Genomic DNA, 71842 nt, shown 5'->3' with positions numbered 1-71842 from the left:
TATTCAAAGAGTACCTGTCAAATGACAATCTTATGACTCATATCAAGGAGAAGGTCAAAACCAAGTTGAGGATGACCTGTTGCTGCTGCTTTCTCAAATGCTAACAAGCCACTTTTTGGAGTAGGGTGTCCTGAATCACCCTGTTTGCCAAAGACTGTATTACTGAACTGGACTACTGATGAATGTTGACACTATTACTTTGCAACAGCAAGAAGTTGGTAAGAATTTGTGGTAGGCTGGGCAAGGAGGTGAAGTTCATTTATTTACTCTGCAATAAGCTCTCTTAGATTTTGATCAGTGTTTTGACAGTGAGAACTGCAGAGTCCTAGGCATATTATCTCCTCCCAAACCTCTGTACCAAGAGATGCGACTGATGGCCATGGCTTCTAGCTTTTTTCACAAGATGACTCCTGGCAGCCTTCCTGAGGAAGCTCTTTATGATAAGGAGAATTTACGTTTCCTTCTAGTTAAAATTTGGTGACAGACAGGTAGCCCCTGAATCTGTTCTCATGACAGTTATTTTAGAAGACTTGCAATATTAAATCCATTTTTGTCATTTGTGATGTAAATCTACCACACAGAACAGTTTTTTCAAGCACCTGTTTCTTTGAAAAGCAAATATTCAGGAAGATAATTCTTACTCTTTCTCCCAGTCACTGTGGGAGAATAAGGGCCAATTTAGATGGTGGACACCTTTTTTCAACCTGCACCACTGCCTCCTGTCATAAAGATAGAAGAAATTCTTTTCTCCTCTGAATAAGTGTCAATTAACAAATCCTAGTCACCCCAGTGCCTTTTCCTTGGTGCCTTTCGAAAGTCTTCAGATTTTTATTTTGGAGAAGTTCAGTTCAGTTCCCTCTTCCATGCTGACATAGTATTACTGAAAAATGTCCTCACCATTTTAAAGTCTGACTTTATTCATCTGTAGTCAAATGTCCCCTGCATTCTGCCCACTTTGATCAGGTGTGTGAGTTGGGTTCCTAAGTTTCCAGCAATGGTGAGTGTATTCATTTGATTGATTTGAGCATTACAAAGAAAATTTGAATGGGGAACAAAATGAGAAAATTAAGATAATATATTGGTCCCAGAGTGCTCCTTAAGCAATTATTTGGCAGTATCAATGTACTGAACAAGGAAAGAAGGTAGTGTAGAATAGCTGAAAAGATCATGAATTTTGCAGCAGAAGGATCTGATCCAATTCTTTGCTCAAATTTTTAAAATTTGCTTCTTAAACCTCAGCAAAGGACTAAATTTTCAATGTCTCATTTTCTTTGTTTGAAAATAGAAATTATATTATCACATAGAGTTTTCGGAATGCTTAGATTGAATAAGAAAGCATATGTGATGTTTAGCACATAGTTCATAGTCAGTGGTCAATGATGATTACTGCTTTGTCTTTTTCATCTCTGATGAATTCCAATGAGAACTATTTCCTCTCTTTGTTGTTTCAATAATGAACCTCCTTGCAGCATCATTCTTATCTTTACCTATTGTTTCTTCCACTAGACAATGGACTTCTTCACTGATATCATTTTTCCTTGCATCTCTAGCTCCTGCCAACTAGTACTTTGAGCATTTAATAAATCTTTTCTGGGTGAAAAAATACATGAATATGTGCATGTATGTACATTTATAACAAAATGATAGTAAACCCAAGGTATCAAAATTGTTTAATAGTTTACACAGGCCAAGTCAATTAATGGTGTCAAATTCAGTTTTAGGAATCATGAAGATAGCATAAGACTTCATGCGTTTGTCTTATACTTTGTCTGGAATAAGGACTTAGCTACTTACTATGTGATCCTTTAATTTTATTAGTGTCTATAGACCCAGAAATAGAATATAAAGGTACAAATGGGAAATTACTACAGCATAGTTTTCATTTCCTGCTTTTGGGTATCTGTAAGGACTAAATCTCATCTTGTTAAACCTCAGTAATGCCTACACCACGTGATTTGACTTATAGATCCTCTTTTGCCCAAGGATAGTCATTTTGGGAGGCAAAAGGAAATAAATAACTCTCTCACGCTGTGTCTTTTTAGGGACCACATAAGACAATGGAATATCACTCTGATTTAGAAAATGTGGATGAAGATGGGTATACTCGATTAGACTTCACCTCTCAAGGCATCACCAGAAGACCAGTGGTCTCAACGAAAGGTATTTTTTTCCTACTGATTTTAGTATCCTCATTCTTAGCAACTAAAATACTAAAAGTAGGGAAAATCTTCATTGATACATTTTTAAAGATTTTTAGAAGTCACTGCAGATAACTTGAATATTCATTAAGACTCTTGTCATGGAAGGTATTCAGGGACTAACTATTTGTTATCTAAATTTTGTTTCATGGCAGAAAATGAAGTTTGTTCTATAGAATAGACATTTCATCACTGGGGTGTTGACAGTAAGTGTGAAGCTACACAAAGCTAAAGGATTTTGATAGAGTTACTTGTTCCTGGTTTGATAGAAAAGAATCAATTGTAGGAGTGAGGTCCAGGAACCGTGTAGATATGCATATGAGCAACATCAGAAAATAGGAGATTAGAAAGAGAAGATTGGAAAGACAGAAGACACATGACAAAACCAAAAATCTAACAATTTTTTGGTGAAGACCAAAGGGAAGTTAGAAGTCATAAGGTTTAGAATTTCAAAACTGATGTTTTTTTTATGGTAAGAGATTGAAGGAAGTTCTTGGAGTGTCAGTGAAGGAAAACATATATTAGATGAAAAGCTCCCATTAGCTGGTCGTGAATCTAAACAAAATGTAAATGGAAGGAAATATTGAAAAGAGCATTAAAGAATCTATCCCTTCACAGAATGAGTAGTTTAATGTCCCCTATGAATCTCTTGTTTGACAATTCTGTGAATTGCTCTCAGTACTTACCAGTAAGAAGCAGAGAGATGTTTCTGATGTGGTGATGTTGATACAAAATCAGTTATCTGTTATCTACAAGAAGGAGACAATTCACGAGCTTTGACATCAGATTTTGCTTTCTTCTGCTTTCTGGCATTCACATTGTGCAGCTATTTCCCTCTCATCACCACTTATGCAATTCTTTTTATGCAACTTGTTGACAAAGAGCAGAAAACTTGGATGAGGGAAGAGGTAGTGAGGCAAGTATGTTTATGCATATGTGTGGACACATAACAAGAGACCTATATGTGCTTGCTAATTTCTAAAGGAGGTGCTTCTATATGTGTCATCTCATTTATTTTCCACATGAATCCTCTGAGGTATTATTATCACAAAGAGAAATGAAAAACAAAAGAGAAAATAATATGTATAAGTCATGCAGCAAATAAATGAGAAGGAAAGATTATCCTTGGTAATCAGTGTTAGGTCCCCTATATTAAACTGTTTCCTCTAAGAATGGGTGCGATTTCATGGACCTGCATAGTGTCAGGACCTATGGACAATTACAGTTCCAGCAACTGAAGAAGTATCCTAAAGGTGGGAAAAAATGGAGACTCACCCTAAATGTCTAGATTATGTAGGCATCAGTGATGAATGATTCTCTTGAGAATTGGCCAGGAGTTTAACAAACTGTGGGATTAAAGTGTTCTGCTTTTCCTCATCCTCTGCATTCAATTCCTGCTCCCACTGGCTCCTCAGGTGCTCAGGCTGCATCTCCTCCTTGGCGGCTGATTGCTGTGACTTTGGGAATCTTATGCTTGGTAACACTGGTGATCGCTGTGGTCCTGGGTGTCCTGGGTGAGTACTTGGGGGTGGTATTAATAATAGTCACAGGACTGGGGATATAACTCAGTTGATAGAGTGCTTGCCTCATAAGCACAAGGCCCTGGGTTCAATCCCCAGCACCGCAAAAAAAAAAAAAAAAAAAAAAAAAATTAACAGTCACAGACAGTAACTATTTAATATGTGCTAGGCATTCTTTTAATGACTTGGTGCATATGATCTAATTTAATCTGTACATCATAGACCATATTGAGTTGTTGCTATTAATTCCTATTTCACTTATAAAGGAAGTAAGAGATTGTGAAGTTATTTTACTTTTACAGGGTCATAAGTAATTAGTAGTGGGGTGTTGATTAGAAATTTAGATGATCTGTCTAAAAAATTCATAGCCTTAACTATATATAGTCCTTTACTATCTCCCTGGAATAGCTGGTTTGAAAACTGTGGAATCTGAAGGATAACTTTAATGGAAGGAAACCTGTGGAACTGGAGAAGGAATACAATATGATGTTATCTTTCTAATGAAAAAGAAATTCACTGAAGGGATTATGTGCTATTTTAATGAGTCTTATGAGTGATGGGACTTATTTTATACCTGATTATTAATATAAGCTCCTTTGAATATACCAGGAATTGCCTGAGGCCCTTACTGCATTCTAAGTAGATATTCAGTGATGGATGAATAGATTTTCTTAGATTTTATATCTCATGAATTCTTTTGCCAATAAAGTATTATAATTCCTTCAGAGAGTCTTCTTGAGATTCCTTAGTTAGTCAATGTTTACTGAGTACATTTTATGTCGTAGGTGCTGGACAGGTTCTCCAGGAGCTCTCATTTATTACTACAGAAAAAAATACAAGACTTTTCACTGTTTCCAATCTCTCATGGTTCCAGTTGACTCCATGTCGTTTGCCTCTAGCTGCATCTGTCATTCTCTTTCCTCTGCATCTGCTTCATTTTTCTTTTTCATTACTTCTTTATAGAAGTTATTTGTTTCTATTCTATCAATCAAATATATCACTTTACCATTCCACCAACAATATAGCATCTATTTGTCATCAATGATGTGTCCCTTTATATTCCAATAAAATTTGAGTTTCAGAATTTTAATTTTCAAACATAGCAGAATAACTTGGTTTTTTTTTTTCTGTCACTATTATTGTTCTTGGTATATAAAGCATTTAGGAGATCCAATTCAGGCAGCAACCCATTGGAAAAAGGCAACTTTACATCGAGAAATAAAGAGAATCACAGTCAACCCACAAAATCATCTTTAGAAGAGAATGTGGCTCCTACCAAGACTCTCAAAACCACAGGCAAGGGCAAGGTTAAAGCCTTAATGAAATCCTTGATTCAAGATGGTTAATTTCTTGATTCTAATCACTGGGGTAGGTGGAAGATGAGTGTACTTAGGTCCAATGATCATGTATTCAAAGCAAACACTGATCAGTGCTATCTCAGTATATAATGCATCACTGTCAGATCTATAATACAGCAATAGTTATTTCAGTAATACATGTGTGTATGACTGAACACTTTTAAGTTGGATTTTTTTTTATCAGTAACTGACTTATCATTGTTTTTATGTTTAGACCTTCAGAAGATTGTATAATTTGATGTGGAAGAGAAAAATGATATTTTTAAAGTGAGACCATTAAAGAGGAAATAGGATATTAGGACAGAAGAATGGCAGGGAAAAGTAAAAGAGGGAAAATATTGGCAAGAATTAAGGCACTAAGGTAAAAAATACAAAAACACTAGCCCTAATAATATATTCCTGAAAACTGGTTAAATGTGTTTGCCTTTAGTCATATAACTTCATTACAATTTTATCCTTTAGTTCTAATTGCATCATAATTGACTATGACAATATCCTCACTTCAATTTCCCATTTCTGTGTTCACACTTCCTGACTCTTTTCATCAAACAATGAATAATACATAACATAGATGCTCTGGAATGTAAATAATTGCTCTTATACTTTTCTACTTTGGAAAGCCATAATTTAAAATGGGTTTCACATCATAAAATAACTTAAATCACTTGAAATTACTATGGATCCTAATGATTGACTTTGAGTGCATTTATTATAGGGATTTGAAATAGAGAAAGGGAGTTCTGGACTGAATTTGGATTAACGGAAGACAAGAAGGAAAGGATGGTTAACTCTCTCAAATATTGTATATAGTTTTTCAGATAATTTCTAAATTTTAAGTGAATGAGAAAATTTGAATATATTCTATAAAATCATATCCTTACAGTTTGAATTGAAAATGAAAGATATTAATGATGTCTCATTGATTATTTATTAAGTATTTATGAGATGAATTGGGTTTGCATTAAAAAAAGGAGTTGGTGTACTATGAGTTTCATGCTGCTCATCATCTTTTATCTCCAGGAATCTTTTCCAGCCTTTGTCCCCCTAAGTGGATCATACACGAGAAGAGCTGTTATCTATTTAGCATGTCACTGGAGTCCTGGCAAAGAAGTAAGATCCGATGCTCTCAGCTGGGCTCTAATCTCCTGAAAATAGACAGCTCAAAAGAATTGGTAAGTGTAGACTTCAGCTATAATTATCAGCAGTCTATATGGAGTAGGAAAATAGAGGGAAAATCCAGGTAATAATACTTTTCCTTAAGTGAAACTTAACTTTCAGAGTTCTTCATTGTTGTTATATTAATGTTCATAAAGCATGTAAATTACATAACATATGCTTTTAAAAAATTAATATAAAACAATCATGTTTCATTTTAAAATAAATCTTTTCAAATACATTCCATGTTTACATGACCACAATAATCAGTCCTCTATTAATTTTTTGTGAGTTTGTATTTCAATTTCTAAATTTAGTGGAGGAAAACAGAAAAATGTTCCCCTTGTCATCATAATTTTCAGGAAAAATAGCAACAATGATAATATACATTTATAAAACATTTGCTCTTTGCAAGATCCTGGAAAAGGCAAAGAGGTTTAACAAGTAAACTTGTATTGCCGAACTTATCTAATTCATTATGAAAAAAACCCAACAGTTGTTGAGAAATAAGTATCTGGTATCAGTAATAAATAATATAGGAGTTTAGAGATATCTCTGTAGACATAAGGGAATTTACAGAAAAAGTGAGACAATCTATCATGAATGAAAGGTAGAACTCGGATAAGTTATGAGAAGGAATTAATAGGAAACATTCTACATTATAAATCTAAAGTTATCTATAACTTTTATGCCTATTTTCACAACTTTCCTTTTTTTTTTTCTGTAACGCCAATCCCAATAACTACAGCTTGTATAAAAGTTAATGAAAGTACATACGGAGTAAAGAAAGCATTGTACTAGAAATCTGTGTGGCGTTTAGATCAATCTGTAATTGACAATAAATCATCTTGTATTTGTTAGCAATTCAGATACCTTCACTGAACCCCAGATTATTTATTCATAAAATATGAAAGGGCACTAAATTAATTTTAAGGCATCATCAAATTCTGAGAAGCATTTCTTTTTTCCCTTTTAAGTTAATGTTTATGATTCTAATTGTTAACACATATTAATTATCCAAATTAATGGTATTCACTGATATTTCCATATATGCATATGTTGTGCATTGATCATTTTCATCCATCATCCTCTTACCCTTGCCACCCCCAACACCCTTCTCAGTAATCCCTCTTATATTCACAGGTCTTCTCTTTTATTGGTGTTTCCATGTATGAGAGGCAATGCACAATATTTGTCTTTCTGTGTGATTTATTCTGCTTAGTATGATGTCTTTCATTTCCTTCCATCAGTTGCAAATGACAGGATTTCATTCTTCTTTACAGTTGAGTGATACTCCAATGTGTATCTATTCCATATTTTTTTTATCCATTCATCTGTTGATGGTCACCTAGGCTGATTCTATACCTTATCTCTTGTGAATGATGCAGCAATAACATGGGCATGTAGTTTTTCTTTTGTATGCTGATTTCATTTCCTTCAGATGTATATCTGGGATACATGATAGCTGGATCACATAGTAGCTTCATTTTTAGCTTTTTGAGGACTCTCCATACTGCTTTTCATAGAGGTTGTAGTAGTTTGCATTCCTACTAACAGTGTATAAGGGTTCCTTTTTTCCTACCACTGCACCGGCACTTATTACTTTTATTTTCATTTTCTGATAAAAGCCATTCTAACTGGGGAGAGATGGTATCCCACTTTAGCCTTTGATTTGCATTTCTCTGATGGCTAATAATATTGAGCACTTTTTCATATAGTTTGAAGTCACTTGTATTTCTTTTGAGAAATTTTTATTTAGATCATTGTCCATTTTTAAATTGGATCACTTGATTTTTGTTACTTTTTTTGTGTTCTTTTTATAATCTGGATAACCCTCTGTCACATGAATTGATGACAATTATTTTCTCCCCTTGTGTAGGCTGTTTCTTCACTCAGGGTAATATATATATATATATATATATATATTTTTTTTTTTTTTTGTTAATTTGCTGTGCAGAAGCCTTTTATTGGGATGTCATTTTATTAGTCATTTTTTGCTATTGTTTCCTGAGCTTTTGGAATCCTATCCAGAATATTTCTACCACTACTGCTATCTTGAAGTAGTTCCCTGATCTTCTGGTAGTTTCAATTCTTACATTAAGGTCTTTGATCCATTTTGAGTACAAGGTAAGAGATAGGGGTCTAGGTTCAATCTTCTACATGTGGATATCCAGTTTTTCTAGTACTGTATATTAAAGAGATTGTCCTTTCTCCTGTATGTTTCTGGCACTTTTGTTGAGAATCAGTTGGCTATAGGTATATGGATTTATTTCTGGCCCCATACCATGCTGCTGTTGTTACAATGGCTTTGTGGTCTGTCTTGCAATAAAATATTATGATGCCTGCAGCTTCTCTCCTTGTACTGAAGAATTGCTTTGGATATTTGGGGGCTTTTTTGCTTCAGTATAAATTTTGGGATTGTTTTCTCTAGTTCTGTGAAGAATGTCATTGGTAGTTTGATTGATAGTACATTGGATCTGTAGATTTCAGTGTATGGTCATCTGGACAATAAGAATTCCCCCAGTCCACACACATGAGGTGTCTTTCCATGTTTTAGTGTCTTCTCAATTTCTTTCTTCAGTGCTTTCTAATTTTCATTGTAGTCATCTTTCACTTTCTTTTTTTGCTTGAAGATTTGGAGTTTTTATGAGAGTTCCAGAAAAACAGAAGATCTGGGGTAATATATTAATCACAGAATAACTTTTTTTCCTTTCAGTCCATATCCATTGCTAGTAGGCAGTAAAATAAAGATAATCATATGTTGTCACTAAGTTCCTTTAGGGAAAGAAATATGACTTACTCATTTTTATACCCTTGCACCCAATATGTCTTCTCAAGGTTAACTTTTGTATCTGCTTCTAATATTTTAGCATTAGAGACTACAGAAACCATGTTAAAAACTTGGAATACAATCAGGCCTAATGGTACAAGCCTGTAATTCCACCTATTCAGGAGGCTGAGGCAGGAGAATCACAAGTTCAAAGCCAGCCTGGGCAACTTGGCAAGAACCTGTCCCAAAATAAAATAAAAAAGGCTGGAAATGTAGCTCAATGAGTGAGTGTTCCTGAGCTCAATCTGCAGTAAAATTAAAAAAAAAAAAAACAAAAAAAAACTTTGAACACTCCACCAAGCTCATCAGCATCCAGCATTTCTTCCTTCCACCTGCTTCAATTATACCATGCATGAATTTTGTTTCTGACTCAATTGGCTCACATCTTGAACCCATTCTTATCTTGTCCTGTTGAATGAAGGAACCTAGCTTCATAAAATTTCTGACTTGAAAACTAGGCAATTTTTTCATGAGTTCCAGACTTGTAGCTGCAAACTTAAGAATCTCAGTACAGGCCCCAAGACTACATGCTGCAAAGGGAGTTGTTCATAACTTAGCCTATGAAATGATGAATCCCCAAATTGCAAATTTCACAGCCTACAAGACTGTGTGTGTGGGCTAGGGTTGTGGCTCCGTGGTAGAGCACTTGCCTCACACATGTGAGGCACTGGGTTTGATCCTCAGCACTACATAAAAATAAATAAAGGTACTATATCCATCTAAAACTAAAAAAAAATTTTATTAAAACAGAGTACTGTCTGTGTCCACCTGAGCTACAACTCAAGCCTTCGCTAAGGCTTAATGCACACCATGACAGCTGATGTAGTAAGAAATGAAAAAGAAACTTTAAAAGCACAGGGATGAGAAAGGCAGAAATAAAATTATTCCTTTTGTAGATGACATGATTGTCTATGTAGAAAATTCCAAGGAATCTATAATAATCTATAATATAATCCCTGTAACTTATAAATGAATCCATCAAGGTCCAAAGATACAAGTTAAACATCCAAAATCAAGTGCATTCTCATATAAGATTGAAATCACAAATATCAGAAGAGACAGGGAATATCAATAGAGACCATGCAGATATCAAAAGGATAATAAAGGAATACTGTGAACAGCTCTATGCAGATAAATCTTTCAACTTAGATGAAATAGATTCCTTTCTTGGAAAACAGAAACTATCACATCTTATCCAATACAAAATACAACATTTCAGTAGCTATATAACTATTAAGGAAGTGGAATATGTAATTAGAAACACCTCCAAAAGAAATCTCCAGCCTTACACAGCAAGGATGGAAAATTTTAAAGAAAAACAAACCCAATTCTATATAGTTTTTTTCTAGGAAATAGAAGAGGAAGGAATACTATGCAGTGTATTTTATATATAATACATATATGAAATATGAAATATTTATATATATGAAAAAATATATATGCATGAAAATCTTGCTATTAGTTTTATAGGGATTGTGTTCAATCTGCATAGCAACAGAGAGAATTGGTATCTTTAGTATGCTTTATCTTTCAATCTGCAGCCAGTGCCACATGACATTTTGATCAACAGCAGATCAGATATATGATTAGTGATCCTGTAAGATTATGTCAGCTAGTAACACAGTAGACTGTCTCAGTTTGTGTACATAAACTTGATATTTGTGTTCACACAATGCCAAAATCACTTTCTTAGGTAAATTTATTTCTAGGTATTTAGTTTTTGTTTGTATGATTACTGTGAATGGAATTGATTTCCTGACAATTTTCTTAGCAAAGTTATTACTGACAAATAGAAAAGCTACTGATTTTTGTATGTTGACTTTGTATACTGCTACTTTACTGAATTCATTTATCAATTCTAAGACTTTTGGGGGAGTCTAGGTTTTTATGTGTACAGAAATCATATCATCTGAAAACAAGGATAATTTGACTTTCTCCTTTCCTGTTTGTATGCATTTTCTTTCTTCCTTCCTCCCTTTCTTTCTTCCTCCCTTTCTTCCTTCCTTCCTTCCTTCCTTCCTTCCTTCCTTCCTTCCTTCCTTCCTTCCTTCCTTCCTTCCTTCCTTCCTTCCTTCCCTCCTTTCCTTCCTTCCTTCCTTTATTTCTTACACATTGCTCTGGCTAAAATTTCTAGTACTAGATTGAATAAGAGTGGTCAAGGTGGACAACCCTCTCCTGTTTCTGATCTTAGAGGAAATGCTTCCAGGTTCTCTGCATTCAATATGGTGTTGGCTACGTGTCTGTCATATATAGACTTTATGATGGTGAGGAATGATTTTTTAATATCTCATATGTTCAGGACTTTTATCCTTAAGGAATGATGAATTTTATCAAATGCTTTTTCTGAATCCACAGTAGTAATCATGGTTTTTATTTTTAATTATTTTCATGTGATATATTACATTTATTTATTTGTGTGTTGTGAACCATGTTTGCATCCCTGGAATTAAACTAATTTGATCATGGTGAATGATCTTTTTCATATACAGTTGAACTCAATTTGGTAGTATTTTATTGAGGATTTTTGCATGTGTGTTCATCAGAGATATGGGTCCAGTTTTCTTTTTCGGTATTACCTTGTCAGATTTTGGCTTCTTTAGAATGAGTTTGGAAGGGTTTTCTTCCTTTTAATTCTATGGATTAGTTTTAGAAACATTAGTGCTAGTTCTTTAAAAGTTTGGTAACACTGGGCAAGACAGAACATGCCTATAATTCCAGTGGCTCAGAATGCTGAGGCAGGAGGATTGCAAGTTTGAGGTTAACCTGGGTGACTTAGAAACATCCTGCCTCAAAATAGAAATAATAAAAATGACTAGTGATGTAGCTTAGTAGTAGAGTGCCCTGGGTCGAATTCTTAATACTGATAAATAAAGAAATAAAGTAAGTTTGGTCAAATATAGCAGTAAGACATGCAGTCCTGGACTTTGCTTTGTAGGGGGACTTATTATTATGCTTCAATATCATTAGTTGTTATTGGTCTATTCAGGTTTTCTATATGTTTTTGGTTCAATTTTGATAAGTCATCAGTGTCCATAAATTTATTCTAGATTTTCCAATTTGTTACCATGTAGCTTTTCAAAATAATCTCTAATAATTCTTTGAATTTCTGTAATATCAGATGTAAAGCCTTTTTTGAAATCTCTAGTTTTATTTATTTTGGCCTTCTGAGAAGCATTTCTTGACAAAGTATCAACTTATGGAAAAAATAGGGATATATATCTTATGAAAATTGCCTAGTAAGCCTATCATTCTTGGATTTTGTCTGGTATATGGAATGGAGGTAGCACATTAACATTTTAAATCTATTCTTTATTGAAATTATGAACGATGAATGCATTCTTTATGGGAAAATTAAATGAAAGTGATTCTAAAGGAAAAGAACTGCACCTCTTGAGATATTCAATGAAATAAAATATTGAAATCTCTCTCTAGGTCATTGTCATCTTATGCATGCATTCTTCACCAAAGAGATTTAATCTGTTCTCTTTTTTTCAGTATCTGTATTCTTTCTCTCTGATGTGTATTTGCATTTCTGTTTCATTCCAGGATTTTATAAAAAGCCAAGTGTCTTCCCACCCTGATCATTCATTTTGGATAGGGCTTTCTCGCCGTCAGAGTGAAGAACTGTGGCACTGGGAGGACGGATCCACCTTCTCTTCTAATTTGTAAGTATCTAAAGAGAAAAAGTATCATCCTCTTTTTCAGAGAGATGAAAGCAAGTCATGCAGTTTGGAACATAATTTCTGGGCCGTGTTTGCTAAAGAATCACAATGTTGAGGGGAGTGAAAAAGTGAGTTAGGAAAGACAGGAAGAAAAGAGGACTACAGAATCAAAAAATAGTTGTCCAGAGTTTTCTTAAAGGAGGGCATCTGATAGATGTTTGAGGTTGTCAAGGAGCAGATACTGTTACTTAATATAGTACTGAGACTAAAAGTGTCAGTTCTGAAGTCATGCCGATGCTCCATATAGAGGGTATTCCTTATGTTTGTTTTCATTATGTCATTGTATATTTTACCAGGTTTCAAATCAGAAGCACAGCTATCCAGGAAAACTTACCTCACAATTGTGGATGGATTCATGTGTCCAGTATTTATGACCAAGACTGTTATGTGCCCTCGTATAGTATCTGTGAGAAGCTGTCAAAGTAAGGGGGAGAAGTAATCAGAGGAACTAAGTATATAAGACTGTTTGGATGGCAAAAAGAGAACAGAAAAGAGTAATATTCCAGGTAGAAATAGATGCTGAAAATGTTAAGAGAGCATGGCAAACTTAAATCTCAGCTGAGAATTAGGATGAAGAGGCTGTGATTTCTGTACTTGTCAGTTTCGTAGGGAGGCTAATATGCTTGTGAACAGAGTCCTAGTCATGGAGTCAGGGCAGCTAAGATTAATTTTTGTTCTCACATTGACTTAGTATTTACTGAAGTTAAACCACGAGTCCTTGGTGATTTCAAAGTCATTTTTGACTCTACCAGAATGTTATTTTTTCTCCCTCAAAAAGTGCCAATGGATTGTCATTGTATGTTTCCTTGATTTGTTCCTCAACTTCTGGCAGTACATCAGACATGGGTATAAGGTAAAGTATACTTCTGAATTACTAAATGAAGAAATGGGAAAAAAATCTTCACTATAATCAGAGCTATCTTGTTATTTTCCTCAATATGATCATGGTTATGATTATCATTACTAAAACTCAGCAACTCCAACTGAATAACTTAGAGAATATGCCATCCATAGCTCTAATAGCATCCTCTATAATGTGAAATTGCAGGGAATTTGATCTTTAGGAAACCTTCTTTTCAAATATAAACTGAAAAATAAATAAGATCTGATAACAAATACAAAAGTAAACAATGTCATTGGCAAAAATATTAATATTTTGGAGAACAAAGCACATTATATTATTTTTATGATGTACCATTTTGCAATTTGTACCAATTATTTATCACTATAAAATATTATTAGAATATAACTCTATTTCCTCATGTGATGATTTGTCTATTTTCAATTTTCTCATTGGTCCTAATTATATTTTCAATGGGGATTTCTGTGTTATTGGGGAGGCATTTGTAGTTTTCTCACATTGATAAATATGTGAAAAGAAACTGTACCGGATTTACTGAATTATTTGCTTTACTGTGGTTAATTTTATGCAATGTAGATTCCATCTCAATTTAAAATATGGTTTGGCCTCTAAATTGTGTGCCTCTTTGTAACAATCTCTCTCATGATTTGCCTTCTCAAAAGTGATGATAAATTTGATACTAGGCAAAGGGTATGTACAATAGGTACTTCTGTGTTAAAGCCTAAGTTTGAATTCTTAAAGAATTAAAAAATCTAAGAGAAGACAGTTTATTCTGAAGTCAATGATTGTCTTCTAATATGAAAATTTGCATTATCATTCTTTGGATAAAAAGTAGAGAGAGCAGAGATAATTTAGGCTGAGAGTATAAGAAACCTCATTAACTGGTTTAAGCAGTTAATTAAAGCACAAAATAGATTTTGAAGAGAGGTTGCATAATTTAATTTTGGTTTTGGTTTGAATGATTTTCCCTGGGTCCTCAGGATGGGATCGATGAGTTCAAGAAATAATTATAAGCAAGGAAAATAATTCCGAATGCTGAAAATCAAGCTATACTTACCAAAAACAGATAGGCTAGGCAATTACTCATGACTTTAAATGTGACGAAAGTGATGGTGTGAGGTAAGTTTGCTGTAGGTTGTCCAAGGTGCACTATTCCTGACCTGTTAACACACATTTTATAGTGCAATTTACATAGAAGTGCACATCAAAGTAAACAGGAAGTATCTACACTTTTCCATGAGACAGAGGAGGGGAAATAACTGCTACCTGGACCTCAGTCTAAAGTTTAAATTTAGGCTGAGCAGTGACTGATTATTCTAGAGGCAACGCCTTTTGAAAGGTCATCATCTGAGATTCAACGTGGCGCTGTAGATGAAGGCTGCATTTCCAGTTGCTCCGTGACTTGGGATACATGGAGCGAGAGTACTACTTCCCAACGAGGTGGGTGAAAGAGGGATTTTACTAAAATTGAATACTGGACAGCCAGAGTATCTTAGAGACTCAGAAATTCAGGCACATTGAACAAAGAACAAGAAAGAGAACATTGGCGCTAAGCCAGTTGTGACAGTCGCAGTGGCAGCGGTGCAGCATTGGTTCACCAGAGGGGAGGGACACAGAGAGAAATACCAGAAAAACCTGTAGATTAGAACACTAGCCCGAGCTCCGGTGATCCAGAGGCTGCATAGCAAACTGGTGTTTGAAAAATGCCCTGTATTTCTCAACTGACAAATGGAGGACTGAGGTAGGAGCTGTCTTGAAGAGGCTGTGCTGAAGCTTGCTGCTGTGTGAGCTTGAGATCATAGCAAACAATGTCATACTGTCCTGGCAAGCACCTAGCATAGCCTAGAGTATACCTAGTGGAACAAGAGTGAAAATAAGGTTGTATTCAGGAGGATTCAAATTAGAAAAAATGGAGGGGAGTGCAACTTGCTTTCCATTTGAGTCGGATTGCTCTTGTGAACAGCAAAGATGGGTTGGAAATCCGAACAAGCGGGTGTGAATACACTCAGGTACTAAGCCTGGGGAGGTTGTGTTCATGGGCAGCAGAGTGTGTGGAGGATTGTCTCCTCTGTCCCATGAGTAGAATTCTTGCAAGGCTCCTGGGATTCAGACTTTCAGATGAGATAGGTATCTCTCTGGGCCATACGGGTGTTTTGATTTAATCTCTCCAGAGCAGACGTCACTCAACAAAACCCCCGAGACCTGATTAGATTAAGTCCTACTGATGGAACTCACAGAAATGTGCCACAGCCCACCCTGGGAGTGCCTTGATCTGGTTGGTCTGGAGAAAACTCCAATCCACAGTACTTCCCATTACATCATACCTTCTTAAACCTGTGAGGGAAGCTGAGAGCTCTTTTAATCAGCTTCAGCTGGACCACTCCAACTGGCATCTCAGTGAGCAGCACAAAAGGAAGAAAAGATTAACAACCCTCAGATCTCTCTCTCTCTCTCTCTTTCTTTCTCTCTCTCTTTCAGTACATAGCCCAAGAAAAAATGGAAAGAATGAGAGTTGGGCATAGGCAATGACTATTTTTGTCGCTTGTTTTGACCATCTCTCTGGAGGAGATTTTTTTCATTTTTCATTAAGACTCTTTTTTCCTTTTTTTTTTTTTTTGTGTGTGTGTGTGGGTGTTCTTGCTGTGTTGATTGGTCTGTGGATATATATACATATACATATTTGTTTCTTTTTTCCCCTCATTTTTAGCATTTTAAAAATATAGTTGTTTTTTCTTGCCTTGTCTTTTCAGGGTTAGGAGTTTTGATTTTTTATTTGCTTTTGTTTTTGTTTGTTTCTCTTCTTTCTTCTCTCACTAAGACACAAATTCTCTTATTCTCTCTCTCTTCCTTTATGTTGTTTTCCCTGTTTTTCTCCTTGTTTATAGCCATCGCTTGCTGCATCTCTTCAGCATTGCCTGTTCTCATTTTTATCTTCCTGTTGTGTTTTCTTTTTTTTTTAATTAAAATCTTTTTTATTTTCACAGACTGCATTTTGATTCATTGTACACAAATGGGGTACAACTTTTCATTTCTATGGTTGTACACAATGTAGATTCACACCATTCATGTAATCATGCATATACATAGGGTAATACTATCTGTTTAATTCTACTATCTTTCTATCACCCACTGTTTTATTTTTTCATAATGGTATTTTTGCCATCTTTTAGAGCAACTTGGTTTATATAACTTCTTCCCTCACCATTCATGTTATTTCAATTATCACTGCTGCAGATGACATAGTTGACACCTGCTGTTCATTTTAATGCCAGATCTAGTTCACAGCTACTCATTATTTTTGCTGTTGACAACTTCTGACCTCACCATTTCAGTTTTTGTGGTAATTAGTGTTGTAGATGTCATAGTGGGCATTTTTTTTTTTTAATGCTATATGTTATTTGCATTAGTTGTTGCTATGTTTGCTTCCTCCTTTTCTGCAAGGTGGTTGGGAATCTACAGGGACACTGCAAGTTCACAAGGTAGACAATGCTACTAAAGTAAACACACCTTACTCCACAGACAAATTAATGACACTCAAAATTTGACTATACTCTAATATAAAGAACAGAAGAGACAAAAACCCAAACTAATGACCAAGCCCCAAGTAGGAGTGGCAGGAGTGGGCCCTTGGATTCCACTCATGGGCCTTCACTCCTACAGCAGAAAGAGAAAATCAATGCAAAGGCTATGGATCCCACGCCTAATGAATAGGTGGTCTCAATCTGGATGACTCTAGGACACTTTGACAAGAGAAGGTTGTGCCCTAAAATGGCCCACACATAACTGTGGAAGAGAAATTCATCCCAACAGATGCATTAAAACCAAACAAAGTTATATAAGAAATATGAAAAACAAGGTAACATGACCCCCCCTGAAGATCATAATTCACCAGTAACTAGAAGGTATTGAAGGTATTGAAGTATATGTGTGAAATATCACACATATAATTCAGAAAAATGATTATAAAAAGGATCAATAAAATTCCATGAGAATACAGAAAAACAATTGAATGAATTAAGAAAGTCAGTTAAGGGAATGAATGAGAATTCAATTAGGAGATAGAGATACTGTAAAAGACCCAAATAGGAATCTTGGAAATGAAAGACACAATGAATCAAACAGAATGTTCAGCTGAAAGTCAAAGTGGCCAACCTTGAACATGTAGGGAGTATCAAAGAAAAGACAATAAATAAGCATGATCAGAATATAAAAGAACTCTGGAATAATGGGGGCAAGAATGGAGGACGGAGGGACTGTACAGAGGGAAAAGAGGGGTGGGGGGAAAGAAAAAAATGACAGAATGAATCAAACACCATTACCTATGTAAATTTATGATTACACAAATGGTATGCCTCTACTTCATGTACAAACAGAGAAACAAAGTGTATCCCATTTGTTTAAAATAAAAATAAAAAAATAGAACTCTGGGACAACATTGAGAAACTAAGTTTAGGAATCATTGGAATTGAAGAGGATTGTGAGAGGCAGGCTAATGGAATAGATAACCTCTTCAGAGAAACAACAACAACAACAACAGAAAAACTTCTAAACCTCAAGAATGAGATGAACATCCAGATATACAACACATCAGAACCCAAATATATAAGATCAGAAAAGAATCTCTTCATAACACATTATAACTAAAATGCCTAACATACAGAACAAGGAGAGAATTGTAAAGGCCCCATGAGAAAAACAACAGGTCACAATTAGAGGCAAGTCAGTCAGAATTACTTCTGATTTCTCAGCACAAACTCTAAAAGTGAGGAGGGCTTGGAAGGATGTGTTCCAAGTACTGAAAAAAAAAAAAAAAAAGACTCTTAACCAAGATTGCTATATCCAGAAAATAACTATTTTTCAAAATCAAAGAAGAAATAAAAACCTTCCAAGATAAGTGAAAACAAAAAGAATTCATGACTATAAAGTTGGTACTACAGAACTTACTTAAATACTCCACACAGAAGAAATAACAAATAAATCCCAGAGCACACGAATGAACAAATTCCATTTGAAGAGTAGCTAAGCAAATGAGAAAACAGTAACAAATTAAACATTATAAATAAATCAAAATGACAGAAATTAATACAATATCTCTCTATAGTAATATTGAATTTAAATGGTCTCAACTCTCCAATTAAAAAATATAGGCTATCAGAATGGATTAAAAAACAAGATCCAACTAATATTCATGCCTCAAATATTGGTACACAGAATTACAAAAATGGGACAATACTCAAATTAAAGTCTCAAATAAACCCTAGCACAATAATAGTGGGTGATTTCAACACCTCTTTCTTACCAATAGAAAGGTCATCCATTCATAAATTCAGTAAAGACTCTTTAGACCTCAAAAGTATTATAAATCAATTGGGTTTAACACACATCTACAGAATGTATCATACAACAACAGCTGAATACATTGTCTTCTCAGAGGCTCATGAAACGTTCTCCAAAATAGACTACATTATAGTCCTCAAAGCAACTCTTAACAAATACAAATAAATTGATACAATTCTGTGCATCTTATTAGATCATAATGGAATGAAATTTTAAAAATCAACACCAAAAACCATGCAAAACTATAAGAACATGTGCAGATTGAACAATACACTTTTAAATAATGAATGGATGATAGAAGAAATCAGGGGAAAAATTAAAACATTCATAGAATCAAACAAATATAGTGATAAACATACCACAGCCTCTAGGATACTATGAAGGCATTTCTAAGAGGAAAGTTTATAACTGTGAGTGTCTACATAAGACAATTAGAATGATCCCAAATAAACAACCAAATGATACATTTCAAGGCTTTTTAAAAAGAGGAACAAACCAATTTCAAAACCTGTAGAAGGAAGGAAATAATAAAGATCAGAGTTGAAATCGATGAAACTGAGAATTAAAAAAAAATACAAAGGGTCAATGAAATGAAGAGTTGGTTCTTTGAAAAGATAAACAGAATTGATAATCCCTTAGCCAAACTAACCAAAGGAAGAAGAGAGAAGATTCAAATGAATAAAATTAGACATAGGAAAAGGAGAAATCACCACAGACATCACAGAAATCCAGAGGATCAGTAAGGACCCTTTTGAAAACTTACATTCCAATAAACTGGAAAACCTAGAAGAAATGGATACACTTCTAGACAACTCTGATGTAACAAAATTGAATCAAAAAGACATAGAAGACCTAAATAGACCAATAACTAGCAATGAGATTGTATATTGTGACCAAGTTGATTTTATTCCAACAGTGTAAAGATCATTTAACACATGCAAATAATTAAATGTAATCCATCACATAAATAGAATTAAGAACAAAAATCACTTAATCATCTCAACAGATGTAGAGAAAGAATTTGATAGAATTCAGTACGCATTCATGATAAAAACACTGAAGAAACTAGGGCTATAAGAAACCAAATTCAACATCATAAAGGATATAATAGAAAAAACCCAAAGCCTGCCCAACAAATGGAAGAATCTGAAAACATTTCCTTTAAAATATGGAACAAGAAAATGATGTCTAATCTCATCACTCCCATTTAATATAGTACTAGAAATTCTAGTCAAAGCAATTAGGCAAGAGAAGGGAACAAAAGGGATTAAAAAGGAAAGGAAGAATTCAAATTATCACTGCTTGCAGATGATATGTTATACTTAGAAGATAAAAAAAAAATCTATAAGGTGGGCTGGGATATAGCTCAGTTGGTAGAATGCTTGCCTCGCAAGCACTAGGCCCTGGGTTCAATCCCCAGTACCACAAAAAAAAAAAAAAAAAAAAAATGCTACAAGAGTACAGCTAGAGTTAATAAACAAAATACAGCAAAGTAGCACGTTATGAAATCAACATACAAAAATCAATAATTTTCCTGTATGTCTATAATGAATTTGTGAGGAAAGAAGTCAGAAAAACAATCCTATTTACAATAGTCTTAATAAAAGTACTTAGGAATAAATCTAACCAAGGAGGTGAAATTTTACAATGAAAAATGGAGAACATTGAAGAAATAAAGAACACACAGGAAGATGGAAAGACCTCCCATGTTAATGGATAGACAGAATTAATATTAAAATGGCCATACTACCAAAAGCAAAATACAGATTCAATTTGAACCCCATCAAAAGAACAATAGCATTCTTTCCAGAACTAGAAAAAACAGTTCTAAAGTTCATTTAGAAGAATAAAAGACCCAGAATAATCAAATGTTGGAGGCATCACAATACCTGAGTTCAAATTATACTACTGAGCCACAGTAACAAAATCTGCATGGTGCTAGCATAAAAACAGTCACATAGACCAATAAACAGAGTAGAAGACACAGTCAAACCCACACAGATATAGTGATCCTTAACAAAGATGCCAAAAACATACATTGGAGAAAACACAACCTTTTAAACAAATGATGTTGGGAAAACTTGTCCATATATAGAAGAATGACTATAGATCCTTATCTATCATGATGCACAAAGTCAACTCAAAATGGATCCAAGACCTAGGAATTAGACCAGAAACTATACAACTTCTAGAAGAAAATGTAGGATCAACATTCCAGGATATAGGCATGGGCAAGGAAATTCTCAATATAATCTCTAAAGCTCAGGAAATAATGCCAAGAGTTAATAAATGCAATGGAATTGAATTCACAAGTTTCTGTACAGCAAAGGAAACAATTAGAAATATGAAGAGAGAACCCACGTAATGGGAGAAAATCTTTGCTAGTCACTTTTCAAGCAGAGAATTAATATCCAGCATATAAAAAGAACTAACAAAATTAACATCCAAAAAGCAAATAACCCAGTTAATAAAAGGGGAAAAGAATTAAACAGACACTTTTCAAAAGAAGAAATATAAATGGCCAATAATTATATGAAAAGATGCTCAACATCTTTACCAATTAGAGATATGAAAATCAAAATTACACTGAAATTTCACCTCACTCCCATCAGAAAGACAGTCATCAGGAATACAAATAATAATGATGGAGAGGATGTGGAGAAAAAGGAACACTTTTATACTTTTGGCCAGTTTGTAAGTTAATACAACTGCTATGGAAATCAGTATGGAGATTCCTCAAAAGACTAGGAATGGAACCACAAAATCACACTTTTATACCACTCCTTGATATTTATCCTAAAGATTTAAAGTCATCATACTATACTGATACATATACCTTGTTTGTAGCAGCACAATTCACAATAGGCAAACTATGGAACCAGCCTTGGTGTTCATCAACAGGAAAATGGATAAAGAAAACGTGGTAAATATACACAATGGAATTTTATTCAGCCATAAAGAAAAATAAAATTATATCATTTGCAGGAAAATGGATGGAACTTGAGAACATTATGTTAAGCAAAATAAGCCAAACTTATAAGGTCAAGGGTCATATGTTTTATCTCATACGTGGAAGGTAGAGAAGAGACAGGAAAAAAAGGTGTGGGGGATCTCATGAATTAAAGGGAGATCAGCAGAGTGGAGGAAAATGACCAGGGGGAAGAGGAGGAGAGGGAAAGTGGAAATACTCATTAATAATATTGGCCAACATATGTTATTCTCTTGTGAGCATGTGTGAATATATAACAATAAGTCTTACTATTGTGTATGACTATAATGCACCAGTAAAATATACAGAAAAAAAATCAATAGCCATCATCTTTGCTAACCTGGGTTATAACAATAATTTTAAAAAACTTTTTTTTTTTTTTTCTTTTATGTGGTGCTGAGGATTAAACTCAGGGCCCCACACATGCTTGGCATGCACTGACCTATATCCCAGTCCCATAAAGCAATAATAGTCTCCTATTTTTTCCCCCAAGGGGAACTACTCAACCACTGAGTCACATCCCCCGTCCTTTTTTATTTTTTGTTTTGAGACTCTTGCTACTTCTCTGAGGGCCTTACTGAGTTGCTGAGATTGGCTTTGAACTTGCAATCTCCTGTCTCAGTCTCCAGAGTCATTTGGACTATAGCCATAAGGCCACCATGCCCCAAAGTCTCCTACTCTTTATCCTTGTCCTTCTATAGTCCATTTTCAGTCATAGCAATGACTCTATTAAATTTAAGTCAAATTATGTATTTTCTACTTAAAACTGTCATGGACTTCTCATATGTCTCAGAGTAAAGCAAAGTCAAACAAAGGAACGAAATGGCTTCTAATGGCTTCTAAATGGCCCGTAGCAGCATGTACACTCTAGCCCCCTTCATTTCTTTGTGCTCTCTCCTACTTCTCTAGTCTTCATCGATTCCACACAGGACTCTGGCTTCTCCATGGTTTCATAACTACGTCAGACTGCTTCCACCTCGAGGCCTTTGTGATTCATTCTTCTTTCCTGAATGATTCTTATTGAGATGGCAGCAGGATCTACTTTATCTCTCTTGAAAATCTCTGTTCAAGAATCACCTTCTTTGTTTTTTTTTTGGGGGGGGTGCTGGGGATCGAACCCAGGGCCTTGTGCTTACAAGGCAAGCACTCTACCGACTGAGCTATCTCCCTGGCCCCCATGAATCACCTTCTTAAGGAATCTTAATCTGCTTCTCTATTTAAAATCACCAACCCTCATTCCTCTACATTCTTAATCTCCTTTACCCTCTCTCTGTATTTGCCATAATGTTTATCATAGTGTCATATACTCTTACTTATTTTTGTTTATCATCTATGTTTCTTCATGGGATGTAGGTTCTAGAAGAACAGAGAACTTTGCTTTACACTATATATTCAAGAACTTGAGAATAGAACCTGTCATATAGTAGCTGTTCAAAAAGTATTGTCATTGTTGAAAAAATAAATAAATTTTAGAGAAGGTAGTATGAATACTGATGTGAGTTGTTTCTCAAAAATTATCAAGAATCTACTTGAATAACTGAAGCTCAGGAAATTGTTCTAATGACTACTCCTAAGAGCCATAATTAGTCATCTCCTACATGCATTTTTTCTGGCCTGAACTTGTGCGATTTTTAATATTCTAATTTTTAAAATATTTCATTCTCATATATCCTTCATTTTCTTTTTGCCTTCTTTACTAATACCACTCTCAGATATTCAGCTTAAGGCAAACAGACAAATAATCTTTGATTTTCTACTTTTTTACAAGTTACTATTTAATAAAATGTCTCCTAAGTTTTTTAAAAAAAAAAAAAAATTAATCTGATGAACAAAATGCAGCTTGAAACATACATTGATTTACAATATATACTTCCTGATAGATCTCTTCAAGACATTCACTGTGTCATCTCAAGCAAGTCCTACACTTGTTTGTAGTTAGCATGCTTGATTTGGCCCATTTATCACCTCACATCAAGAAAAACCTTAGTAGAGTAATATTATAGAATGGAATATGTTGTTTGTATGATATACGCATGTATATGACACACATATTACATGTAAGTTTGGCTGGCTTGACCTCCCACTTCTGCCATGTAGTAACACAGCACTGCTCCCCTCCAGCAAATGCCGCCCTCACCTGACAACCAAGCCCGCCAGTGCCTTGGCCTTGGAACTCCCAGTCTCCAGAACTCTGAGAAATAAGTTTTATTGCTTATAAATTACTCAGTCTCAGATATTCTGTTGTTGCAGCACAAACAGATTAATAAGTAATATGATTTTACTGGGCCAATTCCAGAAGAATTTTTGGATATCATTGAAAATTTTTTCATTTTCTTGTTCTGTTTAAGAAAGTTAGACACAAACTGTTAATTGACTTCATATAATCATATGGTGGTTAGTAATAGTTCTAAAAGTCCTGACTCCCCATCAAATGGGTAATTCCTCATGATCATAATGTGGCAAATGTGCTACAAAATGTTGAATCAAGTCTATATACCACACAAATAAAGATCATTGAGTTAACAATAGGAGAGTACTTTTGAAGGTAATTCTGTCACTAATCAGCTATATGACTTTGAACAAATCAATTCACTTAGATAGACTTCAATTTCCTTTTTTGTAAAATGAAAGAATAGAATAGATTAGATGCTCTCAAGAGGACTCTTCTGTGCTGACACTCCATGTATATGATGTCTTGTGCTGTGCCCCTGGAGACAGGAAAAGGCTAGGTCCAGAGTCTTGTCTCTTCCCACAAAGGCACAGAGAGTTAAACATTTAAGTGACTTGGTGAATGTATGAGGGAGAGAAAAACTGGGAAATATGTGTCCCCCTGACTTTAGGGTCTGAAGGAACCACAGTGCTATTGTTGTAAAGTCTCACCATCTTTACCCTGCAGTTTCATAAGAAGTGCAAACAGATAAACAAAGGAGGTCTGAGAAGGGCAACCGTTTCAATAACTGTTCAGAGACTGTCCAAACAGAAAACACATGCTATTTCCCCTCAGCCTGACCAACTTGGCATTCAGAGTACAAGCTCAGAGGGGAGGGGCTGGGCCTCTCCAGGCAGGAACTGGAGTCAGAGGCTTCCCCTGCTGCTTGCTGGGAGAGGACATTAGGAATGCCTTTCAGTGCCTGGCTTCCTGAGCTATCTCACGGTAGCCAGGCGGCTTGGGGCAATCTGACTGCATCTCACCTTCAGCCCTGCAGGAATCTGGATGCAGGCCAAATACAGCAGCACGAGAGACATGCTGGATGAGGATGGGGACACCACCATGAGCCTGTATTCTCGAGCCTCAACTATCACCCGGCAGCTAGAGCCCAGGCATGCAGGTACTCTCGTCTCCTGGAGTTCAAGTAGAGAGCTTTGGAAAAACGCATTTGATGAGGTACTTCTCATAGGAGTATACAAAGTGGAGGGAAGAGGAAATATTTTCACCATTTGCAGTGCTGTGTAACTCTGCACTTTTCTCAACTTAACGTGCCACAAAGGAACATCTTAAAAAACTTAGTCTCTACACAGGTGTTTTGTTTTCTGAAATCCTATTGCTAGCATAGTGGTTTGCAGTTGAGGAGTTGTCAAATTTCTTGAGAAGGAATAGCATACAAAGGTCAAACTGTATGCACATTAAAGCGACATCCCCTCCTTTTTTCTTCCAATGAAGTCCAAATCAGATATTGCTTTTTCTTTTTTATTTTTACCATCTGTGATCTGATTTGGAAATTTAGATAAATGAAAGCTAGTTTTGAACTCATGGCTTTAAATGGGAGATTTCCAAATGGATCAATTAAATCTGGTATTTTGTAATAATAATTTTGCATCTTGAAGTTACGAGGTCTCGGGAGTCATGTCAACCTCAGGTGTTTGGTTTTACCCTGTGTGAAATGAGGGATGATTAAAACAAATGCCCTCTAAGGCATTCATTTAGCTCCAAATTCCATGATTTGATCATCTAAATAGTGACCTTAGATTTCAATTACATCCAATCCCTATTTCCATCTTGCTCTATTGGTCTTGGAATATTATCAAGAAGATTGAATCAAATTAAGAAAATATTTAATTTTAGTTGCATTCAACTTCTATCTTATTTTATTTATAACCATTCATCCTAAGATACAGTAATACATATTTTTCAGTTCCATTGATTTTCATAATTTACACATGTGCAGAAGAATCTTATTCCCTTGACTGCTGAGTCAATCTAAAGCAGAAGTGACTTAATTCTAGAGAAGAGCTCATGTGGTACTGTAGATGGGACTAAGGTTCTAGGTTCTACTATGAGTTTTGTGCTGACGATTTTTGTGGTCATGAACAGAGTACTTAAGTATTCTGACCTTCAGTTTCATTTAAAAACATCAATGATACTAGATGGGTATATAGTGCTTATGATGTACCTGGTATTGTTTTAAGTATTTTATGCATATTAGTTCATATTCAATTAAGCTAATATTAAAGAGAAGTATACTTCTATAAAGTGGTTGTGAATACTTAGGAGGTAAAGGATGTAAAGCACGTGATAAATCACAGACATTTAAAGAATGCGAGTTTCCTTTCAATATTTTATACTTTGGGAATTCCTAAAGTGTTCTGTTTAACATTTCTGTGTTAGTTTGCAACAGAGAGATCCTCATTTGATGCCTGTTTCTTAACATGTCATTTCCCTTCTGACCAAATCCAGGTTTTCCTCATGTCTTAAAGTCAGGACAGATCCTTTTTCACTTTCTCTTTTAGGAGTAACTTTTAGGTTTTTTTCCTCCGCTCCCTACATTAAATCTTTACATTCACTTTCTGTGCATAAATAGCCCTCCACCTGAGTCCCACTGATATGGCTTTTTATTTTTCAACCAAACTATTCAGTAAGCTAACAGAGGACATTGGGGGATTTCCAACCTCCTTGACCTAAAGCTAAGTGGCAACAGGAGAGATGTGGTTTTTGTAGCCACAGGATGTGTGTAATAGGATACAAAATGCTTTTCTTCTACAAATGTTGTGAAGAATCAGTTCTTAGGACCTTGGTTTTGAGTGTCTTGTGTATAACTACATTTTTCACCTCTGACTGGAGCCCGGAACTCTCACAAGGATTACTGATCAGCGTAAGCAGGAACAGTGTGTACAAATAAGTTCTGTTAAGGTTGGAGGATGGGGAGAGGGGTGTAGCAAGATAAAATACAAATGCAGCATCTGGATGGAAATCAGAGCAGTTAGGAGCAGAGATTACAGAGAAGTGTCTTGGAGGCAAACATCTGGAAGCAGTTACCTTAGCCTACATGGATGATATCTTGTTTTTATGTTCTTTTGATAATGCAAATATTTAGAAGAATGTCACTATACAAGTCTTTTTCTTAAGAAAATATATCTGATATACCCTTGCTGTTAAAAACAATGGCAATGATCACTCTGAGAATTTTTTCAGCAATGCAGAATATTCAAAGTCTATATAATGCTGTGGCAAAATTGTGAATGGGAATATACATTTATTTTACAGATTTTGATTTTTTTCATTCAGAATAATAATTCTCAAACAATCATGCTTGTGCTAAAAATACCAACAAAATAGAAAGTAAATATGAAGCATCCTTACACATTTTCATAAACTTGTTTTGGGTACTTTATATTAGGCAGTTGCAAAGTACTGAAGATACAATGTCAAATATGATATAATCCCTGCTTAATCTAATTCCATTCTCAGCTAAGCTGTAACTATAATGGCGTTCTGTGGTGGAAGCATGTGTTGGGTACAAATGACAGTCTGACTCCTCTCTGATGGGGTAGAGGAGATCAGGAATGGCTGAGAGAGGGAGTGAGCATTGCACTGAGTTGATATTAGGATGTTCCATGTGATGTGGGATCAGGAGCGGGGGTTTGGGGTTGGGGATCCTACAGGGAGAGAAACATATAAAGTTGAGGGAAAGGGAAAGTCTGGTAAGTTAAGGATGGTCTTTTAGGTCATACCGAGGTGTTTAAATTCCATCAGTCATTAAAATGAGATCAATGAAGGATTTAAACAGAGAGAAACATAGTGTGTTCTTAGAAGACCATCTAGGCTACAATGAGAATGGACTGAAGGAGTATGGAACTGAAAGGCCGACACCCACTTTTTTCACTCGTGTGGGTAGATTACAATCCTGAACTGAGGCAGTAGGGTAAGAAGAGGAAGAGGAATCAGACATGAGAGACATTGAGGAGGAAGAGCTTAAAGATTGGTGTTCAGTAGCATGTGAGAAGACAACCTACGATTGTATCAATGATAGGTTGACTAAAGTCTATCACATGTTCTGTGGATAGGTCTATCATTGACAGAGGCAGAAACTTTAGAAGGAATAGAAAAGGTGATAAATTCAGTTTGATTTTAAGGGACTAGTTGGAGGTGACCGATGCATTTACAGTTGTTTCCAAAGACATTGGTATGTGAAGGATGTGGGTTTGTGGTAAGAATTCTGAGCTACCCACATATGCGGAAAATTACCGGCATAGTAATTAAAATAGTACTTAAATTTATGGGAGTGAATGAGATCACAGTGGGAGGGAATGTAAAATGAAAAGGCAAGAGAGCAGAAGAATTGAATGACAAGGAGAGGAGCCTGGGGATGGCCACAACTGAGGGACAGAAGAACCAGAGGATCCAATAAGAGCTACTAGGACTGAGAAGTAGAGAGGGGTGGGGTGTGGATCTGGGGCGAGAGAGCATGGAGGAAGGCAGGAAACAGTAAACTCAAGAGTAATGGGAAAGCTAAGGACATGGAGTAGCAGTGAACTTTAAAAATAACAAGCACTGCAGAGTATTTAAGTAAGAGGAGACCAAGCACTCTTTAGTGTGGTAGAAATAAGGAGGAAAGGAAATTATTGGTTATTTTTGATGGCAGTGATTTGAAAAGGAACTGGTGGTTAAGGAGTAAAACAATTTAAGTCTTTTTCTTTCTCTTCTTTTTTTGAAGATATAAAGTGCTACTGCTGAATTATTATAGGAAAGAGTGAGGTCTTTTTAAAATTATTTTTTAAAGTGCGAGGGATTCTAATTCAATTGTATATTGAAAAGAAGCGTAGGGAAATAACTTCACATCAACATGGTAAAGAGAGTGAAGTGACAGAGGGGCAGAGATTCCAGCTGAAGACTAAATATTATCCTAGCAAAAACAGTGAAAAAAATTAAAATAACATTGAATAATAATTCAAGTCCTTCTCATATTAATTTCATATTAAATAATTCTCATATTTTTCCTTCTCATATTAATTACAATATGATTACATTTTCTCCAGCTTTTCACTTTTGTTTCCTCAACTACAGCATAAACCCCTCCTGCAGGAGTATGGCACGAATCACACCTCATTGATTCAACAAATCTTTGAAGTACACCCACTGAATACTAAACATTATGGTAGGCTCTGGAGAAGCCTTGGTTTTGAGCTGCTTAGAAAAGTGGGAGGAATAACTGAAACCAACAGGTCTACTACAATGCCATTTAGGGCTACTGAATGTATATCAGAGGCCACAGAAGCCATACAGGAGTGAATGAGTTACTGATTGTGTCAAGTTTTGCATCTTCCTAGGTAAGGTGACAGGTGCTCTGGATCTAGAAGGCTCAGTCTGGCTTTTCCAAACAAAGCAAAATGTGGCCCTGGGTCACTTTTCCATCGCAAGGACCACACACAGTGCAAAGAACAACGGCAGAAAGACAGGCGCCAGCCTGGTGTACATGCCAGAGATACAACATATTAAAAAGTAAACTTAAGAGGTAGGAGTTCAGAGGAAAAGATGAGGTGTCAATTTTGATCTAAATTTGATCTAAATTTTAGGCCAGAGTAATTTGGGGGATCACACAATCCTGTAATGTGACTTTGTGTAAATTATTGAAATTCTGTTTTTTTCCCAGCTGTTAAGACCCTCTTAACAGATTTCAGAGATATGCTCATAAAATTTATTGGGTAATGTCTTCTAATTTCTTGCAGACCCTGTCAATTGATGAAGGGCAACTGGTCAAGTATGACATCTCTTTTTATCCACAAAATTTCATAAAATGACAAAGGAATTTGTATTCAAAACTTGAATCTGGCACTGTAACCTTTTATAGTATGGTTATAGTAAGAGGATACAGGAAAGGAGTGTTTTTTTCTATATATATCTTATTATTCCTAGGGATGTTTATATCATTCCTTGGCCTGTCCACACCTCTTTCTAAACATGCCTCAGGAGACAGTGTAGGGATTCTCTTCCAAAAAATAAAACCACAATAAAGCCAAGCCAAACTCAAGCACCTCCTGGCTTATTTTTGTGAAAATCTCTCTCTTTATTTTAGGGTGGGGGTGGTCCCCAGAGTGAGGCTTCAGCATGATTAGGAACACTTGAGATAAAACTCAGGAACATTGGACTAACCCGTTAGAAGAAAAACACTAGAGGGGAAAATAGCATCGAAGGAAAAATGAAATGTTGAAGTTCATGGTCTTTCCATCATGGAAGCTTCATTTCCTAGGACATGATCATGACTGAGGTAGAAACGTCCCAAGGTAAGGTTTCTCTGGGTCTTTAGATAAAACAGGGAGGTAATATGAATATTGAGGAGGAAAGAAAGATTTCAAATGCAAAACTTGATTAGGGAAAGATGATTCCTTGGAAGGAATTTTTAAAAAACTCTGATTCTTAAGCAGAAGACATAGTCTACTTTGTTTTTCTGTCCTAGAGGCAATTTCAGGAAGGGTCATGTATTCTTTTCATGAATATAATTATTAAGTAATGTTCACTGTAAAGATTTAAGTTTACTCTTTTTGGTTCACTAGGCAGAAAATCAACACTTCCCCTGTCCATAATATTATCCAAGGGAAAGCATAAATAATTTGGTTGATTTTTATAGTTCTTCTCTTTACTTTTTTTTTATTTCTAGTTTTGTCCAGGGAAATATTAGTCATAAAAGGGCACAGTATTTTTATCTTTTATGACTTTGAGATGTATATTCTTATAAATAGGGTCTAGTAGGGGTAGCCAGGCATATAACAGAGATACAGAATAGACATATTCATTAATTCACTGAACATTGTTTGAGCTGTTTCAATTGCTGGTCTAGCTGCTGAACTGCAATAGTGGCTATTTAAATTTTAATCTTTTCCAAGAAAGAGTTTACTTTCTAGTGGGTAAGACAGATACAAGCCAAAAGAAATAAGTGAGACATATAATATCTTTAAAGGTAATAAGAAAAATGAAGAAAAAAACATAAAGCACTCGGTACATCTGGAAGCTAGGGACATACACAAAATAAATTTTCTTGGACTATATTTAACTTTAAAACTGTTTTGGGTTTTAAAGATGTTTGTCCTAAGCTGTGTTCTGCTTCCAATCTTTTTTTCTTTCTTTCTTTCTTTTTTTCATTCTTTGATCTGCAATTCTCTTAAAATCAATGCTGGGAAGAAAGCACACTTTTCCAGGAAAATTTAGAATAAACCACATAGGCCAGTTGGTTGAAGGGCACCGGGAGGAAGTACATTTTTCATATTTGTTCAGGATAAGGAATCTCCCGTATAGAAGCTTCTAGGATTGGGACTTGTATTTTGCTGACTCTGCCCTCTGCTGACTGAAATGTTGCTAAGAAAAATAACTTTTTGAATATCAACCTGCCAAACTTTAGATAATACTCTCTGCCTCTATAAACTTACAGAGTTTAGGGACTATTAATTTTTTCATGATTTCATTCTTTTTTATCTAAACATCACATATTTATTCCCTTAATGTGATAGATTCTGTTTTCAGCACTGGAAATACATTAGTGAACAAGACAGATGAGGTGGTTATTTTAATGCAATGCATGGTAAGGAGAAAGACAAAAACCAACATGTCATGAAAATGTCACCTAATACTTTTATTAAACATACACATGCACACACGACAAGGTGAGTACTGTGCTAGAGATGGAGTCAGCCCTTATTCTAAGGCTGTGCCATTTACATTGAAATCAGAGGAACAGGAAGTAGGCTGCCAGGAATCAGTCTGAGGAACAACTAATGCAATGGCAGAGGTCAGTGTAGCACAAGGTACAAAGACAAGAGAAGGCTACTGTGAGTAAAGAAATTGAGAAAGGGAGAGTGGTTCAAAAAAGAATAAAAGAACTGGATAGGGTCTGGAGGAAAAGACTGGATTTCAGGATTTTTGTTCCAATGCAACAAAGCTATTGGAAGTTTTAAAGTTAGGAAGTATTGTAATAAAATTGCCATTTTTTAAAAAGGGCAAACTGTGAAAGTGATTTGTATTTTCTTCTAAATATAATTCAAGTGATTTATGAAGAATACAATTACAAAGAAAGAATAAGATTCATGTTTTAAAATACATTTTAAAATACAGCATGTCTGTTCTGTGATTTTAAACATTTACTTTCCTAGATTTTAAGAAATTAGTAATTGGATTTCCTATTTCTAACAGTCTTTACCACTTACCTTTCTCCCTTTGGAAATAATGTTTAGTGCAAATCTCTGTACCTGGAAAGTTTTATATAGAGGATCTTGTTAGAAGGAAATGAATTTGTGTTTCTTTAGTTTTTCTGTTTTAGAACCTGAGTTGAATTCTCAATGAAGTAGAACTCACAGATCACAAAAAGTTCAGAGTTTGAGGGTTTCTTTCTCCTTTTGTTTAATCTGAATCAGAATTTCAGATGCTGCCTCTCTCTGAGTTGAAGTCTTCTCTGTTAGATCTGTAGTCATTCAGACCCACACAGATGACCTCACTAGTTGATAGGTCTACTCATGACTTACATTGGCACTTCTGTAATGACAAGTGAAACTTACAGGAATGGAAGCAAGAAAGGACGTCAGTTATAGTTTCTCTCCTCCTCCTCCTCTTCCTCTTCCTCCTCCTCCTTCTTCTATTATTTAACTGCTGCCAAACTTGAGATAGTTTAAATCTATCTTCGAGAAATTTAATAATCATGTTTCTGTATACTCTATTTCTGGGGAAATATAAATGAAATGAATGAATAAACAAAATCCTTGCAAAAGAAGGATGAAGAAACCCCAAAGAAAAAGAGTAAAATGATCATTTCTCATTACTGATATGCAATTTGCTTTCCAGAAGAAAAAAATAAATGTGAAATGGGGGCGAGAATCACATTTTGAAGAAGTAAAAATAAATTAGTTTCATACATTTCTTGATGATGTTAAAAGTTGTTCCTTAGTATCTTCAGGTGTCTCAGTCTCTGGTTTAGGCAGTTTTTAGGATAATCTTTCATCATTAGAATTTTGACAAGCAGGAGGTTATGAAAACAACCTCCTAAAGATAACAGTAGTGTATAGTGTGATTTGGTGCACAGCAGTACTGGGGGGAGCATAGGAAAGGGTGGGACTTGTGAACAACTCTAGCTGTGATAAGTGAGGATTAACTGAGCTTTGTGATCATGTTCCTGAGGACAAAGGGTAAGTTATCTAGACTTGATAAACATTGTCCTGCATAGTTTTTCCCGTCCAGGACCACCTCCTCCTACTTGCTGGGTACTGACTTAGATCCAAGAAAAGGAAAAGCCAAACCTCCCTTTCTCTTTTGTTCCCTGCAGAGCGCAGGACTCCCTCTTCAGCTTGGCGCCCAGTGGCCCTGACACTACTGACTTTGTGCTTGGTGCTACTCATAGGCCTGGCAGCCCTGGGCTTTGTGTGTAAGTCTGGGCTCTGCCTTGGGGAAGGATCCTGGTTCCATGGTTTGTCTAGGAGAAACACTTGTTATGGACTTTTTAACTTTTAATTCTGGAACTTAGGGGGCAATTCAGTGCTCCTTTTCTAAGAACAACTATTTAAAGATCAGTGGTGGAAGAAGTATTGACACAGAACTATCACTTGCTAACTAGAATTAAACGTGTTTCAGTTCAGGATTTTGTCTGTTTAAACGTCAATCTTTAAAACCATTGCTTCATCTCTCCCAAATTCCACAAGTGTAGGTTGGCAGTGGCTTTTGCTTTCAGTATGTATGTTTCAGTGGGCTAAAGCAAAGGAAAAGGATTTTATTTATATTCGTACCCTCAATACAAGGAGAATAGATAAGGCCCATAATCGCTATATTTTCCATAAAGAAGACAATTTGCAAAAACTTTTGAAAAATCAAATAAGGAAGAATGCATGTGTAAAAATCTTTGAATTTTAAGCTAACTAGGACAAGTTCCTTAAAAAAGGAAGTGGATAAATTTGCCTCATCAAGTTAAGATCCTACAGTCATGTTCCCTGAAGAACTAAAGAAGGTGATTCAAAGCAAAAGGTCATGAAAACAAGCAGATTTTTGTGTCAAAAAACTGATTTTTATAGTAAAAGTTTAAAATTTTGTTTATAATCTTAAATTTAAAAGTAAAGAAACTTCTTATTTCTCCGTAACTCCAAAAATTTTATTTGACATACTATTATTTTGGAAATACCATTCTTCTTAGGAATATAAAGCAACTTTTGTGATTCATGAGGGATTTCTCTATTTAGATTTAGAAAACCAAAGTTCAAACCTGCATTGAAATTCTCTAGTTAAATTACATTAGGGAAGGTTCTTGATCTCACTAATCATAATCATAAATTGATACAAGTATGGAAAAGATAATTGACTATTTTAATAATCAGACAAGCAACAACATATGGAATATTGCCGATATTTAATGTAATGATCAATAGGTAAATGAATTTCTGGTTTTAGGTTAAGTAATCATTTGTGTGGACATAAAAGTATCTATTCAGCAGTAAAATAGTTTGGGAATTTACTTCTGAAGCTAGGAACTGCTATTATGACTCCACATTTTCAGAAAGACTTAGAGAAATTAATTTGTTCAATATGATATGATTTATTATGTATGTACTAGAGTCTGTACTTTGATATATGTAATACAAGATCTTAGAATCTAAGATCTTAAATGATATACATTTTGCCTTCCTCTTAAGTGGAAATTAAATATAAAAGTAAAGAAATGAATTGTCTAATCTGACCTGGCCACTTGGGTTAGTTTTTCAGTTCTACCAGCTATCCAGTACTCAACAAGACAACATCTCTGAAAAGGAAGAAAGGTTGGGGAATCTTTCTCAACATCTGCAGTCTCTCCAAGCCCAGAATAGGAAACTTGCAGAAACCCTGCAGCATGTGGCTGAAAAACTCTGTCGTGAGCTCTATAACAAAAGTGGAGGTAAGCAGATCTTCGTCCCTTTGCCCCCAGGATATTACCTACCAATATAAACTTGAATTTCTTATTAACATAACTGGGAACCAGTATTATTTAACTAGTTTTCTGGCAAACTCAATAAAGAGTTTGGGAATGCAAGATCATGATCAGTTTTGGGGATCATGCAATCCACACGTTTATGTTACTCTACATGAAAGAATTCTTCAAATGCAACATTTAAAACAGTGGAAAACAATTAGTTTGGATAACATTACAAGTAAATAAAACAGGGATATGTTTCAATTTATCTTGTCCCATAATTGAAAAATTCATCCCTACTATGTCAATAAATTCATAACTTAAGAATCATACAAATTACAGATAAAGAATGCAGATAACCTGAATAAAATCTGTTATTTTAATTCCTGTCTTGACTGGTACCAAAAATGTGCATTTTAGGAAGGACTGTAGGTAATTGCAATGTCAATGATGGGTGAATCACAGTTGGATATATAGAAATAGTGTTGGAGAAAACCAGTCTGTGAGTGTGTGTGTATGTGAGTGTGTGTGTGTGTGTGTGTGTGTGTGTGTGTGTGTGTGAAAGAGAGAGAGAGAGAGAGAGAGAGAGAGAGAGAGAGAGAGAGAGAGAGAGAAAGATTATTTCCTTTCCATTTGGTATTTCATGATCCATTTTATTCAAGTCAGCCTTCTGTTCTCTTTAACATATATACATACAAAGAAACATGTATTTTCAAGTCTTCATTTTTTATTTATCTTTTGGGAACTCTAAAGGAGGACAAAATTTCTCAAACTTCCAGACATACAGCCCTTCCTATCCTAAGCAGACGTGCTGATTGTGTAATCACCCAATAATATAAATAGGCATAAATAAATAATATGAATAGGTGTACTAATGCTTCTCTAAATGACTTTTTACTCACATGAATACTGATCTCACTGGGCACACTTTTCTTTCTTTTCTTATTTTTCTAACAACCAATGGGCATACTTTTCTTTGTTGGGTGCCATGTCATCACAAAGAGAATCCAGGTTTCTCTGAAATTTTCATCTAGCTATATTAAAAAAAATAAAAAGAAAAACTATGCAAATAAACCACACCTAGTTTAAGTATAAAATTGACATCCAAAAGTTAGGAACCAGAAATAAATGGTGTCTTTAGAGTCAAATACATGAAAAATAAAGTTTGTGTCTGGACAACGTATATAAACTTACATTCCTGGGTCCAAGGCCCAGTAAAAACAAAGGAAAAACAGAAATAAAAAGGATTATATGGAAAAACATTGATCAGACTGTTTGATGATGTATTTTTCGGTGTTTATAAAGCTGAATGCCCTTCCTAAGAATACTAGTCTCTGTAAAATGGACATTCTTGCTTTACTGATCATGAGCAATGGTAACTTTTTATCACCTTATGTCATATATATATATGCACACACACATAGGTAATTTATAGGTGAGGAGAATTCCCAGAAAGCACACATGTTCATCTTAGGAATCCATTGGTATTTGTAATTTTCCTAGTCATGCAAGCCATGAATAAAACAGTTGAAAACAATCCATTTTCAGTACACACATTAATTTATCTGGCTCAAAATATGCATTTTTCTCCTTAAGTATATTTTGTATCTAACTATCTGATATACATATATATATATGTATATATACCAGATGATGCATAGATATACATATATATATGCATCACTATATATACATCATATATATACCAGCTAGCTAGCTAGTATACATATATACATATATAATACCATATAGATAGATAAATATACATATGTACATACATATATGTACATATGTATATATATACATAAATATATATATATAGTATGTATGTGTGCATGCATGTGCACAAGTGCATGTGTATGTGTCTGTGCAGGTCCAGGGGAAATTATTTCTGACTCATTCCATTTTTATAATTTTTATGTAATATTAAATATTAAAGTAGATAGTTATTATATAGGTAAAGAGGTATCTCTATTGCTATCACTTCAGCTGCCAGGTATCTTTATTTTACATAAGGTATTATATTTTAGTCTTTCTCCCTTCCATCTAATTGTATCTTGCTTTTTTCTATACACTTATTAAAATTATACTTTCTATCAGTTCCCATAGAAATAGGGAACTTTACTTGTACAGAGAAAATCACTCACTATATGTGAAGATTAGAGGTATGCAAGAAAACTTATAACTGGAAAGGGGAGTAACATTTCAGTTACAGTTTATATCTCCTGAAGCCAGTTCAGACACTACAATGAGCCAAGATTTGCCTTCCTGTGGAGCCCAGATGCAGCTTCCTAATCTTTTCCTGCAGAGTGCTCCAAGCAGGCATTTACCAATCTAAATTGTCACTGTCACAGTCATAATTGGAGTTCAGCCTGTTGCATGTATAAGCTACTGTGCTAAGGGCACTATTTATATTTTCCTATTTACTCTTTACCACGATCCTTTTTGGCCCTATGACCCTCAGGGCCTAATTCCTAAATATGCCATGGGTACCCAGTGTTCCATCTCACTCTCAATTTGTGCACTTACTTCTTTGGCATGGATGCCAATCTTAATTTCTGATACATGGAAATTAATCATTCTAACTTCATGCTTATCTCAGCATTTTTTCCCTAACATTTTATTTTTGTTTAGAGTAAGAAAAGAGCCCATCTTATACTGGTTTGCATTGTATTTTTTAAAAATCCCTTTATCATAATATGAGGATTTTGAGAAAGAAAATTGTGATCCTTTGTTTATTGAATATAATGCATTGTGTGTTCCTGAACATGTGAGCTGCTTCACAAATTGAGTTTTCTCTCCATGTGATTCATTGCATAGCCAAGAGACAAGGAAGTTTCCATCACTCATTACTCCATTCCATACTCCATTAAGCAGTGTCTATTTTAATTTCCACTGTATACTCAGCACCAATTATAATTCCTGGCATATTGTAGCTGCTCAATACATATTTGCATTTATCATTGCCTAGGCAATTTAAATATCTGAGAGAAGGGGAATTAATTCTTATTTGGGATATAAACACTAAATAATTTCATGAGAAGAAACACAGCAGACATGGGCAGAAAATAACTTACAAAGATTTTTTTCCCCCCAAGGACACAGGTGCAACCCTTGCCCAGAAAAATGGAAGTGGCATGGGGACAATTGCTACCAATTCTATAAAGAGAGTAAAAGTTGGCAGGGCTGTGAATATTTCTGCACTGGTGAGAACGCTACCATGCTGAAAATAAACACACAAGAAGTGCTGGTAAGGTCTTTTCAATGTTTGAAAAATTCTTAAGAAGAGGCCTTAAAAGAGCTGGCCAAGAAAATTAGGAGTAGTGAAGGATATTAGCTCACAAATTTTCCCCATTACTCTGATCAAGGCCTCAATCTTATTCCTATTGCTTTGCGTGATTCTTTCAACTAGACAAAAGGAATTCTGTTCTTCATAAATGCTCACCCCCATAGAAACTACTCCTCAGACAGGGAGCTGCCTGCTGGGATTACAGATGTGTGCCTCTGTAGCCAGCCCAATTTCTTTTACTAATATAATATGTCCTGGCATAAACTCTCCTCGTTTTTCTTATTCTCTTTGTTACCTTTACCTCCAGCCCATACTGAAGACTCAGGTATGTCATTGAATAATACTATATGGAATGGTAGAAAATTTTGCTATGAAAGTTATAAAGTTATTTTCTCTTATGTACTTTATTAAATTTGCATATGTTGAAATCTCTTTTATATGATTTATTTTCAGAACTATAAAAATGATCCCATTTTAATTGGGAGAAAATATGTTCAAATATAGTTCTTTTCACATGACTACTCTGTGACTATTGTTTTTCAATAGTTTCTCTGATATTTCCAATGATCTTTGGTTGAATCAGCATGTGCCATTAATTATCTGAGGCATTGAGGATATAAAAGTTTCTAAAACAAAGCATTTAACCCTAAAGAATTCATAGTATGGTGGAAAAGAAAGACATAAATTGATAATTATAATAATTATAATATATGTAATTATAATAATTGTTATATATAATAATACATTTATATAATTACTATGTTAAATGTATTATGAATATAGAGTGAGAGTAGATGGAAGGAACTTTTTAAAATTTTAACATGCATATTAGAGATAAGGACATACACATGACTCTGTGTGTGTGTGTGTGTGTGTGTGTGTGTGTGTGTGTATGGAAATTTTAAAATTTCTCTTTCTCCCCTATATAGTTTGAGTTATTCTCCCAAATCCATCTTTTACTTCTTTGTGCACTGAAGTATATTCATTATTATTTTCTCATTCCCAGTTATTTTCTTTCCTAAGTATTTATAGAGGTTTCTTCCCATTCCTGAACTTTTCCTTTCAAATTTTTCCATTTTTCATAGTCATTCCATATCTTTTTGTTGATCTTCCTCCCATTATTTTATATCACTCTTGATGTTTCATCTTGTGTCTTAAAAATAGTAGATTATATATAAATCTTGACTGATGAAATTCTTGGTTTCATTATAGCAATATATAAAATTCCAATATAGAAACTAAAGCAAAATAATTTCTTTAACCTGGATGAATTTCTAATGAACTTCCTGACAGGTATTTTTGTCTCTTAATCATACCCTCAACTATGTGAGGTAGGACTCCTGTGTTGATCTCCCATGAACAGTGCTGGATGCCCCCATACTTCTCTGAAAATAAGTTGCAACTTCTCTAAAGCTAAAGATTATTTTGTGTGCCTTTCACAGGAGTTTGCCATGCCTCAGAGCTACTCTGAGTTTTTCTACTCTTATTGGATAGGGCTCTCCCGCAATGGCAGTGGCAAAGACTGGCTGTGGATGGATGGAGCACCTTACTCCTTTGAACTGTAAGATTTCAGAACATATTACAGGGAAGGCATCTGATAGAAAGAGTGCTGGAGTTAGCAGTTTGGTTCAGCAAACATTAATCAAATATTTGCTTTATCCTGAATGCTATGTTCACAAGATGTCCAAAGATGCTTAGAACATGCTTGCTTGCTTTTGAATGGCTTATAAAACAGGGAGACAGACCTGTAGTGCTAGTAAAATATCAGGGGACATTCCCTGCCTGTTTTCAACACTGTATGTCTAGGAGTAACTGTAAATTGAATAATTAGGTTGGAGAGAAAGAAAAAGAAAATTTTTTATGGCTGTGTATACAGGAAACCAAGTTGTAAAAGGAGGTGTGTAAGGTCACACATCTTGTTAATACCTAAAAACAGGATAAAACCTCAGATTTCTTTTTTTTTTTTTTCTTTTCTATCTATCTTTCTGTTTTTTTTTAGTATGGTGAAATAGGGAGCACATCTTTAAAAAATATGCACACTGAGAGTAGATTTGCTGGCAATATAAACGGACTGTTATAAAACACTAACTTTACTCATGATGGGAGCATTTAGAAAGAAGAATGCATGAAAGTATTTGAATAGGAAAATGCAATATTGGGACCAAAATATATTACACTTAAATGTATATCTGCTTTTCTTCTCTGTGTACAGTGAAGCATTTATTCTCTCAGGAGACAGGATTTATTAATATAATTATTGGTATTTTATAGTTAAGTAAATAGATTAAAGAGACAGTAGATAAGTTTTTAAGAAGCAGTGAAATCATATGATAAATTCGAATTAGAACCAGTTTTTGTTTGTTCTGGGTTTCCTGCTACATTGAAGAACAAGAAGCAAATTGATAGACTGAAAATAAAGAAGTTGGTGACTCCATCTTCCCAGTAAACTTATTCTGGGTGTATATTTTATAATTTTATCACCACAGGAAGACTTTTAGGGACTTTATGAATACTTAATATTTCACTGCAAAAACAAACTGAGTAACTTTTTCTTTCTTTTTTAAGGTTTGAGATTATAATAGATGTCAGCAGCCTAAGAAGCAGGGACTGTGTGACCATCCTCAATGGAAAGGCTTTCTCAAAGGACTGTAGAGAGTTGAGACGATGTGCATGTCAGAGGATGGCGGCTAGAGTGGAGCCCAAAAGTCTTCGCTAGCACCCCTGAACCAACAAATGAAGGGGACCAACTGTTCTGCTTCAGCTACTAGCAAAAGAGCTGAGCCAAGTGAGGCCAGTGCAAGGCATATTTGAGACACTGGGAAATGGAAAATAATCAGGAAAGGCAAACTCTCAGACTGGTACAAGCAAGATTCCCATTTTTCCTGTTCAGGATCATCAACATTTCTGAGTTTGAGGTTCATGCACATGTTTACCAGTCACAAGAAGTCTTATCTGTGGACCACCAACCAGCCCCAGAAACCCTTAAGGTTTTCATCCACTTTCTTGACTTAGAAATAACTTTCTGGGTTTCTTCTTTCTCAACATCCAACATCATCTCCCTGTTTCCATGTCTTCCTCATATGTGGAGAAGTGAGACACTCACTAAAATAGAGGAATTAAATGGAAGTCACACCCTTTGTTCCAGAAGCAGGTGGTCCAGGGGAAATGAACAGATTTCCCATCCTGTGCTTCTACATGCATGACTAATTCTTTTTGTTTCTCTTCAGTTCACACTTTTCCTTTCCCAGTCTGTCAATAAAGACTCCATCTGAAACAGCTGAAACAACTCTATGAGAATCTTAACTTCTTATAAACATATCTCTGCATACTCAATAATACTCCAGGAGCTCTTTCTTTTCCCTAAGAATTTCTCGAATCAGTTTTACATAGAATCACTGCCCTTGATACCCTCTTCAGAGAGATTGAAGACCAGGGGGAAAAAAGAAAAAAGAAAAAACCTCTCTTATGTGCACCAGAAATAATTTGGTATCAGTTCTTATTTCCTCCCATTTGATCCATTTTTATACCTTTCAGGTACTGAAGAGTTAATAATAATAAATGTAAATAATGTGAAGTGTGTGATTTCAGAATGAATTTATGGTCTGGGGAAAAATTAAGCATGAGAATGCCTTTCAGAGTATGATAATAATCATTGTTTTGATTGTGCCTTACTGAGAGTTTGTGGAGACTCTGAGAATTGCTTATGTGATTATTGGGAAAAAAAAGTAAGCTTTTGAAATATATGTTATCTTCAAGAGGAAGGTTTTAATATTTTCCTAAATGAGATATTTTTAAGCAAAATCATGACATCAACACATGACTGGTGAGTAAACTGCTTTGTAATAGACCACATGATTTCCAATCAGGTCATGGAAAGTGAAAGAGACTGACATCTGCAGAGCTGAATTCTAGACTAGATGTCTTTCTCAAGATGGCTGTTATGCACAACTGTAACAGGGATCTTTGTGAATAAAACCATCATAACTGCTGACTTTATTGGTTATAGATGAATCAATTTTAGGGGTTTAACATTGGAAAGGATCATCCACTAAAGATTATAAATCTTCATTTTTCAACAGTGCAAACTGGAGTGCTTTGTTTTTATTTTCAGAAACATGTATCTCATGGGGAAATGACATTCGATTAGCAATCATATGATGAAAAAACTCTTGCGTGTTCATTTTCATTAAGACTTTATTTGGTAAGAGTGTCACTTGTCTGCATTACTTATAGATTCTTCCTTGAGGACTCTTTTAATTTTCTTCTGGTTAACTAGCTAGGAAGCTTCTTCAGTGCTGATATATTGTACTGTGCAAAGAGAACTGCATTTGTGATTAGAAAATGAGAGTTTTAGACCTGTTATTCTGAATTACTATGTGGGCGAGTAATTTTACTTCATGGAGCTAATTTCACTAAGTATAAAGTGGAAATATTTATAATTTCCTCATGATGCTATTGTTTGTTAAAATAAGGTAAATGTGAAATTAATTTCACAATCTAAATTATAATATAAAATGGAAGGGAAATTCATAATATATTTAAAAAGATTTAGCAATTCATTTTTAAGAATAGGGGAGCATGAACATGCATAAACAATCTTCTTTGGAGAACTATATTCATGAACAGATTATATAGAGATAACTACTTTGAGGATATTATAAAATATTTTGTATGATGAGTGCAGATGTTCAATGAAAGTGGCTAATATGTATATAACAAGAACTGAGAATTGGGCATGTTGTTAAGCAACCATTGCTTAAACCTCACTTCTGCAAAGAAAATACTGTTAACACAAGAAAGTCAAATAAATTTATAGACTAAATTGTAAAGAAGGGATATGATACTCATTTAAATATTGATTCCTGGCATTAGGTACTCAGGGGCGAATGACAATGTCTCTTTAACTGCCATTCTTTGAAGAGTCTAACTGCCTAGAGAGTGAAAGGTGACTAGTGTCCTCACTCCCAATATTGGACCTAAAGGAGGGATCCTTGTAGATGGTGAGGAAAAAAAAATGGAATTCATTTGACATACTTTCTTTCATTGAACTCATTCCTCTTCCTCTTTGCCCTCAATCTCCTTGCCTAACAAAACTCACAATATTGATTGCATTTCAGAACAGAAACATTATGGCACAATGTTTTCTCCACACACTTAAAAAAAAATTTAAGAATAGCAAATAATCACAAGATGAATTTGAAGATATGACTCGCAGAGAACAACTTTCAGTTAATAATCAGACTGGGGACCCACATGAATTGGCTTTTCAGCAGAAGACGTGATCTCTTCTAGGCTGTTCCGTGAGTAGGTAATTCTGAAGAAATTGCAGGAAAAGTCAAACAAGAGCACAGCCTTTCCTGGTAGAGCTTAGTTCCCTAGGGTACACAGTGAGCTAGTCCTTTTCCTGAGGATATTGAACCAGTACTTGAGACTTATCAACAGGAAACAGGTCATGAGCCCTGTAACAGCAGGAAGTATGAGAAGGATGATGGGGAGATTTTATTTGGGGGATCCAAGCAGATTGTGAACCAAGCACAAGAGTTTAGCAGGTTGTCTCAGGGTCAGTCTTAAAATTTTGGAGTCAGTTCCTCTGTAGAGAGATTCTTGTAGTTGAAAGATACAAAAAGCAGCCTACAGGGTTTATGACTTTTGTTAAGATTTATTTTATGAGGAGATTTTTCAGACTCTAGGAGCACCTATTATTATTCTATTAATATTATTATTCCGATGTGTTTCTTTTTATGTATTTAACACACTTTACTAATAGCTTTTGACAAAGCCTCTTTACATTTGTAGGACAGTTATTTTTTCTTTTCCTTTTTTTTTAAACTCTTAGAATTCAATGAGAAGAATCAAAGAGACCCAGTTTATCACTGGTGGAACTAGGTTTTAAAATTGGTTATCTTGGTGCTAATTGCCTTTAAAAAGCCTTGGTATCCTGGACAAAAAGCAACCTGCAGGGAAAACATTTCCACCCACAGCATTCCTGTGGAAGCAGCATTGCTACTGAGGAGACTTGTAGGAACATATGTCAATTGCAGTGCAGATAAAATTCTAACTTGTAAATACAGCATCATATACTAGCTGGATAACATCAGTTGGAGGATGTTTGCCTTTTGTTTCACTGAACTTATTCTAAGAAGAATTACAAATGCTTCCTATCCTTTCTCTAAACATAGCTTTGTGACAATACTTTGAAGAATCTTGAAGACAAACAGTCTTTACCACTGAAAATCGCTATTGTTTCTCCTTTATTCCAGGTTATTATATTTAGCAGCCAGCTGCCAGCTGTGATAACCAAACACAGGAGACAACTTACATGGTTATGAGGCACCACCAGAAAACTAGAGAAAATTCCTTTTGTTGATATTCCCACCATTAAACTCCAGGTCAAAGGTAAATAAAACAAAAAACAAAACAAAACAAAACAAAGACATGTTCTTACCACTCTTCCATGCCTTTACCTATTGTAAAAGGACCTTTAAGAGAAATTTTATTTTCATTTAAATGATTTCCACTGCCTCAATGAATTAGGGTTTATTTTTACTTTTTTAAAATGATACCTTTATCTTAAGGAGAAAATATGAAAATAAAATATATCTTAGGCACTTCTTGTTAAAAAAGAAGGACTGGAAATTATATTGAATTTAGCAAATATTTATTAAGAACCTCCTATGTGCCAAGATATTGTTCTAGCAATGGTAAATAGAAGAAAGATAATATACAAAAAATTAATGAATATTTCCTTTTTGAAGATGGTGAGGTACTTACATATCAACAGTCTCTTGGAAACAAGATAGATGTTTCAGGGAGCCCACACTCCAAGCACAGGGGTTGTCTATAGAGGAGAATTTTATTTGAGGAGGATTCATTAACTTTAAAACAGATATTCTCTCCAAGGAGTTGCTGACAATTTACAGAAAATTTTTTTCTTCTCAATGTTCCTACAACATAAGCAGGTAAAGGGACTACACATAGAGGGTTGATGTCTAGAAGTGGGTCCTGGCTTACTCTGGATAACAATAGCAGACACTGATACAGTGTTCAACTCTATAGGACATCATTCTCAACAATTTATATATATATTTATGACTTAGTCTTCCAATAATATTTTGAAGTAAATTCCATTATTATTTTGTAATGAAGAAATTGGGGTATTGAGAAAGACAATTAAAAGTGCTGGATTGTTAACTTTGGGAGTGCAAACATGAGCCCTTTGATTTGTGAGTGGTGGGGATGCAGTAGAGTGAGGCAGGAAGTTCTCAGTTGTCCTTCACTGGGCACTAATGCCAGCGTCCTGACTGTCCCCTCTAAGTAGAAGTTCTAGGAGTTCATTTCTCATGGAACTCTGCAGTCCTGAAAAGGGTACATTGACATTGCAGATAGAAGCTTCCCTTCCTTAATTTCAATTTGGAAATTCATATCTCTTTCCTCTCACTGTGCCAGTCCAAGAGCATAATACCTGAAAGCTTTGAAAATGCATAGAAGGACCTGATAGATCATAAGGTTAAAATCAGTCAGCTATAACTTCACCACCTCCCCCAATGACTTATAGATTTCTGTGTGATATTTATACTGATTCTGGACAGAGAGAAAGGGAAAAAAAGAAAAGAAAAGAAAAGAAAAGAAAGGAAGGAAGGAAGGAAGGAAAGAAAGAAAGAGAGAGAGAGAAAAAGGAAGGAAAAAAGGAAGGAAGGAGGGAAGGAGAAAAGGAAGGAAGGGAGGGAAAGAAGGAGAGAGGGAGGGAGGAAAAAAAGAAAAGAAAAGAAAAAAGAAGGAGGGAGGGAAGGAAGGAGAGAAGGAGAGAAGGAAAGAGAAAGAAAAGGAAAGAAAGAAAGAAAGAGGGAGGGAGAGAAGGAAATTATGTCCTTTTTGTTCACAGTGCATCAGGGTTTTGTCCTCTGTGGTTCCAAATCAATTTTTTTCTTGGCAATTTGAACAATGTCAACTGAAATCTGCAAAATGTTGAAGAACATTTCCAAGTGAAAATACAGAAATAAGTGTTGATTTCCAGGGAGCTCGTTTCAAAGTCCATACTTTGGTTTACTTCTGTTATTTGCTCTTAGGCTTCTTGCGGCAGGTTTTTCAATGGCCTGTTTCAAATACTAGTGTAATAGATCACTTTGAGCAATTTCTTTCAGATAGAGGATTTTAATGCATACTTCTCACAGATAAAATATTTCCAATAGTTGCAGTTAGCTGAAAAAAGGGCATTATCTCTGAGGTATCTGCAGACCTGGTTGGTTGATTGGGGTTTCTTTATTGGCAGCCTAGAAAGGCAAGTCAGAATACCTGAGGTTAGATCAGAGTGTGACAGTGATGCTCCTAAGGGTAGTGCATGAGAGACATCTTTTTGTTTTAATATAGAACCCACCTGTGGTGGTTTTAGCTTCCTCTCTCAATAACAGTAGTTTTGTCTCAATAAAAATATTTTAATGTAATTTGAGCAGTTTATGAAGAAAAGTAAGCCATGCATACACAAAGATAGGCTGTATAAGGTAGTTTATCTCTCCTGAATTAATTCTCAAGGTAGTACTATCTGAAAAGTTCAATATGGAAATTGCTTAATAATTATTACCATCTCTTTCCCTTAGTGCTCTCTAAACATTAAGTGATACAGAGAAAATGTACTCAATAATTATGTTATATTGTTCATTCAGACACTCATATTTTGGTGTATTTTCTGTAGGATAATGGTAGCAAGGCTAAGGAGAAGATTTAGAAGCTGTGAAGCTACCTCTTCATGACATTAGCTTTAATTTCAATCAGGATCCTGTGACATTGTCATGCTTATTTGTCTCCCGGAGGGAACACAGCCAGCATACAAAATAAAATCGGTTTTTGAATTGCCTCATGTTTCTAGTTATTCTTGAAACATCTCCCTCTAAGACTTACAGGTCACTGGGAGAAGAGGAGTCATCTTGCCAAAGCCAAGGTGCCTGAAGTCCATCCTGAGACACTTTCACCCAGTACTCATTGCCTGCTTTGAGCTTATGCAAGTTTCTGGAGACAAAATCCTATGAGAAAGAAGACCTGAACTGTGAATTGAGAAAAAATAGAACACAGACAAAACTACTATGAAGTATGAAGTCTGACGTTTTGCCTAGCTAGAATGAATGGTAATTTTAGTGCTGAAGAAAAAGGGAGGGGGTTATTTAAAACAAACAAACAAACAAGCAAACAAAAAGCAGAGATACATCTTGTAGACTTTTTTTCTGTTTCTATATGATCAATGTTGTGTTAAATACAATGGGAAAAAGACATTTGATATTAAAATAGTTTTAATGGACTAGGAGTCTGACAATAGATGTCAAAAAAAAAAAAAGGAAGGGAGGTAAGTTATACTGACCCTAGTAATCAGAAGTAAAAATATTTTTGACATCATTAACACATGGATCACTCTTTCCTAGTATACTTCAATATTAGAAATATTTTAGGAGATTCCAGAAGCAATTTAACTGCAAACATATTTTGCTGAAACAAACATTTCTAATTTTTGTCATCAAATTTGCCCAGAAAATAATTTTGGGAACCCAGAATTATAATAATGTAGTTCAAGCCTTCCTGGCTTACTGTATCTGTAACATATTGTTTTCCCATTATTCTTGTCGAAATGAGCTTCAACAAATTACTGAATATAGCCAGTATACATTTTTCATGTACTAAAAAATATGGTATAATTACACATTCTGTTTCATATACACTTTTAGGTAGAATGAGTTCAGGGAAATATTCTCTTGTTAAGATGTTACTTAACTATGTTTAATACCAATTTAGCATTTCATTTACCAAGTACTTGGTTTTATTGAACCTATTCATTTCATGACATCACCTCAGTTTTTATACTTCTGGTTTTCCTTGATGTTTACAAGATTGTTATATTTCTCTACAGCATTGAAAAATACATTGAAAAATATATTTAATAATCATATATGTATGTCTTGAAGTGGGTTAGCATTTCAAGGAAGACTATTCTTCTCATGTTCTAGTCCTTTTTGTTTTTATTAACCAAGGACATAGAACTAATATATTCGCCTCAATTTCTGGAAAAGCAACCTGATTTTTGCTTCTCCCTTAAAAGGAAAAGAAACTATAGTAATTCCTACTTTATATCTTTTAAATCTTTATTTTACAAATATACTACTATTATAAATATTAAATAATTCTATCTTAGGAGAATCTGCTTTCTTTTTATAAGTAACATGGTATTTTCAGAGTGACATGTGACCATAGGACCAGTGTTTACCATTTCTTCTTTGCTGTCTATTTGTAGAAGATTGGAGCCTTCTTTTAAACAAGCCTCTTTGCCGGTGTGCCAATTTTTCCAATTTTCAAAGACATGGTAACAACTTTTTCCATTCTGAATCCAATTGTGTGGACAAGGGCTGCAGTTTTGGACTTTGAACAGAAACATTTTACTTTATTATCACCATTATAAAATATTAGTAGAATATCTCCCCAAAGTAATCCCTGTATCACCTCCAGGAAAACCAAACACTCTAATCATGTACAGCACTTACCAATTCCAGCTTTCTGAGACTGAGAACCATAAGATTAATATAATACTTCCCACCTACAATAGGTCTCTAAGAGTTGGTTTAAGTTAAAAGTAATTTGGAGATATTTTTACCCAAATATGTCTCCTTCTATAAAAGTTGATCTGATTTTCCTGGGTTTATCAAATCTTCCTTTCTTTGAATTTATATCATTTATAGTCTTTTCTTATTTGCTTATTATCTCAGGCTTGTTAATCTTACCATTCCAATTTAACCTGAAATGTACCGAATAACTAAATGGGTTGAGTTGATGTTCAAATTCTGAGAGTAAAGGAAGAAATATTGCATGTATAGCAGAGAGAACAAACAGTATGACTTCAGGGTGACTTGAAAACATGTAGGTGAAGAAAACTGAAGAAGAATGTGAATGAACATTATGCTTATTTTAGGACTTCAATGTAACTATAAGGTAATCATTAATATTCAATTTGAAGGAGTTTGTTTTAAGAAAGAATGTATTCACAAAAAGAAAATTAACTGCATAAAGCAGAACCAAGAGCAAAACTTTGACCAGGAGGTCTGGCACAGTTTTATAGAAGGAAAGATACATAAACTTCCAGAACTGTCATTTTGCTGCATTTTTTTTGAAACTTAGTATTTTCCCTATACCATTAGAAGATACAGATAAGAGTAAAGAGCATCAAAATCATGTTTCCCTACTATAAAATCCTGAAGAACAGACTTGAAGAGAATAAAATATGTCATTGCTTCTTCTGAGGAGTTAGTACATGCATTTATATTTCTACTGAAAATAACTGATCTTATGTCAATTACCTGAACAGAAAGAGTTTTGCATCAAGGCTTGGCAGTATTTCATCTGAAGGTCATGATTGCTCTTCCATTGTGTAAAGTTCAACAATACTCCTTCCTGGTGGTTGAGTTTTTCTTGCTGCTGCATTGAGATGGTGGATACCTGGAAAACTGCAGACAAAAACACTCATTTCTAATAAAATACTGATGTTTTATAACCAAGTAATCCTTCAACACAAACTAAAGGAAGCTCTAGATTACTGATCAGTTTTGAGACTTGAATTTGCATTATTTTAAGTTTTTGTTTAAAATTTACATTTTCAAGAATCAAGTGTTAAAATCAGCCAGACACAAAAAGATTAAGTATATCATGTTTTCTTTCTTATGTGGAAATGAACAAAAGTAACCAGAAAATAGAAAATGGATTATGGGGGAGTGGAGGAATGGGGTAAAGTAAAACAGAGGGAAGGGAAAGAAAGGACAGTAGGGCGGGTGAATTGAGTCAAAGCATAGTATGTGCACTCATGGAAGTACCACAGCGAAACCCATTAATTAGTACACTTATCATGATTACGTAATTACAATAAAAGAATCAAATGTTTCAAAGGATGCAGAGAAAAAAGCCTATTGCTGTCCCTGTTTTTTTTTTTTAATCCACCCAGTTTCACTCAGAGCAGATGAGTTTATCAATTTCTTCTTTATTTTTCCAAAGGTATTTTTAATTTGACAAACAAGTGAATTTAAAATACTCTTTCTCCCCTTTATGCAAATGGTGACAATCTGTTTACAGGTGTTTTAGCTGTTATTACTTTAAATATATTTTGGTCCTAGTTCCATGACAGCACATCAAGAGCTTTCTGTTACTCTCTCATCATACCTATAATATTCTATTGTAAAATGTATCATGAATTGCTCCAGTATTTCTCTATTGTATTTTAGGTGATTTGTAATTTTTCTTGTATGGCAGAAAGCATTATTGCATAAAGAATCTTAGTCTTATATCACTTTACATGTGCAAGTGTACTTTTAAGATAAGGTAAAAATTTGTGGGCATTTAAATTGTATTAGATATTTCTGTATTACCATCCATATTATGAATTTACACATGTATAGTAGTATGTGAATGTGCGGCTATCTTTTTATGTTTGAGGTTGAAGTTCTTTTTACATGCAAAGTCAGATGTATTTTCTTTTGTATGAAGTATATGATTATATCTGTTGTAACTTTCTTCCTGTTGAGTTTTAGTGTTTTTTTTAAATTGTGTTCTGAGAAATAGTTCCAGCAAGCCTAAAATCAACCTGAACAATGTTTTATTCGTTCACACATGACACTGACCTTCAGGAAAGGTATGAGACATACTGATTAATATCGTAGTTTTGTAATCAAGAGTCCAGGAATTAGGGGACCAGATTATACCACCTTGTCAGTGTTGTTTATTGATGACTGAATAATATGTGATTTGTCCTTGGATAAATGAGACCCTGAGAGAATTGTGCTGCAGAGGCAGGTTACCTAGCTTCAGCAAAGTTTTGTCTTTGTGATCAGCAAAATATAACAATCCCAAAATGAGGCTCCATTTGGGGTTCTTTAGGATCAAGGTACCATATATACATGTCAGTGATTTCAGATACAGGAGAGAAATGGTGTTCTCACCTGGCGCTTAGAGAGTCAGGAAAAGGTGCCTGTGTCTGGCCTCTCCAGGCTCCTTCTGATGAGACAGACTTTGGCTGATATGTATCCTTACTTTTGTGATGTTGTTAAGTTGTGCCCTTATCTTATAATAAACTAGATTTATGAATACTGTCATTCTGAGGTGGGTCTCCTTTATCAACCAACTTCGTTATCTGATGCCGTTGTGCTCGAATATGTTGTGGAGTCAGATTTTTGTATGATATGACCTACAGTTATGTGTTTCTAGTTTGTCTTTTGGCTTCGTGGTAGTTTATGCCACATAGATTTAGTATTTTTGAGTAATTTTTAGTAAAAGTTTTATACGTGAGATTATACTGCTGTAAGTATATTTTAATTTACATTTTGATGTATGTGGAATTTATTTGGTTCTAAATTGTAAGATATAAATTCAACATTTCCCCCAGGTATCTACAGAGTTGTCTTAGGTATTTATTGGATATCTTCCACTCCCATAACTCTTAGTTACTACCTTTAAGTCGCTGTAAATATCTAATAAACTACTTAGATTTAGTTTTGTTTTGATTATATTCAATTCATCTATTTATTTATTCATATGTCAACATGACAGGGCCTTAATTACTTTAGCTTTGCAATTCGTTTTAGTATCTGATACTTTAATACGATTTTAGGTTTGTTTTTCTTACTATTCTGACTAGCTTAGTAAGCCCATTTCTTTTTAAAAACCATTTTATGTAGTTGCCTCCTATTCCTATTCCATTAAACACTTTTCTTAACATCAATAGAATATTTAGCCTATTTGATTCTAATAGAATTTCTTGAACTTGTAGCTTAATGTTTTTAATCAATTATGGAAAATTTTTATTCAATAGCCTTCTAGTACTTCTTTTGTCCAACTCCCCCTTTTCCATGTTTGGCTCTACCATAACACATATGCTAGTGTTTCTTGTGTGTGTTTTGTGTGTCTCTTTTGTATATTTTGCTCTCTTTTTACAACTCCTTTTTTATTCTGTATATTATTTCTGCTTTATTTTCTAATTTACTAATTTACTCTTCAGTTGAGTGGAAATATTAAACTCTTTTTTGGGCGAGGGTAGAGCAGACCACTGCTGTTGTTAATTTGTTAAGGTACAATTGACCATTTAACATATTTTCACGCATATATATTCATGCAACAGACTATCTCCACAATGGAAATGATAAACTATATCATAAAAGTTTCATCTTTACTTATGACTCAAATTTTATTTTAAGGCAATTGTGAATTCATATGCAGCTACAAGAATTAATAAAGATTCCAGGTGCCCCTTACCCGCTTTCCACCAAATAGTAACATCCTGTAAAATTATAGGTCAATGTCAACACCAGGATATTGAAATTGATACAATCAAGGTGCAGAGCTTCTCCATCACCATATAGGTCCATCATATTTCCTTTTATAAATACCTATTCCATGCCCATTCCCTACCCATACCATAAACATGCCCATACATTCTTGCCCCATTCCTCTCAACACTAAACTATATTCTAGTTCTATAGTTTTGTCATTTCAGTGATGCCATAAATGGGATCTTTCGGTATGTAACACTTTGTAATTGACCTTTTCCATTCACAATAATTTCTTGGAGATTCACCTGGATTGTTGTATAAGTAGATAGCTAATTCATTTTTTATTATTGAGTGAAATTCTCTGATATGGATTACTACATCTGTTTAACCACTTGCCTGGACATCTGTGTTTTTCTCATTTCAAATAAAGCTGCTGTACACATGCATGTACAGTTTTTAGTGAATGTAAGTTCTTATTACTCTGTGGTAAATGCTCAGGAGTGCAATTGCTGTGTTTTAATGAGGTTTAAAACTCATTAAATGTAACTGGCTTTAAAAAATCCTTTTAATAATGTTTTTTGCAAAGAAAACATTTTTCGTGTTGAGATATATGCAACTTATCAGTGTTTTCTTTTTATTAATTATTCTTTTAATGTCAATTCCGAGATCTCTGCTTACCCTTAGATACTGAAAAAAATTTCTCCATATTTTCTAAGAGTTTTATAGTGTTATGCTTTATAGTTAAGACTGTGATGCATTTTGAATTATTTTTTGATATTTTTATAAGGTGTGAGACTTAGACTTTTATTTGCCAATGGATATCCAATTTATACATCAGTATTTGTTGAAAAGTTTATTCTGCTTCATTGAGTTGATTCTGTACCTATATAAAAAAATCAGTTGAGCATATTTGTATGACACTATTTCCAGGTTCTCTATTGTATTTTATTGCTGTATTTTTCTAGTAATATACATAGCCTTCATTAATACTGCTATATGATAAGTTTCAAAATCAGGTAGTTTCCTCCCTCATTATTTTGTTTTAACTATTCTAGTTCTTTTGATGCTGTATATAAATTTTACAATCGCATTATCTATATCTATAAGAAATTCTGCTCATATCTTGAAAACAATTGCATTAAACCTGCATATTCAGCAACTCAGGAGTTTGAGTCAGGAGGATCTCAAGTTCCAGGACAGCCTCAGCAATTTAGTGAAGCCCTAAGCAACTTAGCAACACCTGGTCTCAAAATAAAAAATAAAAAGGACTGGGGATGTGGTTCAGTGGTTAAGCACAGGAATCACTCCCTGGTACCAAAAACAAAACAAAACAAAACAACAACAAAACCCCCAAAACATAGGAGGAGTTTCTGAAAAAAACATAAAAGAGAATTCCTAATGGTGAACATAAAAATAAGAACTATTGAACATGCAGGAAAATGTCACACTAGAATAGTAAAGAATGTTTTCTGTGGTTGTTATTTCCCCGGGGGGTTAGTGATCTGCATATTAATTTGAGCAAAACTGACATTTTTCCTGTGTTGAGTCTTATAATTCATGAACATGGCCTGTCTTTCCACTTAGTTAGGTCTTTTATTTCTTTCATCTAGTAGTTTTCAGCATATACATTTTGAACATATTTTGTTAAATGTTTCATTGTTGGAGTAAATACAATTGGTATTGCATTTTTAATTTGATGTCCATGTGTTTATTGCTAATGTATAAATATACAATTGATTTTTGTGTGTTTACTTAGTGTTCTGACTTTGCTAAACTTAATCATTAGTTCTGCATAGAAGATCTGTGCCAGCGTCATTTACACAGAGTGGTTTAATAGAGAGCTATAAAATTGGCTTCAAATAAGCTTGTGATGTATTAATAATTATTGGCTGGCAGTCATTAAGTGCCCATGTTGTTATATGGGTAGAGATAATGGCATCAAGGAAATCAGTAAATTAAAAATATACATGTCAGTCATATCTAAAGAAGTAAAAATCAGATCTTTTAGAGATATATAGGGGAAACAAGAAGAAAGTGAAAAGAACTATAAAATGATTTCTATTTTTTTAACAAGAAAAGGGAGGTAAACAAGAGCAAAAAGGAATCTGATCAAGATAGACTGATCTTACTTGTAATAAGCGAACTAGTCAAACTCTACTCCTTCCTGGTTACCGTTTAACTTCATGGATTATTAGAAAAATGAAAATAAAGTAAATATTAATTAAGATTGGTCTACTTAGATCTAGTTAACTCTGCCTTATTGGGAAACAAGGACACAATTTGGTTGTGCTCCCAGTAGTGAATATTCTCACGAAGGAGAAGAATATCATTTGTGTAAAAAGCAATTTGCTTCATCAGTACTTTGCTCATCTCCCACTTACTGGCCAAGTCAGGTTGCACAATAAACATCAAATTACATATTTGAACATTCTGATTTGTTTTGCTCACCAACATTGCTGTTGGGAAGAAAACACTAGAAATCAATAATCATGGACTAGAGAAAGCAGGTGTTCATGTCTTGCTTGTCTGTGGATAGTTAAAGAAACTCAGGCTGCCAACTGATTGGATTATTTTTCTCTTAGCAAAAGTTTGGACCTAACCAGAGTCGGGGAATAGGACAATGATGTTCTTTATTTTATCTTGGTAGTTATTTCACAAACTTAGGCATTGAAATGTAATAATTTTACTTTTAGGAACTTGAGATATAAGATTTTTTTTTAGGTTAGCGCTATTTTAGAAGTTAGTTTTGCTCTGTTTTTTACTCTCTGATTAGCTTGTACTATACAAAACTAATAAAACTGGAAAAAGGGAAATGAGACTTCTGTTTTCAGTTTTATCCTAAATGAGAAGCAAAATGCTTTATTGGTGTTGAGGTTGGAATTAATTTTCAACAAGTGAGATTAAACATTGTAATTACCTGGGGAAACATAACAAAATACTTCTAAAGCACCCTGAATTAAAGTATATGCTGTATAGCATACATTATATCTAGCTAAGAATCTATGAGAAGACTCAGGCAAATTATAAGGTTGTTAACAACAAAAAATAAATAAAAGTCAGTACATTTGAACAAAAGTCAAAGGAAAAAAAGTAATTTTACATTTGTATAATACATATGTATAGCTATCAAGACAAAACAAATGAAAATCTTTTATTTGTGAGAATTTTCCAGAAATTACTGTTAGCCTTAAACATATTAGAGTCTAGCTAGTGTCCCATTATTCTTATCAAAATAACTTTATTTTTTTCAAACAATTTTTGTTCTGAGAGTTAAAGAAAAATGAGCACATTCTACATTCACAGGATTAAGATATTTTTTTAAAACACAAACAGGTATACAATAAAATACGTTGTTCTCAATATCATCATCTATTCCATTTATATATTCCATTGCTATTTTGTGTAAATTCAAGAAAATATTCTTTTTAAATCAAATTATGGCATAACGTACTTTTTTTGAATGTTGCCTTTTTTAAAAACTAACAATGCACCTTGGAGATATTTCTATAGCAGCACATAAAGAATTGCTTCTCTCTCTTTTTCCCCCATTGTGATATTCTATTGTATAGATGCACCATTAATTATTTAAATGTTCTCTTATTGATGTACCATTGGATTTTTTCCAATTTTTAAAATCTCCTACTGCTGTGTGTGCAAGTTTATCTATAAGAGAAATTTGAAAAGTGATACTGCCAGGACAAAATTAATTAGTATCATTTAACTCAGTTTTCTCAGAAATATGTTGTCATACTTTATCTAAACACATCTCATCTACTAGAGAATAAGACAAAATTATGACCCTATGTACATGTATGATTACACAAATGGTGTGACTCTACTTTGTGTACAACTAGAGAAATGAAAGTTGTACCCCATTTGTGAACAATGAATCAAAATAATAATAATAAAAACATAAAAATAAATAAATAAAAATCCCAAGTTTTGTTGAAGGGACCAAATTATATTCCATGCTTGTATGATTATGTCAAAATGTACCTCAATATTAAGTATAACTATACAGTACACTAATAAAAAAGAACCAAGTCCCCAATTTTTACCAAAGAATATTAAGATATTTACTGACTTGCTGTTAGTTCTCTTTAAATAAATTTGTTCCTAATGTGTTTGATAAACAGATATTTAATATATGAGCACTTTAATAGATGGACTAGCATTTGCTTAAAATATTAAAAACAAAACAGAGGGAGGGTAGGAGGAGAAGGTAGGCTCCCTGGAATTTCTCACATGTGAGGTGGTCTGTGATATTTTATTTGAGGAGATAGTGTAACAAGTTTGATTTTGGTCTTAAAATATTTCTTTAAGAATCATTAGGAAATGAAGCTTCTAGCACTACATGAGCAAGGTCAAGCTTGTGGAAACAAATCCAAAAATTCCCTTTTCCCTTCTCATAGCTCATTGTACTTCCTGTTCATCAGATGCCTCTGAGATAGAGAGATGATTTGTCAAGTTCTTCAAAATAGAAAAATTATCCAATAAAACCTTCATCCCTCCATCACTATCTTCCTAAGCACATTTTCTCAGTGCTCGCAGAAGCAATATTAAAGGTTCTTAGTTCTTTTTCTGGATGTGGAAACTCCATAATTGTTGTATTTTATAAAAATTTCATTTGCTAGACATGGAAACGTGTCTCTAGTTTGGACAAAAGGAATAAAGCATTGGGCAAAAGTATGGCCCAAATACAGCTCTCAGATTTGCTATAAACATTTGAAATTGTTCCTTGCTTAATATGCAGTGAAACACATTAAAATAATCTGAAAAAGTCATTTAGACTAAATGTATATTAGAAGCAGAAGAGCATATCTGAAATCTTTCAATCCTTTGGCATGCTAATGTGACTCACAAACAGAATCAGAATTACAGTAATGCGAATGAGGTTGTAGCTCAGTGGTGGGGTGTTGCCTAGAGTGCACAAGGCTCTGGGTTTGATACCTTGCACCATTAAATAAATGAAAGAAAGAAAGAAGTAACTGTTTGCATTTTTTTTTAACCCAAAGAAATATGTGAGATTAGATTTGAGTTAAATAAGATGCAAGCCATCACTGAAAAGTTATTAGCAATATCCAAGTGTGCAGAGATACATAATAAGTAACTATTCTATAATTTAAATTAGGAAACCTTTCTTATGTATCATTTAGACCCATTCAGATAGTTCTTAACTGATTTCTTCATCCACTTGGAAATCATGAAGTTTTTATGTAATGATATACATATAATTATACGAACAGTTACATGTAGTTCATAATATATATGTAAATAGATTTTTTAAAGATATTCTCTTGTACTTACACTTGATGCCCAAGAAAATGGATGTGGCTAACAAGCCTAAGCAGAAAATCCACGAAATCGCCATCACAACACAACATGTTCCTAAACACAAAATTAGGACAAACAAATTGAATTAGAGAAAGTACCCAAAAGGGATGAGGCTGAGCAAAAGAAAGAAATAATATTGGGCATTCTTACTATAAAATTATGGAGCCCTCGAGTTTATAAGTATGGCTAATAAGAAAAAAAAAAAACAAAAAACCTTTGCTTAAACTCTTTGAAATGAAAGTGATAATTTGGACTGCATCTGATTTGGAAAATATCAAATTAAATAAATTTTATAGTGTACCTCTTCATCTTTATGAATAATGTTGCAACCTTACTAACTAATTACATGTATTCTTTTTCAACAATCATTAGAATTTGTCACAAGTCAGGGAGCTGCCTTGAACTTTTTTTTTTTTTGCCTTGGACTTTTGAGAGCAAAAAACAGTCATATCTCTCATGCCTCTTAAAAGTGTCACTTGAACATGACTGATTAAAATCTATTTCTTTATTTGGATGATGAACAAATTTTTCCAGCTAATTTTGCAATTTTTCAGGAAGGAAAACTTAATTAAGTATGTATTATTTGTTATATTCTCAACACTACTCAGAGAAAAATAAATAAAATTTATCTTTAGGTAGTATGGTAGGGCTCCTTATCCTTGTAACTTGTAAAGAGTGCTTTATGTGGCAAAGAGACTTTGAAGATGTCATCAAGGATTTGGAATGGGAGACAGCCTGGCTTATCTCCATCCTTAAAGCAAGAAGCAGGTGGTTAGAGACACAGTGTGATGTAATGATGGAAGCAGAGAAGCATTAAGGTGTTATGCTTTTAGATTTGAAGAAGGAGAAAGAAAGCCCAGAGCCAAGGAAAGCAATAAATGCAACTCTAGAAACTAGAAATGATAAGGGAATGGATTCATCTGTAGAACCCTACCAAGATCTTATTTTTGGCAAGGTAAAATCTATTTCAAATTTTGATCTCTAGAATTTTATTTTATTTTTTAATATTTACTTATTTATTTATAATTTATTTATTTTGATTCACTGTAAACAAATGGGATAGAACTTATTTCTCTGATTGTACATGAAGTAGAGTCATACCATTTGTGTAATCATACATGTAATGATGTTTGTCTCAATCTGTTATTTTTCCCTTCCTCTCACCTCTCCCACCCCTCTTTCCTCGATACAATGCATCTTTCCTCCATTCTTGCCTCCCTCCCACTCCCCATTATGTATCATTATTTGCTTATCAGAGAGATCATTTGTCCTAAAAAATATGGAACGCTTCAAGAATTTGCATGTCATCCTTGTGCAGGGGCCATGCTAATCTTCTCTGTATCGTTCCAATTTTAGTATGTGCTGCTGAATGAGAACCAGAATTTTAAAATGATAAATTTGTGTTGCATAATCTCCTAAGTCTGTGATGATTTGTTGCATCAACAGAAAGACAGTAATGCAGATATTAATAAGAGGACATAAGTGACCACTATAGCAGACAGCTCTGGGATGATGAGATTTTTTTTCAGTTTTCCATCTTTTTTTTTTAAATTTCTTAGTGTTTAATCAAATAATTTAGAGTGTTTGATACAAGAATTAAAATAATTTAAATGAAGTAATTCCTTTTACTTACTTTCTAAATCTTGAAATTATTTGTCTTTTCTTTGGTCTAAAGTGGTAAGAAGGACACAAATTCAAAGTACCATGTATTTGTTAAGTCTATCATTCTTTTCTTTTTTGCCTTACTCCACTTCATCTCATTTAGCATGTCAGGCACATGAAAATATTCTAAGTAGATCATCTCAGATTAGAAAAAATAAATCTTGGACTCATCATAGAATAAGAAACAAACATAAACTCAAGTCTTACCCTAAAAAATTAGAACTGATTACCTGAAAGTTTGGTGGAAGTGAGACATCTCTGAGAAGGGTCTGTTGGATTATCCCACTGAAGAGAGGTGTATATTTCTTCTTCATGCATGGCTGAGATGCTTCGATAGGTAAAGCAGTCCACACGGGAGGCTTATACAAATAGCTCCTCTTGAGGTTGGTGAAAGAAGTGAAACTGGCTACTTTTCCCCAGGAGTGGGAAAACATGTTTGGGTTTAAGGAGTAGAACAGACGCATGTTCATCCAGAAAGTGGATGTTTTTAAAGTTTACCTTAAAGTATAATTGGTAAAGAAGGAAATGAGACGGTACTGAACTTCACATGCCAATGGTAGAACATGGTTCTGCTCTGATTTCCAAAGTGTCACAGATACTGAAGGTCATGGCCCTGGGTTAGTGTTAGAAAGGATATATGTGTAAAGGATATGTGTGCAAACAATGCCCTTCTATTTGGCATAGGACATGAAGCAGGGAGATGGCTTAGACAATGAAGATATGAGGCAGTTCACATTGGGCAAACCAGGATCACTGTGTGTCCTTAAGAAAGCTAGGAAGGATTTCATTCCTAAAATAAATTTACATGCTGTATGTTAAGTAGAGTAATACTAATTGCTGTGATAAGTAAACGTCAAATATCAGTTAACACTATAGAAGTGTTGTTTTGTTTTGTTTTGTTTTTCTCACTCACATAACACGTTAGCTCCAGTAATCTTGGTTGGTAGACAGCATTCCTCCCAATGGGACCTGGAATTCTGGCACATTGTGTGACATTGGAGCGCTCTACTTCTACCCACTGGAAAGGAAAAGAGAAGGTGGTAGATTCACACTTAACCTTTTTGGAAGCCAAAACCTTGAATTAAAATGTATCACAACCATATCTATCAATGGCATATCCACATTTGGATATAAAGGTTAGTTTTGCAAAATGTAATTTTTGCTTGGGTGGCAAACTTTCAATATTAACTTCACTCTAGAAGGGAGGCATGAATTATTTAGAGTACAGATGGCCATTTATGGAGCATCCTGTGACTGCAGCATTGGTATTGAGAAATTCATTCGTTTAATCGTTATTCATTTTTCAGCCACTTGTTATTATGGCCAAAGGTCATGTCCCTCCAATAATCTGAAAAGTTGCTCTGTTCTTTCTGTTTCAAGGGTCTCGCTGGATCAGTTGTTGCTCTCATAGCAGTCAGGGTCCCAGAAGCAAACAGCACACTTAAGCGATCACGTAAGGGAATTCACTAGAAGGACTAAAGTTTTGGAAAAGGTCAAGAGAAGCAAAGCAAGGTAGTGAGATATGCACTGGGAAGCTGTTATCATCCCTAGGCCTATGGAAGGTGCTTACTGGAACTTTGTGATCTGCCCCACCAGGGCCACAAACTAACACATAGAACAAACTACCTTTGCTAAGCTAAGTCCCTGAAGAGAGTGGAAACAATATTATACTTTTAATCTTTGCCAGTGCCTTCCATTGGCTGAAGTAACTGGAAACCAGAGGCCAAGTTTGTCTAGATAATGTATTCATTTTTTGAATTCAGCTTCCCAAGACACAAGAAGGGGCTGAGAAGATCTCTAGGGACAAATGAAAAATATCCAGTACATTCTCTAAACATTTCATATGATGTTCCTGTTACCTGAGATTCTAATCTGAAAAAAAAAAAAGTGACTTAACCACATGTAACCTTTAAAATGGTACAAGTTCTATTTAGAGGAGAAAAAGAGGAAGAAGCCATAATCATACCAAATGTGAATTGACACTAATGACATGAACGAAAGTTCTATTAGCTATTATTCATTTCCAGTTTCTCCTCAGATTTTATTAGCACTAAAAATCAGGTTCAGAAAGACCTGATTTTCTCAATTACAGTATATTCATTAATAAATTTCTTTAGGAGGGCCAGTGGTTTCCTCCAGTAAAAGATTAATATACTCCACAGATTATATTTGATTATTTTAATCATATTTCCTGTACTTTGCTGTTCATTGTTTATTGCACTATTTTAAAGGGCTTTCACATGAATTCTTTTGATTCTTACAATAGCTCCATGAAATGGGTACTACTATTAGTATAGTGTAGCTTAATTGTAAATTGAAGCACAGTAAAATCAAAATTTTCTGAAATTCACTTAGTAAGTTTCACATTTAGTTTAATATTTGACACTAAGTGGCCTGATCATAGCATACGTTTTATTAATGTCTGTGTTATTCTTATTTCATGTATAAGATGCTTTAGCTGTGAGTACCAGAAAAAAGAATCTTTGTAGGCATATTTTAATTGGTTTACATCTTTTATTTGTGTTTTAGCTATAAAGTAATCTTGGTTGGTAGACAGCATTTCTTCTAAATATGAATGTTCTATATATGCAAATATTGCTTTTCCATGTTGGAAATCAGAAACAGTAAAATTCAGAGATATTTCGGATTTGGGAGCACTTTTCTGAATTATTATTTTCAATTTACTTCTCTAAATAAACAATTAAAAACCATGAGATGTTCAAGTCACAAACCCCAGCTCAAAAACAAAAGAAAATAAAGAAGCAACAGCACCAAAAAAAGGAGAAAAGTAAAATAAGGAAGAAAGAAAAGAAAATAATGACCTCATTCTCCCAAATCCAAGATCTCTAAACACTTGACACAAGATCTCTGACACAAGCAGAATCTGGAGAATTTGTTATATTTTTCTTCAGCTTCCTACACCTTCTTGTTTATTGATAGTCAGATAAAGATTTAAGAATGCTTGGGAGTTGTGCATGAAGCTATAAAAATAACCCATATTTATTGAGTAAGTATTACATGCTGAAAACCCTGACCACTACTTTGTATCATTATACTAACTGATCTATCTGCACAATTGCCTTCTGGATAAGGAAATAACATTGAACCTATTTCATAGATGAGAATACTGAGTTGTAAAGAGACTAAATTACTTACCCAAAGCCACATAAGCTCTAAAGAAATGTTTTTTGAAATGTATTAAAGACTACCTGTATCAGAATCATGTGGAGGTGCTTGTTAAAAACAGGCTCTGTCTCCTCAGCCTTCAAACTGAGAACATCAGTATTTGTGATGGAATATCTCCATGTTTTAACAAACACCTTAGTTGGTGGAGAATCATGTTCATAAATTGTTAGAGAAAGGAAACTGTGGGAAAGAAAGGCAATTTTTACTTGTTATCCTGTTAAAAGGTACCTGACCACATACTCCATAAATACTTCCTGAGTTATTCAGCAAAAGCCAAACATAGACCTCTTAGGGGAAAAAAAAAAAAAAAAAAAAAAAAAAAAACTAGATAAAACTCTTTCACATGTTTCTTCTGCTTTCTAATCTCTGGGCCTTGTTAAGAGGCATTTACTCATTTTATAAACCCATGAGGTCAACTTCATTTTCTTTGTTTTGCACAGAAAATTTCTGCATTGAGTCTGATCAGAAGTGGACTTAAAATAGTAATGATATTTGTACACTGTTTTACTGATTGAGATGTTTTCTAAAGAACTGTCTCAAATAATGCAAAACACACAGTTTTTGGTTTCCTGTGAACTCTGTTAAGCAAAGACTAACACTTCCCTCTTCACTGTATTTGGTGCTGATCATAGAACAGTGAACAGGGAAGGCAGTCTCTGCTTAATAGAGTTTCTGGTATAGTTAATACTCTTAAGTTTATCTTAGGTTGTAGAATGGTGAAGTTTATTAGTTGGGTAACAGTCATCTCATTTTAAATATGAGAAAATGGAAGTTAAGGAGGTTGTATGACTTGTTCATGGCTATACTTCAGTTAAGGGACCACATCATCTAAATTTTCTCCTTATTCCATATTTAGTATCATTTCTATAACCTTATGCTGTATTTCTTAGATATTTTGCACAGCTTACATCAATTAAGCACTAATTTTTCTTCTCCAAATTTTGATTTAATATGTGTGTATCTGAAGATGCAGTGAATCATAGTATGATCAGAAAATAAGCAATGGAATATAAGAAGAGAAAATTAATGGAAAATAGAGCAGTTGAAAAGTAAAAGATCAACTCACATGTTGGCTTCTGGATGTGCAAAGAAGGGACTAGGCAAGTGGTGTTGGAAGTAAAAATAATATAAAAATGACTCCAAGAGGAAGAAAAGGAGAAATGAGCAATTTTGTGGCAATATTTTCTTCATCCAGATCCTTTATTATACAATCATCACTTGTCTGATATCTGTCTATCATTTTGTATTAAAGCAGTTGTTCCACCTTTGCCAAGCCAGCCTTCCTCTCACACATTAAATAATGTCTGTCCTTACAGAAGGTAGGGCGGATTTTCCCATTGTGAAAATAAGCACAATTCATGTTTTCTCTTCTATCTCCAGAAAGATCAAGCCTGTGAATAAAAAAAGATAGAGTGCATACCTTTGAAAATTGAATAAACAATCAACAGTCAAACTCTGGGTGTAGAACACTGTCACACAAACTGGAGATGATGGGAAAAATGTAAAACAACAGCAGCAGCAGCAGCAGCAGCAGCAGCAACAAAGCCCCCAACATTCTCACCATTGAGAAACTTCCAAGTCTGCTTGAGAATACATGGTATGTACATTTGGAAAGCCCAATAGAAATGTAATATAGTATAAAATCAATAAGCAGTGAACACTAAGTACGGGGCAGTCCAGAGAAAAGGAAGGATATGGTTCTGACATGATGAGCAAAGGCATTCCCTACACCATCAGTACTGAAGGAAGACTAGGATTCAGATAAGCAGATAGGGGATGGGAGAGCCTATAGAGAAAGCTGCACAAGATGGGACTGAGCTCAAGGAAAAGACAGTTGATTGGATATTTTTGAACTGAGGACTTAGTTATTGAGTAGTAGATTGATGACAGCATGCTGCATTGTATTTGCCCTTTAACTTGTCTATACCCCTTGCTAGATTGCTTATGATGAGGGAATGAGGAATATATATTTACTAGTTTATTTGTCAAATATCTGTGAACGTGTCAAGTGTCAGAGATATTCAAAGTACTGAGGACAGAGTGGAAAATAGGGACAAAGACCCTCTCTTCACTTGGGGATCTTATGTGACAGCAGTGCAATATTGGTAAGGAACCCACAAACAGACAATAAAATTTGACAGTGACAATAATTATGAAGATACACAACAGTGAAGGTATGACGAACTGTGTGGAAGTGGATTGGAGGGGGACTAACTTAGTTCAGGTAATTAGAATTGATCTCACAGAACAAGCAATGTTTAAACAGAAAGTCAACTCAAAAAGGGGAGCAAAACCTGGAGTTGTGGAGGAAAAGCATTCTAGAAGAAAAACCAGTAGATACAAAAGCCTTCAGTCACACCCCTAAAGAAACTAAACTAACAAAACAAACAGATCAAAAACAAAACTGAGTTTGACTTGTGGGAAGAATAGAGAGGATACTACTTTGCCTATAATATTGTGACTGAGGCAGCCAGTGATACAGACCAAGGTCTACAAGAGGTTTGTTGTAGTTATGATGTCCTGGGTTCCTTCCCAAAGTAAAGACTTAATAAATATTTGTTGAATGCTTAATTAATAATTTAAATAATGATCAAATTGTACAAGCTTTTCTTATCAGTTTAAATTTTAATTGGAGAGCGGTTCTGTGATTTTTATATATAGGTTGAACAAAATATGTTGAAATTAGAAATTGGAGAGCCATGTTAAATAACTCATCTCTCAATGCAATTGGGCCATTTGCCTGGATTGTTTGTGGAAGGATGGAGCCTCATTACATGAACATTAGAATTGCCCTGTGACCTACAGTGGACCTGATTTCAGTTAATCCCTATCAGAGGATTAAATCACTGATTGGGTTAAGACTCTGACAACCCAATCATTTCTTCTCTGAACTCTCTTGCACTGTCTTACATGTGAGTTTTTGGGGGACACCTCACATCAAAACCATAACAGGAAAATATTGAGAATATTGATGCAGATAAAAAAGAATGGAAGGGAAGGAAAAATAGAATTGTCTTTTTATCAGTGTTCTCTGGTTAAGAGTAATTAGGGTATCAATGACTCCTTAGCTACTGCTTAAAAAACTCATAGTAGGGTATAGAGAGATCTCAATTTTTAGTAACCTGTACTTAAGAGGAAATGGGATCCCAGAATGAATGTTTCTAGTAGTGCCTTCTGTTCAGGTGTCCAGTGACTTACATATTTTTGGAGAGAACAGAACCATCTTCCCACATCCAGGCTTTGTTAGAATTCTGACGGGATAAGCCAACCCAACGAATTAAAACGGTCCGGGCTTTGATGTATTCCTATTATAAATATAAATAAATATAAAATGCTCAGAATATCTCCACAACTCTTCATAATGACAAAGACAAAGCTTCATAATAAGACCTTGCACAAAATATTAGATTATATGTATATGTTAGTATGAATGGATTCTACTTAGCATTTAGAATTGTACCAAGTTGAGTTGTTTCAGAGTATTAAAAAGCTTGTAGGATATAGGAAAAACTGGACACTGAATAGTTGATGTTCCAGTCTTCCTATATTTATATAATCTATGGTTTTATTTTCCATCAATTGAAGATTAGAGTTCCAAATGGACTAGGAAATATGATTCAAATAGGAAGAATGGCAAACAACTAGAGAAGGAACATAAAAAGAAATGCATTGTTGATGAGATTTTTAGTCCTTTGAATTAAACTCGATTTGCTTTGGTTTTATTGCTTATGGTACATAAAGAATGTTGTTTTAGTTGACTGGGAAAATAAAACATTTATAACATCTTTCTGAAAGGGATTTACAAATTACATTCATCAAACCTTTCCTGATTTACTTTTTTCTACTTAATAATGATTACTATCATCCAATATACTGAATTTATTTGTTTTATTCACTTCCTATCATTCCAACTAGAATACATGCTCCTAGGGATTTTTTTGTCTCTCTTTTTTAAATGCATGGGTCAAGGTCCTGGAACAGTTTCAATATACATTTATTGAACCAGTGAATGAATGGGCTGTCAATCAATGGAACAAAATTACAAGGAGGTGTATACTCTCATGCCTTCCAGAATAACAGGTGGGAATCATTCTTGGAAAAAAATAATTTGAATTTCTTGACAGATATTTGACTCAGAGTGACATTTCATGGAGATATTGTGTAAATGTCACTTCTTACTGCTTATTCCTGAAAGTCTGAGCTGTCTACCAACTTTCTGCTCTATCCTGGTCTTTTCTTTAAAATATATCCACATTATGTGCTTCACTGTAGGACCTGATGGCTAATTCCATCTCAAGTTCAGCATTTATTTTTTTCTCACAAATTTTTTTTAATTATTATTAATTTTTTTATTGTAAACAAATGGGATACATGTTGTTTCTCTGTTTGTACATGGTGTAAAGGCATACCATTTGTGTAATCATAAATTTACATAGGGTAATGTTGTTTGATTCATTCTGTTATTTTTTTCCCTTCCCCCCTTTACCCCTCCCACCCCCTCTTTTCCCTCTATACAGTCCTTCCTTCCTCCATTCTTTTTCACAAATTATATTACTTCTTTTATTTATAAATCTTTACCCTGGCATCACCCTAGAGTAATAAGATTCAATTACTTAATTGAATTAGTCTCCAATTAATCTGTTTTGAAGTTGAGATTTGGGGGCATTCTCCTATTTTGCATGAATGGAAGGTAAAGTTTATATCTAAATAAACTTTATTCTCTGTGAGTCTGAGCTTACAGAAAGAGTAAGTAGATGGTGCAGCTTGTTAGAGTAACAGGAACACTAGTGATGGGGAACATCCCTGACTGACTTTTCTTGTTAGATCCACCATGCACTTTAGTTCTCAGAAAGGTATAAGTCAGTTTTACTGACCAACTATAGTGATTCTGAGGAACATGACTAGATTGAATATTTGAGCTCTGTAATTTTTACTGAGCTTGACAAGTTTCTTAGAGTATTACAGACATAAGATGTTAAAAAGAAAGAAACGGATCAAATATTACAGTTTTTTCCCTTTAAGCTTCCAACATGTTTAACATAGGAATCTTCTTACCAGAATATTCTGGTTGACAATCTTCACTAGAGTTGCATTCATGTCCACGCAGTACTGTTTACTCTCTTCCCATGTCAAGTTGTGTCTGAAGAATCCATAGCAGCTATTTCCGTAATACCTCCATTTTGTGTCACAGGGGCTGCATTTGTGGTCTGAAGGAGAAACCAAGTGTAGGGATCTCATCATTCTAAATGCCACTCACATTTTCCCCACATTTGGTTTTCACTGACTACAAGACTCCCTTTATTTACCATCACAGAAATGTTCTAGGAGTTGGAGAGAGGAAGAGGTTACTAAATCATACTTACAGAAACTGCCCTTTTGCTTTTGTTCTAATTGTTTTATTAAATCTTGGCAGAAGCTCTTTGCTAATTGTTGTAGAGTTCCTGAGAGACTTTCTTTCTCAGCTTGTAGGTACTTTTGCTGTGTGACAGCTAGGTATAAAAATTAGATAAATCATAATTTGTAGTCAGGATCATAAAGGTGATGCAACAATCTTCCATTAATTTTCACTTCTACAGAATGGCCAGTATGTGACGAGATTATTGGATATGCATGAATATATGAAAAAGAATGAGTAAAGGAGAATATAAAGAACAAAGTAAGAAATATGTAAAAGACACTTAAGTGCTATCCAGAAGAATTAGTGAGTTATTTGAAGGAGATAATCACAAAGAAGAAGATTCCATGATCAAATAATATGCCAAGGCAGTCATTTAACATTTCCTTGAATACAAATTTCAGAGTGGACATCATAGAGATGAGTGACCTCAGTTATTGTCTGTTCATCATGTAATACCAAAATATTAACTCATTTAAGGATGCATATTGGTTTCTTATTATACTTAAAATAACTGCAATATTCACATAGATAAAATATGATGAATAAAAACATCTAAAATAACTTATAAAAATAAATATACAAACCAGTAATGACTACACAACCTACAATATGACATTGTAGGGCCATTTGATTTCCAGGAAAAGAAAGCCAATATTTCAGTAAATGAAATAGGAAGGAAGATATTTCAGGAAGAGGGAATAGATCAAACAAGGGAATTTGTTCAGACAGGGAGAATTCAGATTTATTTATGAAATTAAGAAAACTTTGGGTTGGCTGGGTCTTAGGATATGTATGTATTAGGTAAGTGGGAAGTTTCAAAAGATAGTTTGGATCCACACTAAAGAAGATCTTAAGGACCAGTGTTAAATTCTGAAAGTGGTTACAATTAATGAAAGAATTAAAAGTGATTTTAATCAGAGATAAAGGTCAAAGTTCTCCTTCATTTGAAATATATTGGCAGCTGTGTATAGGCTGATTGGAGTGCGACAACTAGAAAATACTGACAAGAAACTGAGCGGCATAGACCAGGACTCTTAGGTATTGCCTGCCTCAGATCAGATCTTTGGCAAAATTCAATACTTACACATAATCCCCAAAGCTGCCAACCCAACAACCATCCCCACGGACAAGATCAGCAGAACCAAAGCCATCACGCGCCACCAAGAAGAAGAAGCAGGGTCAACTGTAGACAAACAATGAAGACATCAGGGAGCAGATGATCCTTCCACCCCCACCTGCCTTCTCAGGATTTTCCAGTCTCATCAAGGGCCAAGGCAGAACTTGCCTTTGTTCCCGTGGTGATCATGGATAATAAGCACAAGTCACTCCACACCACACATCCATCTGCATTCCCAGTGGATTCTCTCTTTCCAAGCTAAAACATCTGGCTGTTAAGATCTCATGTAATTTGTCTTTTTTTGGTGCATGTGCCACCAACATAAATAGTTACTTTAATAAGCAACAACTGTAGAAACAGATCCATTTACGAACATTCAGAAAATGGAATTTTCAAACATTACATTTCTTTATCCCCTTGGTTTCTGGGCCTTCCAGTATTAAATTCTAGAAACCTTAAAATCATGATCCTTACTTGTATCTTTGCTGTTTATATTCTAAATATGTCCATATGAGCCTTTGTAGACATTATTCAAATACTTCAGAGAAAGAACATTCAAGAAAAGATATAAAAGTCATTTGTTTACAATAAAAAAGCCTCTACTTCATGTACAATCAGAGAAACAAGTTGTACCCCATTTGTTTACAATAAAAATAAATAAAAAGATATAAAAGTAAAACTATACATGCTATCACTAGTAGCAAAAGAGAAAATAGTATTGACCTGTTTCACTAATAAATATCCAGGTGGATGGCTGTCCATATTCTTACCTGAGGAGAGAGGTGGCTGTCTAGATTTAATATTTAAAGTGATGTAGCCATCTTCATCCTGCATGGTTTCCCCTTGACTGAAGTGAACTTAAGAGTTCAATGACTTTGCAAAATGCAGTGTTCCCTTCTTAAAATCACAGAGTCTGCCAGTGTGTGATCCTTCTCTCCCTGGTCGAATAGAACCATGTGAGTTGGGACACATGGTTTTTGTTTTGGTTTGGTTTGTTTTCCAGGAAGCCCTTTCATGGCTGTTCTGAGATACATGGACCTTGAACATAAAAACACAAAAATAATAACAACTGTGGTAAAGGAGTAGATGTATTTGTTTCCTGTTTCCTTATCTTCAACCCCAAACCAAGAGATATTCCATCATGTGTATTCTTTCAAAGAACAAAAGTTAATGCTTCATCTTAGCCCTAGGAAACTTTAAATCTTATTGCTTAAATGAACCAGTTTTTGATGAAAATTCATAGGTAAAAATATATATATAGTATATATATATATATATATATATATAGCAGATATATAGTCTATCCTATTATGAGAAGCAAATCTAATATTATTTGAATTGATATGGAGCTAAATTAGATGTTCATAGCCTTATGTTGGAAGGAAGCCTTATTAATTATGACCTAGAATTCATCTAAATTCTTGAATCTTTTATAAATAGATCTTTCAAAAATTTGAGGTATCTGTAGGCTTCATATTACTTAGATTTAGGAATGGAAGGAAAACAACAAAGTGAAATAATACAAAGTTAGTGACTTGATGTAATTCCCTTCACTAATTTTCATACTTAAAAGTTAATTTCCTGGAATGAAAATAATCTGAATTCAATAACATCATTTCATTTCTATCATGGTAGTGCTTTTAGATAGTACACATTTGGGAAAGTAAATGTCCTTTACATCACAATATAATACGCATTCTACACATTTAACTTCATAGATAGACTTTTAAATGATTGTTTAGCTTACAGTGAAAGTAGCTATAAGAACAAATATACAAAGCTGGCTGACATATTGTAGGAATATTCTTGAGAATGTAGTCTGTTTTGCCATTAGGATAACTCTTACATAATTTTATAGTAGATAGTTTTGTTAAACTTCACTGTCAATAAAGTGTCCATTTAGAGTTGACTAGTAGGCATTTATATTATAAATGATTCTATTTGTATTTTTCTCCTTAGCTGAGAGAATCTTTGACTTTATTTTTTAGTTCAATAATGATATGGGATCTTGTGGCAGGTATTTTGGTTGCTAACATTGCCTTTGATATATCTCACGATCCACTCTGAAATCTTTACCAATTCACTCAAAATACTCATACTTTAAAATTTCTCTTCCTATACATCTCAAATTATTTTGAATGGCATTGCCTTATTTTAATGGCATTGCCTTATTTTGGATTGGTATAATCCAATAGTTTCACCATCCTTCATAAAAAAATCTCATTTACTTCAAATAACTGTGAAATTTGATAATAGTACTATAAATCAAATTTCCGATATCCCCAATCCAGTGAGTTTCTTAGTTAAAATATTCAATGATTTTCAACCATAAGTAGGATAAGTTCAGACTGTTATCTCACCCTTCATCTACAGCGGTTTCTGTTTATGTAACTTTTGTTTCAGCCTAAAATGGCTCTTCCTCTTCCTGACAGTGCCTGGTGAGCCCGGACTCCCAGCAAAGCCTAAGAAG

At 34.4% G+C, this 71842-nt stretch overlaps 4 protein-coding genes and 1 non-coding gene across 8 annotated transcripts; 2 read left to right on the top strand and 3 right to left on the bottom strand.

Moving 5' to 3' along the window:
- Positions 1-928: 928 nt before the first annotated feature.
- On the top strand, positions 929-14361 carry Clec7a (C-type lectin domain containing 7A). Of its 2 annotated transcripts, XM_047550163.1 has the most exons (7): positions 929-997; positions 2043-2160; positions 3614-3712; positions 4877-5014; positions 6097-6248; positions 12608-12726; positions 13080-14361. In XM_047550163.1, the coding sequence occupies exons 1-7, from the start codon at positions 995-997 to the stop codon at positions 13207-13209; spliced, it is 759 nt and encodes a 252-aa protein (XP_047406119.1). In that variant the 5' UTR covers positions 929-994; the 3' UTR covers positions 13210-14361. The 2 variants fall into 2 exon arrangements, with proteins under 2 accessions (XP_047406119.1, XP_047406120.1); XM_047550164.1 differs by lacking the exon at positions 4877-5014 and having other exon boundaries at positions 954-997.
- Positions 14362-25061: 10700 nt separating this feature from the next.
- Positions 25062-41672, top strand: Clec1a (C-type lectin domain family 1 member A). 3 transcript variants are annotated; one of them, XM_047551132.1, is made up of 6 exons: positions 25062-25300; positions 33494-33592; positions 34910-35086; positions 38200-38351; positions 39833-39951; positions 40956-41672. In XM_047551132.1, the coding sequence occupies exons 1-6, from the start codon at positions 25186-25188 to the stop codon at positions 41104-41106; spliced, it is 813 nt and encodes a 270-aa protein (XP_047407088.1). In that variant the 5' UTR covers positions 25062-25185; the 3' UTR covers positions 41107-41672. The 3 variants fall into 3 exon arrangements, with proteins under 3 accessions (XP_047407088.1, XP_047407090.1, XP_047407089.1); XM_047551134.1 differs by having other exon boundaries at positions 39885-39951; positions 40956-41115; XM_047551133.1 differs by lacking the exon at positions 33494-33592.
- Positions 41673-46147: 4475 nt separating this feature from the next.
- Positions 46148-60052, bottom strand: Clec9a (C-type lectin domain containing 9A). Its single transcript, XM_047551135.1, has 6 exons — positions 59902-60052; positions 57983-58063; positions 49721-49867; positions 48637-48788; positions 47286-47407; positions 46148-46660 (listed from the first exon to the last, which is right to left on the bottom strand). The coding sequence occupies exons 1-6, from the start codon at positions 59987-59989 to the stop codon at positions 46528-46530; spliced, it is 723 nt and encodes a 240-aa protein (XP_047407091.1). The 5' UTR covers positions 59990-60052; the 3' UTR covers positions 46148-46527.
- Positions 59283-59386, bottom strand: LOC124984171 (U6 spliceosomal RNA). The gene has a single exon (XR_007108626.1). It is a non-coding gene; the product is annotated as a U6 spliceosomal RNA (small nuclear RNA).
- Positions 60053-64080: 4028 nt separating the features above from the next.
- On the bottom strand, positions 64081-70284 carry Clec1b (C-type lectin domain family 1 member B). The gene is made up of 6 exons (XM_047550720.1): positions 70143-70284; positions 69340-69438; positions 68221-68346; positions 67913-68064; positions 66056-66162; positions 64081-64248 (listed from the first exon to the last, which is right to left on the bottom strand). The coding sequence occupies exons 1-6, from the start codon at positions 70204-70206 to the stop codon at positions 64104-64106; spliced, it is 693 nt and encodes a 230-aa protein (XP_047406676.1). The 5' UTR covers positions 70207-70284; the 3' UTR covers positions 64081-64103.
- Between the last annotated feature and the right edge of the window lie 1558 nt (positions 70285-71842).

The sequence above is a fragment of the Sciurus carolinensis genome, chromosome 4 (assembly GCF_902686445.1).
Source record: "Sciurus carolinensis chromosome 4, mSciCar1.2, whole genome shotgun sequence".
NCBI lineage: Eukaryota > Metazoa > Chordata > Mammalia > Rodentia > Sciuridae > Sciurus > Sciurus carolinensis.
Note: the sequence above shows the minus strand (reverse complement) of the source record. Positions and strands in the feature narration are given on the sequence as shown.

What these genes read in the sequence shown, in the direction of transcription:
- Clec7a (XM_047550163.1), top strand. An exon ending in CAAGACTCTCAAAACCACAG is followed by an intron (nt 5,015 to 6,096) that starts GCAAGGGCAAGG and finishes TTTTATCTCCAG; the next exon opens with GAATCTTTTCCAGCCTTTGT. An exon ending in TAGACAGCTCAAAAGAATTG is followed by an intron (nt 6,249 to 12,607) that starts GTAAGTGTAGAC and finishes GTTTCATTCCAG; the next exon opens with GATTTTATAAAAAGCCAAGT.
- Clec1a (XM_047551132.1), top strand. Translation starts at nt 25,186, where the DNA reads ATGCAGGCCAAATACAGCAGCACGAGAGACATGCTGGATGAGGATGGG. An exon ending in GCTAGAGCCCAGGCATGCAG is followed by an intron (nt 25,301 to 33,493) that starts GTACTCTCGTCT and finishes TGTTCCCTGCAG; the next exon opens with AGCGCAGGACTCCCTCTTCA. An exon ending in GCTCTATAACAAAAGTGGAG is followed by an intron (nt 35,087 to 38,199) that starts GTAAGCAGATCT and finishes TTTCCCCCCAAG; the next exon opens with GACACAGGTGCAACCCTTGC.
- Clec9a (XM_047551135.1), bottom strand. Translation starts at nt 59,989, where the DNA reads ATGCATGAAGAAGAAATATACACCTCTCTTCAGTGGGATAATCCAACA. An exon ending in CATTTTCTTGGGCATCAAGT is followed by an intron (nt 49,868 to 57,982) that starts GTAAGTACAAGA and finishes TTTTGTCTGCAG; the next exon opens with TTTTCCAGGTATCCACCATC. An exon ending in GCAAAACTCTTTCTGTTCAG is followed by an intron (nt 48,789 to 49,720) that starts GTAATTGACATA and finishes TTCTGTTCAAAG; the next exon opens with TCCAAAACTGCAGCCCTTGT.
- Clec1b (XM_047550720.1), bottom strand. Translation starts at nt 70,206, where the DNA reads ATGCAGGATGAAGATGGCTACATCACTTTAAATATTAAATCTAGACAG. An exon ending in AAAGCAAAAGGGCAGTTTCT is followed by an intron (nt 68,065 to 68,220) that starts GTAAGTATGATT and finishes TTTCTCCTTCAG; the next exon opens with ACCACAAATGCAGCCCCTGT. An exon ending in TTGTCAACCAGAATATTCTG is followed by an intron (nt 66,163 to 67,912) that starts GTAAGAAGATTC and finishes TATTTATAATAG; the next exon opens with GAATACATCAAAGCCCGGAC.